Source organism: Mus musculus, chromosome 5, assembly GCF_000001635.26.
Source record: "Mus musculus strain C57BL/6J chromosome 5, GRCm38.p6 C57BL/6J".
Taxonomy (NCBI): Eukaryota; Metazoa; Chordata; class Mammalia; order Rodentia; family Muridae; genus Mus; species Mus musculus.
In genome coordinates this window covers 4442092-4514180 of record NC_000071.6, presented here as the reverse complement: position 1 = coordinate 4514180, position 72089 = coordinate 4442092, and positions in this window count along the sequence as shown.

Here is a 72089-nt window from a genome sequence, read left to right as displayed (position 1 = left end):
TTTTTCCAGGATCTGTCCATTGGTAAGAGAGGGGTGTTGAAGTCTCCCACTATCATTGTGTGAGGTGCAATGTGTGCTTTGAGCTTTACTAAAGTTTCTTTAATAAATGTGGCTTCCCTTTTATTCGGAGCATAGATATTCAAAATTGAGAGTTCATCTTGGTAGATTTTTACCTTTGATGAGTATGAAGTGCCCCTCCTTGTCTTTTTTGATAACTTTGGGTTGGAAGTTAATTTTATTCGATATAAAAATAGCTACTCCAGCTTGTTTCTATGGAACAATTGCTTGGAAAATTGTTTTCCAGCATTTCACTCTGAGGTAGTGTCTGTCCTTTTCCCTGAGGTGGGTTTCCTGTAAGCAACAAAATGTTGGGTCCTGTTTGTGTGGCCAGTCTATTAGTCTATGTCTTTTTATTGGGGAATTGAGTCCAATTATGTTAAGAGAAATTGAAGAAAAGTAATTGTTGCTTCCTGCTATTTTTGTTGTTAAAGTTGGGATTCTGTTCTTAGGGCTGTCTTCTTTTAGATTTGTTGAAGGATTACTTTCTTGCTTTTTCTAGGGTGTAGTTTCTGTCCTTGTATTGGTGTTTTCCCTTTATTATCCTTTAAAGGGCTGAATTCAAGGAAAGATATTGTGTGAATTTGGTTTTATCATGGAATACTTTGGTTTTGCCATCTATGGTAATTGAGAGTTTTGCTGGGTATAGTAGCCTGGGCTGGCATTTGTGTACTCTTAGGGTCTGTATAACATCTGTCCAGGAGCTTCTGGCTTTCATAGTCTCTGGTGAGAAGTCTGGTGTAATTCTAATAGGCATGCTATTATATATGTTACTTGACCTTTTTCCCTTACTGCTTTTAATATTCTATCTTTATTTAGTGCATTTGTTGTTCTGATTATTATGTGTCAGGAGGAATTTCTTTTCTGGTCTAGTCTATTTGGAGTTCTGTAGGCTTCTTGTATGTTCATGGGTGTCTCTTTCTTTGGGTTTGGGAAGTTTTCTTCTATAATTTTGTTAAAGATATTTGCTGGCCCTTTAAGTTGAGAATCTTCATTCTTATACTCCTATTATCTGTAGGTTTGGTCTTCTCATTGTGTCCTAGATTTCCTGGATGTTTTGAGTTAGGATCTTTTTGAATTTTGCATTTTCTTTGATTGTTGTGCCAATGTTCTCTATGGATTCTTCTGCACCTGAGATTCTCTCTTCCATCTCTTGCATTCTGTTGCTGATGCTTGCATCTATGGTTCCAGATTTCTTTCCTAGGGTTTCTATCTCCAGCGTTGTCTCACTTTGGGTTTTCTTTATTGTGTACTTCCCTTTTTAGGTCTTGGAATGTATTGTTCAATTCCATCACCTGTTTGGTTGTGTTTTCCTGTTTTTCTTTAAGGACTTTTATTCCTTTAGCTGTGTTCTACTGTATTTCTTTAAGTGAGTTATTAAAGTCTTTCTTGATGTCCTCTACCAGCATCATGACATATGATTTTAAATCTGAGTCTTGCATTTCAGGTGTGTTGGGGTGCCCAGGACTGGCCGACGTGGGAGTGCTGGGTTCTGATGATGGTGAGTGGTCTTGGTTTCTGTTAGTAAGATTCTTACATTTGCCTTTCGCCATCTGGTATTCTCTGGCGTTAGTTGTTATAGTTGTCTCTTGTTGGAGATTGTTCCTCCTGTGATTCTTTTAGCCTCTGTCAGCAGACCTGGGAGTGTAATTCTCTCCTGAGTTTCAGTGATTAGAGTACTACCTGCTGGAAAGCTCTCTTCTTGCAGGGAAAGTGTACAGATATCTAGCGTTCGGACCTGCCTACTGACTGAAGATGAAGGCCTGAAACAGGGCCTGTCCCAGAAGCTGTGTCACTTCTGCCTGTCTCAGAAGCTGTGTAGCTTCTGTAGTCTGCACTCTCACCTGTGCAGACTAGTCACTGTGGGATCTGGGACCCAAGATGGCTCCCCCTATATTATACTTTTTAATTCATTCTTTTAAAATAATTTTAAAGTTCTGGTGCAATGGAACACCAGACTTTATTTCTCCTAACAAATTACAACCATGTACCCATTAGTCAATCTTTTATCAACCTTCCCTCCTGCTAACCAAACCTCTGAAAACCATCATTCAATCCTCAATTTCTATGAAATCAACCTTTTGAGATTTCACAAATGACTATGTTCATAAGCCTTTTGTCCCTTTGAAAATAGCTTATATCATTTAATATAATGATTTCTAGTTCCTTGCTGTCACAAAAGAAAGAATCCCACATGCTGTTGTGACTGAATCCATTGTGTATATTTGTCACGTGTCCTTCGCCAACACTCAGTTGATGGAAATTTAGATTGTGTTCAGTTTTACCTTCTCTTTATGGTTATTGTAATAGTGCTGAAAGGATGTGAGGGTGAAGATGTCTCAATGTGGCCATGACTTTTCTAATCTGAACTAGAAGAAGTATAGGAAGATTAGGGAGTCAAGAAGATTACTTCTTTAGGAATCTTACAGTCAGCTTTCTTCTTTACTGATGGCTTTCTGAGGAGAATCTATATAGTCTCCACCAGCTTAAATAACAGCTTTACTTAAATAGTGAATCTGAGTTCAAAAGGACAATCAGAGAGAAGACAGGGGAGAGATGGGGAAGAAAAGAGGAGGAGAAGAAAAGGAAGGACAAGGGGAAAGAGGAGGAAGGAGAAGATGAAAGAAGATGGGGAGGGAAGGAAAAGGAGAGGAAGGAAGAAGAAAATGAGGGAAGAAGAGGTGAGAGTAGGAGAGAAAAGTAGAGGAGAGAAGAGAGGAGGGGAGGAGAGAAAGGAAGAGGAGAAAAGAGGAGAGGGGGAGAAAAAAAGGAGAGGAAAGGGGTGGAAAAGAGAAGGGAGAGGAAAAAAGGAGAAAGGGAGGGCATTGGGGGAGAGGAGAGAAGAGATCTGTTTAATGAAGGAAGGAAATCAGTACAGGTAAAAGATAGTTATAAAGAAAATACTATTACTACATTACAAACTCTAAATCTAAAGTGCAGCAGGGGGACAGCAGGGAGCAGAAAATAAAGGAAGGGAGGAGAAGGGGATACAAACAAGTAGAGGATAAAGGAGGGAAGGAGAGAAAAGGCATGAGGCCGAGAGGGTGTAGAAAGGAAAGTGGGGAGATAGAAGATGATTCAGTCAAAGGCAGGGGTGTGTACTCAAAATGCAGTGCTAGAACAACCGGACAAACACATGCAAAGCAGTGAATCACCAGAGAACAGGCCCAATAACTCCTTCCAAACAGGCAAAAACATTCAGGAGAAGGAGTGTAAGAGCAGCTTCTGTTCCAAAATCCAACAAATACAAAGAACTCACACCAGGTAGAGAAAGAGTGAGGGCCCATGGAGACTATCTAGGAACATATGGAGAAAAAAATATTAGCTCTTAGCATGTGTAACGTGGACTTAAATTCCCAGAGAGTTGAGCATGTTTTAGGGAGAGATGTGCTGCCAGGGGCAGCATCACCCTGGCCTAAACAGATTGTGACTATGGTTTTATAGCACCCTTGAGCCAGCAGCAGAAGAGGAGAGGCAGCAGGCTGAGCAAGCTGATTTCAGCACTCATAGGAGTCACTGTCCTCCCAGTAGAGTTTACTTTCCATGTGACAGGAGGTAACAGAGAATTAAAGAGCCGAGGGTGGAATCAACCTGATGAGTACATTCTCTATCCCTCAGGGAAGGAGGCCAGCTCTGACCAGAGGGATTACAGAATTATGTATTTGCAAACTTCCCCTTTCTAAATGTTAATATGTTCTGAGTTCTTTCATCTCTCTTTCAATTTATGTATAATGTATAGATAGAATATAACACATCTTTGAATATGTAGGCCTCTGGCTTAAGAAGAACCATGTCTTGATATGCTGTACAGGCATCAGAAATCCTTATCTCTGAACTTAAGGTAACAAACAGATTGGATCTGGAGGCTACCTCTATAGATACAGAATGTAAATAAAATATAGTCATCATTTGGTACCTATGATACCTTGGTAGCTATCATAGATATGAGAATTCATGGATATCCTAGTTCCTTATATTAAATGGTCTAGAATTTGCATAGAACCTTCCCAGGACTTCCCATACACACATTACATCTAGATTTCTTAAAGTATCTAATACAATATAAAAGTGATACAGATAGTTACTAAACTCCATTGTACACATTTAGTATAGATAGAATTCTCTTTTCAAACATTTTCAGCCCTTAGTGGCTTTGATGGTTTGAATAAAAATGGCCCCATAGGTTCATAGGGAGTGGCACTATTTGAAAGGATTGAGACATGTGGCTTTGTTGGAGGATGTGTGTCACTGGGTGGGGGTTGGGGGGATATACTTTGAGGTTTCAGAATCTCAAGCAAGGACCAGTGGCTCTTTCTCCATGCTGCCTACTGCTGATCCAGATTTATACCTCTTGACTTCTTCTCCAGCGCCATGTCTACTTGCATGCTGCCATGCTTCTCACCATGATGATAAAGGACTAAATCTTGGAACCATAAGCCAGCCCAATTAAATGTTTTCCTTTATAAGAGTTGCTCTGATCATGGCATCTCCTCACAGCAATAGAATCCAAGACTGGTTAAATGGTGGAGCCTACAGATTTGGAGGGTCAATTGTGATGATAACCAGATAGTGGACTGTGTTGGTCAAGACTTTCACAGGTATGGCCAACTTTTCTCCCCTACCTACATGGTAGACTTGTGTACCTCTGCATTGTGAACTTTGCTGTGGCTGTGATACTTTCCTTAGAAAAACGTCAAAAAATGTGTGTGATACTTTGGGCCAGGTCATGATCTCTACACTCTCTGTTGGATACTATAAGGATCATCAGAAACATAGGTCAAGAGAGAGAAAGCATCCACCGGCCCTGATCTCCAAGTAATTGTAATCAACAGCTTTTTCTGTGTTGGAAAACAGGGAAAAAATGTATGAGATAACTTGGAATTATATGTCTGTCTGTCTGTCTGTCTGTCTGTTTGTCTGTCTGTCTGCATACATGTAAGCATATCTATAGTAGTTGGTTGCTACCATGACAAAATTTTCTATGTATTCATTCTTGCATGTGTCACACTGAATTAAAGAAAATATTACCCTTGCTAGTGCAGATATTACCAAAAAGCATGCAAAAAATAAGTCTCTCATATTAAATGTAACTCTACTTCAAAATGTGTGAAAAATATTTTAAGTTATAGCTATGTTTCTAAATTCTTAATGATACCTGAGAAGAGTGGAGAGAAAGTTGGTGTGTGGATTGCAGTTTGTCCTGGGGTCATAGGAGGAAGTAAATTCTTAAACATGTCTTTGAAACCCTTATTGAAATGGATGTGTGCACTCTCACAGCCTTTTTTCCAACTTGGAGAGGATCGAAGTGCGTTTCTGTATCCGTCTGAGTTGTACAAATGCCTTCCTTTGAATGGAAGGAGAACAGTCAATCTTCAGCTTTTGTTTCTTTGGGGGAACTTCTGTGAAAGTGTGCTGTGCTTTTTCTGAAAGAAGCTGACATGAAAAAATGAAACATACTCTTCCTTCTCTCACAACTTCCTAGAGAAAGACTCTTCTCCCATGAAATTTAGCATAAACCACAAAGACAAAGATAATTATAAAATATAATGTCAGGGTGCTAAGTGCTCCAGGACTGTTAGAAATTATATTTTAACATTTTCTTCAAAAGGTAAACTCAAAATAAATGGATTATCCTCCTGTCAAAGGGGAAGGTGGTAGCATGTTTTATAGCGCACTGTAGAAGACAGTTGCCTGATGCCCTAACTGCCCTGCATGGTTTATGTGTTCTGACCTAGCTGAGTTGAGCAGTTCAACCCCCCAACAGCATCTGGTTCATAAATGTTTGCTCCCTCACTCATCCAAACAGCACAGTAACAGTATGTGTGGGGTCACCAGGTAAGAACTTTCCTTAAAGATACTCAGCTCAAACATCTACAAGGATAAGAACATTTATCTAAATAAGAAGTAATCCAGCTTCTGGTTGTTATTATAAATAAGGCTGCTATGAACATAGTGGAGCATGTGTCTTTCTTACCGGTTGGTTGGAACATCTTCTGGATATATGCCCAGGAGAGGTATTGCGGGATCCTCCGGTAGTACTATGTCCAATTTTCTGAGGAACCGCCAGACTGATTTCCAAGGTGGTTGTACAAGCTTGCAATCCCACCAACAATGGGAGTGTTCCTCTTTCTCCACATCCTTGCCAGCATCTGCTGTCACCTGAATTTTTGATCTTAGCCATTCTGACTGGTGTGAGGTGGAATCTCAGTGTGGTTTTGATTTGCATTTCCCTGATGATTAAGGATGCTGAACATTTTTTCAGTCGCTTCTCAGCCATTCGGTATTCCTCAGGTGAGAATTCTTTGTTTAGTTCTGAGCCCCATTTTTAATGGGGTTATTTGATTTTCTGGAGTCCACGTTCATAGCAGCCTTATTTATAATAGCCAGAAGCTGGAAAGAACCCAGATGCACCTCAACAGAGGAATGGATACAGAAAATGTGGTACATACACACAATGGAGTACTAATCAGCTATTAAAAAGAATGAATTTATGAAATTCCTAGGCAAATGGATGGACCTGGAGGGCATCATCTTGAGTAAGTTAACCCAATTACAAAATAACTCACATCATGTACTCACTGATAAGTGGATATTAGCCCAGAAACTTAGGATACCCAAGATATAAGATACAATTTGCAAAACACATGAAACTCAAGAAGAACGAAGACCAAAGTGTGGACACTTTGCGCCTTCTTAGAATTGGGAACAAAACACCCATGGAAGGAGTTACAGAGACAAAGTTTGGAGCTGAGACGAAAGGATGGACCATCTAAAGACTGCCATATCTGGGGATCCATCTCATAATCAGCCTCCAAATGCTGACACCACTGCATATACTAGCAAGAGTTTGCTGAAAGGACCCTGATATAGCTGTCTCTTGTGAGGCTATGCCGGGGCCTAGCAAACATAGAAGTGGATTCTCACAGTCAGCTATTGGATGGATCACAGGGCCCCCAATGGAGGAGCTATAGAAAGTACCCAAGGAGCTAAAGGAGTCTGCAACTCTATAGGTAGAACAACAATATGAACAAACCAGTACCACCGGAGCTCGTGTCTCTAGCTGCATATGTAGCAGAAGATGATTTAGTCGGCCATCATTGGGAAAAGAGGCCCCTTGTCTTGCAAACTTTATATGCCTCAGCACAGGGGAACACCAGGGCCAAGAAGTGGGAGTTGGTGGGTAGAGGAGTTGGGGGGAGGGTATGGGGGACTTTGGGGATAGCATTTGAAATGTAAATGAGGAAAATACCTAATAAATTTAAAAAAAAGAAGTAATCCATCTATAGATGAGCTGTATACAGTTCTTCCAAGCTTTGCACTTAGAGTTCCCCCACAATCAAATAATTAGAGGTAATAATTCTATTGACTGCTCTACCATGCAGACTCAATCCTACCAGATTTATAGAGTTTAAGGACTTTATAGTGAGATTCCTAATAGTCCCCATAAGAACTCTGTAGGTAGAATTCAAGGGAAATGTACTTAGGTGGGGAAAATTGTTCATCTTCAGTTTCGCTAGCCTCTGGTTAAATTTACAGTAATAGATATCAAACTATAGGAATTTTATCATATGTGTGACTTTGTTACCAGTAGAAATCCCACACATCTTCTGGTCATATTAAAATTGTTGTCAATATCCCAAAATATAACTGACTCTCATCATTACTGTGAAATTGTGTTAGTTACTAGATCTATCAGAAAGGCTTATTTTCTACATTAATAAGGATGCATATAGCACAAACTTATATTTTTATAGCTGTGTTTTTATACAATCTCTTCTAGTTGAAAATATAATCAAAAGTGTATGTTTTATTGTATTTTTAAAATAATCTTAGAAAGAGTCTGCTGGGATCACTAGATTGCCAGAAGGAGCTATTGTGTGGAAGGTAGAGAAGATTGAAACATAGAAATGCTTCATATTGCTGTCTGTGTTGACAAAGTGGGATGGTTGACTTCCAACACACCCCATTCTTTCTATAAACACATTCCAGCCTTCTGTGTGTTAGCTTCATTTAGGTGCTTAGAACTCCAGGCTCCTGCACTGGTCAAGGCTGGCTCTGTTGGAAAGGAATCTAGAAAGACCCAGAAAGATCCAGAAAGGTATCTCTCTTTCAGTTTGTGAAAAACACAAAATTCTGCCTGGATGTTCCCAGCCTATAAACTACGTGCATATTGCTCTCAGACCATGCCCTCATTTGTGTCCAGTTCTCATAAATGCCCTTGAAGGAGGAGAGAATGACTGTCTCCCTGCCAGGTAGTGCCCGGGCAATTCTCTAACTTGGCTCTTGCTGTGCAGATGGCTTATTTTTGTTTTCCAGGGTTATTTGTTTGGATTTTATTAAAAGTATTCCTGTTCAAGATGAGAAAATTAAGAGCTAGAGAAAAAAAAAGCACACTTATATTCTTTCATAGTAACGTAACGTCCTTGCTGAAAACACCTTCTAGAGACACCACAAGCCTTCCATTACATCAACTAAGTAAGCCTTTAGCTACTGTGCCTTCTCTGAAGAATGGAAATGATTTTAAAAGATGTACACATAAGACTAATCCTCATTCATGGGGGTATAGGATCATTTTAATGCTATTTAAATTTTTTGTATTAATATATTTTCCCCTTTATTGCTACTACTAATGGCTATGTTATGCATCATAGAGACTAGGCTTCGGCTCAGTGTCATCTGTTCACCCTACTGCCTTGGCCAACTTGCCATATTCTGATTTGAGTACCCACTTAATCCCACAATGATAACAGAAAAATTGACTCCACATCCTAATCTATGGATACTATGGGACTTACACTGGCCTTTCAGTGTGTAGGATGTGTTTCTATTGGTAACAAAGTCACAGCCAGGCAGCGGTGACACATGCCTTTAATTCCAGCACTTGGGAGGGATAGGCAGGTGGATCTCTGAGTTTGAGGCTAGCCTGGTCTACAGAGTGAGTTCCAGGACAGCCAGGGCTCCACAGAGAAACCCTGTTTCAAAAATCCAATGTAAAAACCAATCAGAGCTATCAGCAGTTGGATCAGAGAAAAGCACCAGGGATGGTGAGATGCCAGGAAACCACTTCGTAGTTGTGAAGGGGGTGGAGGGAGGGTTTACTTGGTGATTGTATACTTGCTTGGCATGTACAAAGCCCTAAATTCAATCCCTAGAACTGGAAAGAGAGCAAAAGAGGAAAAAGTGGGTGGGAGAAGAAAAGGAGGAAGAGAGAGAAGGGGAGATGGGGACAACGGTAGAAAAAAAAAGGATCAGTCACGGTTGTTAATTTTTTTTAAAGTAAAGTCTCATGCTGTAGCCCCAGCTGTCCTTGAACTCAATGTTGTCCTGCTGCAACTACTCAGGTACTGACATGACAGACATCCTTGTGAGGTAGGCATTTTACCTATTGCTGTATCACCTCAGCTTTTACTACATATTCTTACATGGTCATCATTTGATTTGATCATGTTCAGCCCACATCCTCCTTCTTGCTCCTGCACAGCTCCCTCACTCTTCCAAAATAGTCCCTCTTTGTCAATTCTTATTTTAAAAAAAAAATCTAATTTCCACATATGAGAGAAAATATATTTCTTTTTCAGGATCTGTGGAGCTGTGTCCTTAACAAAACACCTTAACTGAATATATTAAGAGTAAATAATTGCTAAAACCACCTGCAAACGCCATGAAGTCTAAGAATTCATCCAATACACCAGAGAGTGAGTGCATAGCCAAGCCAGGAGATACGCAGATTGGGTCTTGATATCCTGTTAAGCAAAGCTTTACTTGAAAACAGACGTGCCTGGAATGTTTCATTACCTCCAGAAATAAGTTCCCCACTGACTTACAGAAATTTGGGTTGAGTTTCCTGTCACAGTAGAAGTATTCTGATACTTGATAATCTCTGAAGGCAAACTCATTCATCAACCTGCCCAATAGCTCTGCCACGATGCATTAGCCCCTGTTCAGTGCATAGCCATATGTATTCCTCTTCAGATGGATTTGTCATTGAAGCTCTTCAGAATAGAGCTCTTTCCTTCCCCATTCTCACTCAGACTTCTATTCATTCATTGTTCCTCTGGATTTAATAACCAGATAGCCCAGCACTCTCCACATTAACTTACTGTTTTGTATATCTGAAGATAACCTCTACAATCTCTCAGTATAATCCAGAGAATTAAACTAAATGGCCAATAGAGCCTTTATAAACCCCAATCCAGAGATTATAGTAGCTGACTATGTGTGTCTAGAACAGAGATATATGTTTCACCTAATATCATATATTCAATATCATATATTCAATCTGTATAATGTGTACATTACAAAGAGTAAGAGAAAAGTCTAATAAAACCACACACACATGCTCACAAATGTCATGAGATAAAATTTCTTTGGTAGTATAATGAATGGAATTTACTCTATCTCAAAGATTTACAGTTTCCTACCACCACTTTGGGCTGCAGAACTAGCCTACCTAGCTGATATCTTCTTGGTGGAATCATCTGTCTTTCTTTACTGAAAATCTCTGGCAAATCCTTGTGCCAAGTGAGTTTGTGATTCCTCACTGAATCATAGTTGGACTAAGACTGGATCAGCAGTGAAACCTGGAAGTTTCAACACTAGGACAGGCAACTGATCAAACCTTCCAACTGTCTCCTGCTCCATGTCAGGAGACCTAGAAACTCACTTCTCTCAAAACATACAAGACAAAAACCACCCAAAATCAGTATAAGAATGAAAGAGAATGAAACTAAATGGCCAATAGAGCCATTCATGTGGTTTATTAGTGAACCAATTTAAAATACTATGGGAAGAGGGAAAGTATATTGTCTTTAGTCTGTTACAGATTTTAATTTTTTGAAATACTTTATTGTAATGAACCCACAAAATATTACTCTGCTAGATTATCAGAGCCACTCAAGTAGCCTTGCCCTGTTCCAAACTCTATATAAGTCACCGCATATATATATATATATAAAATGTCTCATCTATATATACATCCAGATGAGCTACTCTGTAGTCATTACAGATTTTTCAAAAATCTTATAAAGTGTGTCAAATCAGTAAGGTATCATTTTCTTATGGGTGATATCAGACAGCTATGTGTGTGTTTGTTTTTTACCTTTCTGCCCCTGAAGAAGTTCTGGAGCCCTGAGGCCTGAAACATCTGACAGAAGAGATACCCAAGTCTTCTGGGGACATAGTATAGGCACCATTGTCCTGTGCAGGGGGAGTTCATTACTGAACAGGGAGTGCTGGGGATGGAAGATAAAAACAACAGATCCCAAATAGCCTCGAGCTGAATTCATTACCTGTGGACCCAGTGCTAATGATTTAGGGAGTCCACAGGTCCAATATTTTATCTGTTTAGCCTGATGTCAGAGCTCGGCTATAAAGCAAGAACTGTAGAGAGAAGCTAGTGACTGAAATGTCTGTGCTGGAAGACATGGAACCAAGCAGGAATAAGGCAGGCTGTAAAAGAACCATTTTTTCAGCTTCTGCTCCTTTTGAAGCAAAGCCTAGCCCTTTGGGGAGAGAGACAACTCACTGAGGTTCTTGAGCAAAAGATCCACAGCTGCTGTGCAGCGGAGGCTCTGGCTTCATGCTCACAGCCCATTATTCATATGCAATAGTAAGAATCCAAGTTTGCACCCAAGGTGTGTTTTGTCCTGGGCATCACTGACATTTTGAAAATGCCAGAGGCACTCATTATAAATAGAACAGGTCTAGGTTTAGTGGTACAGGTCTGTTAATCTTAACAACTAGAGAGGCTGAGGCTGGTGGATAACACATTCAAAGCCAGCCTAGACAAATGAGAGACACCTTGTGTGAAAATGAAAAGTAAAGAGAGGGCTATGAACACATCTCAGTGCTAGACTGCTTGAGTAACTTGTGCAGGAGCCCACGTGGAACTCCAGTATTAGAAAGAGTGAGGGAAGGAAAGAAAGGAAGGAAGGATGAAGACTAAGAGAGTATTAGATGATTCTTAGTTCTTCATGACATTGATTTAAGTTGCTTCAATTGCTTTACCTCTGAGCACAGTATTAAAGTGAGAAATCAGGATTTGCTCAGTCAGTAGGGTGCTTATATAGTGTGCACAAAACCCTCCCTTGATTCCCAGTATTCTTGATCCTAAAGAAGATGAAGTATGGTGGTAAGCCCATTTGTCTACATACGAGTTCAAGGACAACCTAGGCTGTAAGAGACCCTGTCTCAAAAAGAAGAGGAGGAAGAGAAAGAAGAGGGAGGGAGAAAAATCAGGAGGCAGAGATCACATGAATTAGAAAGATAGCTGTAACTATCAAAACAACACAGGCAAAACAGCAGTGTTATTAAAATATCCTATCAGGTTAGGTAAAAATTAGAGTCTCAAATGGCAATTAGCCTTAAATGGATAGTCACCTTGGGTCTCTATTTAAATTTCCACATTCTAGAATACTTCCCCATTCCTTTTTAAAGCATTCTAAACTGGATGATTAAAGTGTATGGAATAAAAAAGAATTTTGCTCAGAAACAGTCAGGCTAATAAGAATACTGGCTTTCCTTTACATCAAACTTGTTCTATATCATCTTTAGCACTTCATATTTTTTGTTCATTTTTGTTTGTTTGTTTGTTTGGTTGGTTGGTTGGTGGTTGGTGTTTGGTGGTTGGTTGGTTGGTGTTTGGTGGTTGGTTGGTTGGTTGGTGGTTGGTGGTTGGTTGGTTGGTTGGTTGGTTTGTTGGTTGGTTGGTAGTTGGTTGGTTGGTTGGTGGTTGGTTGGTTGGTTGGTGGTTGGTTGGTTGGTGGTTAGTTGGTTGGTTGGTTGGTTGGTTGGTGGTTGGTTGGTTGGTTGGTGGTTGGTTGGTTGGTTGGTTTTTGAGACAGGCTCTGACTATGTCTCTCAAGCTAGCTTCACACTGAATCTCATCCTCCTTAGCCTTCCACATGCTGAGATCACAGGTGTGTCCCACCTCATCCTAGGAATCTGGTAGTGTCTCTGCTAAACGCAATGGTGCCTCAAGGATGGCACAGAGAGTAAAGCAGAATTCAAACCCAGGCTCTCTGGCTACAGCCATCCTGTATGTTGAACCTGTGTAAAGAACAAGATAAAACTGGGTGGGACTAAGTACTAATGACAGTCATGAGAACTTGCCTAAGATGGCCCCAAGACAGACAGACAGACAGACAGACAGACAGACAGACACACACACACCATTTTAACTGAGCAGGGGGAAACTAAGCACTCTTCTAGAGCACAAATGTGATTGGTCAGAGTCCGTAGCTCTAACAGCATCGAGTGACAGAGTTCTATTTGCTAGAGGTGGTGTTCCAAGCACATTGCAGGCTTCCTCACAGCAAAACACCGCATTTGCATTTATAAGTTCAGTAAAAATGAGTCATCCAGGGGAGGGAAAATCAGCAAAAGGCAAACAAGCACTTCTCTGGTGACCTAGTTTGATCCAGAGATAAAAATCTAACATTCTCAGTGAAATAAAAGAGCTGCATACCTTCTAGCATCTATCAGAAAATGATTTCTCATAGGAACTTCTGGGCAAATGCTGGATAATGGATGACTTGAGCCTAGAACAAGGGAAGCCAGAGTCCTGCTAATTAAAAGGAAATCTAGGAGCTGTTGAAATAATCAGGCAAAGAGTGGGGAGAAAGAGTATCCCCTGGGGACTGTAGGGGTCTACCCAGAGCCTCTGCTGAACCCGGATTTCACATCTAGAAATGAATGAATCTAGAAGAAAGTTCCAATTTTCAAAGCTAATTAAAGTAACAGTTCTTTTCAAAGTTAGAGATCATGAATTCATATCTGTAAAAGCCAAAGTGTTGAAAGAAAGAAAGAAAGAAAGAAAGGAAGGAAGAAAGAAAGGAAGGAAGAAAGAAGGAAAGAAAGAAAGAAAGAGAAAGAAAGAAAGGAAGGAAGGAAGGAAGGAAGGAAGGAAGGAAGACAAGGATAAATGGAAGGAAAGGGGAAAGGAGAGGAAAGGAAAGGAAAGGAAAGGAAAGGAAAGGAAAGGAAAGGAAAGGAAAGGAAAGGAAAGGAAAGGAAAGGAAAGGAAAGTCTGGACCAACCAGGCAAAGCCAGGCTAAAACATAGAAGGTGGCCTGAGGTCTCAGCATGTTGTACAACTTCACAGAAACCAAGATGCAGGTAGACAGCCCCTCTGGCATTATTCGCTTTAACTGCAGTATTGACTATACTGTAGCTTCTTCCACTGTAGAAAGTACCAAAGAAAAGCTCTGCAGTCACACGTTATAAGATGGCTGGTTTAATTTTCTAAATCCCCTCATTTAACTTATCCCTGTCATCTGTCCCACCCACTTCTTCCTTAGCCTCCAAGTCAATAAAATCCTAACAACATCATGTGCCAAGCCCAAGTGCAGTTTTCAACCACCTTGTACACAAGGGTGCTCACCTACTCTTTCTTCTTAGCATTCCCTAGGCTTGCTCCAGGCTACGCACATAATTTTGCTGATGAATGTCTCCTGCTGTTCTTAAAAACAAGATTTATTTGCTCTCCGTGCAAATGGCTGTAAATCCAGACCAGCCTCATCCCTGTCTTCAGGTGGACCTCATCAGTTGTAGGCATCTTATCAGCAAGAAACAGCTTCTCCTAATGGCTTGATAAATATTCTGGCCTCCCCAGAATCAGTTATCGGGAGATTCAAATCATGGTCAGTACTTATAGCAGCTATTACCACAGACTTAGTGCCGGTAACCCTTTGTACTTATCTCTGTAACCAGAGAGGCTGAAAAGCTCCTTTTATGTCTCCACTCCTGGTCACTAAAAGCTGAGTTCATTCAAAATTCCCTCCTGCCTACAGAGCTCAGAGTCCTGCAATAAAAACTGAAGAAGAGATTTGAGCGAATATTATATAAACGTCTCCCTCCGGTCCACCTCCCCACCTCCAACCCTGCTAAATTTGGCACAAGGCAAAGGAATGTAAGTCTTAAGCGGAAGGGCAAAGGGACATAGAAACAAACTTCACTGCCTTTGTATTTGTTCAGCAGAAGACAAAGGGTTTTAGGGCAAATCAGCTCCACCCCCCACCCCCCTATGCATCTTGGTTTTAATGAAATTGATCTACTGAGCCTGAAATATGAAGAATGAGGGCCTGGGATTTATGAAATTTCTCCGTGGAAATCAAGTGCTTCTTTTCCTTCATGGCCTTACCGACATACCTTTGATGAAAGTAATTATAAAATCTCAATTACTGGGAAGAATGAGAGGAGCTGGGCATTAACCCCTCATGGCCCTTCACAGAAACTGGGCATCGTGCGATCCATAACAAAGACCCAGGAATGCTTTCCAAAATAAGTGACAGCAGAATGCAAGGCAACCTGGTGCCTCTTGAAGAAATCTCAAAGGACTCTAAAACTCCCAGGCAGGCCCCTTGAAAAGCAGGGAGGCACAGACACTCTCAAGAGACCCTAAGATGCTGCCATTTGTCTCATTACAGCTTTCCAGTCACTCAGCCTCTCTGTGCAGGGGGGAAGCTGTGCTCTTTGGAATGTCAGCCTCATGCTGGGTTTTAGTAGAACTTGGAGTTCTGGAGTTCTGGCTTCCGTGCTCCCTGATGATCTTCACATGAAGGTTTTTGGCATTGGGAAAGAATGCGCACCTCTCTCACTGAAAAGATCCTTGGCATTCGGCATGAGTAAGGGACTTTCTCAATGCCACAATCACTTACATGCTAGAGCCTACATAAGCTGCAACTATATGCTCAGCCTGCAACATTTCAACTCTGCCACCAAAGGCCTGAGTGTGGGATGGGACTCAGCAATGAAGAAAAGAGGTGTGTTGCTCTTCGGTGGCGATTTCCAAGGCATCACGGCTTCTAATCCAGGCAGAACTTTGATTCCTATGCCTGGATTTGATTTTTAAAATTCACTTTTTTAAACAAACTGAAAAGAATTCCCAAATTCTGTATTATGTATAAAAATAGCCTTTTCACGGTTATTCTTTTCTTTCCACATGGGTCGTGCTCTTTTTATAGCAAGAAGTTGCATCTTGCTGGTGTCTTGTCACTCTGTGGCTGACCTGTCCCAGCAAACTGTCAGTGTGAGGCAGCCTTTACTAAAAGCCTCAGTGGTATGGCAAGGGGATGAGATAGGTAAGGACTGTAGTAGAGACCTGGGCGCACTGGGTGGTGGCCTCCAGGCAAAGCCTGCAAAACTCTGCATCAACTCATCCACTGTGAACGGAGGCCAAGAGTCTGCCCTACCTGATTAGTCTGTAGCCTGCAGTGACTGTTTTGGGCAATAAGTGGGCGAGAGACTTGAATTGGACCTCAAAACACTGAAAGCCATGATAAATGTTTCCTTTAATTCTCTTGAAGGAGATAAGGGAGAAAGGGCCATATTCTGGCCATGGCAGAACCACTGCAGCTGTGGTCTCAACTCAGCTGTGGCTGCCTACAGTGAGTTCATAACAAGACTGGGCCTGCCAATAGTCAATTATGGAAGAGAGAGAGAGAAAGAGAGAGAGAGAGAGAGACAGACAGACAGACAGACAGACAGAGACAGACAGACAGACAGACAGAGACAGACAGACTGAGAGACAGAGAGAGACAGAGAGAGAGAGACAGAGACAGAGAGACAGAGAGAGAGACAGAGAGAGAGAGACAGAGACACAGAGAGAGAGAGAGAGACAGAGAGAGAGAGAGTCGCAGGGGAGAGGTTCCCAGATGAAACCGCTTCCCAATGAACTACTCCTAGCTTACTCTGGAGCACATCAGCATCAGACTCCGGTGGATGGTTCTAAATCCTGGTTAAATTCAGCAGGCCTATAAACAAAGCAAAACAAAACAACAACAAAACCCTCATGAATATAGGAATGTGCCTTGAGGGAAGGTATGGAAGAGGTATAAAGATGGAATGGAGATGAGAAATAAGAAAAGGTAAGAGGGTATAGTAATTGGAATATGCTTTATATGTGTATGAAGTTGTCAAAGAGCAAATTCAATAGTTTTTTTAATCAACTCTCCAGGAGGAAAAAGGTTAAATTCCTCTCAAGTACTTTTTTCCTGTAGTGGGAAAGCTTGTTAAAGCTATGACCTCACAGCTGACAATTGCCTAACTGTGGAACAGCATCAATAGCAAAAAAAAAAAGGTTTTCCTGTGTTTGTTTGCTCAGCACCTTTGAGTGCCACATTGATGAGAGGAAACTGTTCAGCGTGTCTTTCAGCTCCTAAGGTCTTGCCCAGAGTCCTGGATTCCTCTCTCATTCACAGAGATTAAACGCGCAGATAGAGTACATAGGGTCCCACATTCCCAGTCCTTCTGAGGCTACGGAGAAGGAGTTCTTCATTATGACTATTGTATTAGGTTTCATCTGCTCATGTCCTGGTCCTACCGACAAGGCTCAGCCTGCCTCGTTGCTCTTCTCTGAAGCTTTTCCTCACATCTTACAAAACCTCCTCTTACACACCGAGGAACTAACAAAGGAGCGTGTCTTAACTCGGTAAACATCCCCCATCCCGCCCCCTCTCCTGTCTCCAAGCTTCTTCCGACATTCAGACTCTCATCCCCAAGCGAAGAATTTCCCCATAAATATTTTATAACTTCCTAAGTCCATAGACTACCTCGGTCCAGCTTTATTATTATATCTCATTTCTTATCTGGCACAAAGTTTTCCTCCTTGAAACGTATTCCTCTTGTGTGGCCCTGTGTCCGTTTGTCGGTTGCCAGAAGACAGCATGCTGGAACAGAAAGCTCCCGGGCAGTGTATGTCAGCCAGGCTTTGGGGTTTTTGTTGTTCATTTCCTTCTCTGGGTCGCCCCTGTGCGCCTTTGTGGGGACTGTCGAGCCTTGGCACAAACCGCAGCTCCTGAATGGGACATTCTTCCAACAGACAGTGTGTTCCCAGCTTGCCCAGCAAGAGCTTCCTTGGCAGCCTGGCAAGGACACCATTGAAGACAAGGCAGCCCAGGGCGACCTCCACAATGACTGTGGCTCTGACTCAGTCGTGAAGTATTTGCTGTCAGTGGTGCATAAAAAAGGCAGGGCTTCACAAGATGGCTTTTCTTTTTTCTTTTCTTTTCTTTTCTTTTCTTTTCTTTTCTTTTCTTTTCTTTTCTTTTCTTTTTGTTTGTTTGTTTTGTTTTTCGAGACAGGGTTTCTCTGACCCACAAAGATGGCTTTACAGGTAGCCAAATTATTCACCCACCTGGGCGATGAGGAAACAAAGCCAAGTGAAAAAATTAGGTTTAAATACCATAGGCCAGTGCTGCCCCTATGTTTGAACAGGTAGCAAAAAGCCTAGCAAAAAGCCTGAAGCTATTTTTTTAATTTGTTTATTCACTTTACATCCTAATATAACCGCTCCCCTCTCCTCCCAGTACCCTCTCACATAAATCCTTCCCCTATTCCCTCCCCTTCTCCTTTGAGAAGGGGTTGCTCCCCTTGGTGTCCCCCTCCCTGCAGCACATCCGCTCTTTGCAGGAGCATCCTCTCCCACTGAGGCCAGACAAGGCAGCACAGCTTGGGGAACAGGATCCACAGGCAAGCAACAGATTCAAGAACAGCTCCCTGCGTCTGTCATTGCGGGACCTGCATAAAGACCAAGCTGCACATGTTATATTATGTGCCAGCACCTAGTTCCAGCCCATGCGAGCCTGAGGTTATCTTAAAAGAAAAAGTCTGAATAGCTGAAGGTCAGGGGCGTGGTGAGGGTTGGGGTTGTAACTCTTGGGCCTAGATGGGAGGACCTTCAGCTGGTCCGGTCGTCTCTGCTCCCCAGTGTCTGGATGTGACCCCTGCTCACTTCTTAGGATTATTTGTAAGAGACCAGTTCTGACAAGGTAGGAATCAACACGAGTCGAACTGGAAAGTTCTCTTCAGCTTCACTCTTGGACTGGGTGTGGGATGAACAAATTCACATTCTCTGAAAGCGGGAGACCAAGACAGATGACCGGCTTCCAGGAACATCCCCTTTGGACCTTATTGTTCTCTGGGACCTAGGGGGCTGGTGGGGGTGCGGATGGAAGCTGGACCTTGTGGGGAAGATGGTGTTCTTTTACATTTCTGAGCCCTACCAAATATTCTCTTTGTAGCTAAGTAGTTTGTGATAGTATCTTCCCTCACACTTGCCACTACCATGCCTGTCCTACTTAAGAGTTCAGCTCTCTCCTGCTCCAGGGAAAGTTCTTTTTCTTCCCCTGTAAAAAGTGAGAAGTCTCTAAAGATTTCGGACTTTTGCTTTCCAAAAGCCAAAACTTTTAAAGTACAGTGCTGGGGAAATGGAATGAGTCTGTGAGTAGAAAACACATAAAGAAGGGTTTTTCCTGTTTGCTGTGTAACAATTTCTTCTAAGAGTAACCAGGAAATGAAGTATCCCATGGAAATAAAAAACTCAAAAGGTTCAGAAGAGCCTGAAACTGACCATATTTGCTAGGCCTCTCCATCCCAAGCATGGGTTAACTGCAAAGACTCCCAAGTGGCATTCTCAGACACGCTGAGCTTCCTGGAAGAGGCAGAAACTGAGCCCCATGGAAAGGGTACTCTCCACCTGTTGAACTGCCTTCAGTTTATACAGTATGCTCCAGGTTTCCCACTCTTGTGAGCTGTCACACGCTGTGGTGGGATTTAGACACATAGCTGTTTCCTTTCCTGTAAGTAACCTTTACCCATATCCCTTTAAATAGTCCCGATAAAACTCACTTGTTCACCAAATTGCACACCAGTGGCATCTGCACTTTGCTCTGTCATTTGTTCCCTAGAGGGTGAGTTGACGTCTATTGACATCTTCTTTGCAATCGTGTCATACAACACGGTTTCTAAAGACAGAGAAATATCTTGACTGGCTGCAGATGAGCCGAACACTGGGTCAGCACTCCTGGGAAGGCTGTAGAGTCATCCATGGGAGAGACTCTGAGGTGGTCTGAGAATATACTGGACTCCAACTCACCATCACTCAGACACCAAACACCTAGAGTCAGTTGAAGACTTCCTGTGATGAGAGTGCGCTTTTGAAACATTTGCATGCAGAATGTCTGCTCCACCCACAGAGTTCAACACCAAGGTTAAACTCTAAAGACAGGAAATGGAGAGGAAAAGGAGGAGAGGAGTGTTGGGGGATTGACTTGTGCTTACACAGGGATTCGAAGGTCTGGGGTAGGTCTCTGCCAACAGTTGGTTTACTGATAAAGAGCCAGTGGCCAATGGCTGGGCAGGGTGAAAGAGGAGGCACTTTTAGTTTTCCCTGGTGAGAGACCTAGAGGAAGAAGGCATTTGGCCATGAGAGAGACATAGGACAGACCATGCCATGAAGGAGCAGGAGATGAGACAGCCGAAATGTAGGTGCAAAGGGAAAGCGGCACCCATGGGAGGGCTGCTCAGAAGGAACAGGGCAACAAAGATAAAATATAGATTTAGGAAATGTTAACTCAGAAATACCACAGGGGAGTGTGTGCTAGCCACAGGGAGGTTTGGAAGTGCCCAGCCATTTAGCTTGTTAGGAATATTAAAATAAAGTGTATGTGTGTGTGTGTGTGTGTGTGTGTGTGTGTGTGTGCATGTGTGTCTGAGTGTCCGTGTGTGTATCTGTGTGTGTGTGTGTGTGTGTGTGTGTGTGTGTCTGTGTGTGTGTGTGACTGTCTGGGTCTGTGTGTCTGAGTCTGTGTGTCTGTGTTTGTGTCTCTGTGTGTGTATGTCTTTTCATTCTCCCATCCAGAGCTCTTGGGTGGGTGCAAAGCCTTGTGCACCCACCAGGAGTGCAGAGCTGATTAACTTTTACAGCTAAAGAGTTGGGGATGGGGCTCAAAATGGGAAAAGTAAACAAGAAAAAGTTTAAGATTCATTTTTACTTTCCTAGGTGATAGACTAATTGACCAAATTGTTGGTTTGAACCATGTAAATTTGCTGCTATTCAAATATCTGTTTGTCCACATAAAAAAAATGGCCATTTCATAAGTTTCAGCAATTAAGGAATAGTTAGTTTCTCTACTTGCAGATGGTGACCTGGTCAGAACCCTGGGGAAACTGCCTGTCAAAGGGTTTCCCTCTGTGAGGGACCCTCATGTAAACTCTTGCTGTTCCCTGACATACACGGAGCATCTCCTGAGGGCATTGTTATTACTTCTGACAGAGGAAAATCAAAATAGGGTGTGAAAGAGAGTTAGGTGGCTACAAGCTGGGAGCAGGAAGGATTACAAGTTAAAACACAAATCTACTTGGCAGCCTCTTGTCTTCTCTTTGGGAGGCTTGGCTTCCCTAAACAGGGTGCATTTGCCTGTCTTTGTTTCCCATCATCAAATGCATCCTTGTGTTTGTCAGCATATCTCTGAACAGCAATGAAGAGTAAACTAACAACCGGTCCCTCTGCATCAGCAAGAGCAGGGAAATGAGCTCCGATCGTTGATGTCAAGGGAAGGGAAGGCTGTGACTTCTAATGTGCTAAAGAGAGAGCCACTTAAAAAGATTTACAAGTCTGAACTGAATCTACACCCACGGGATCCCTAGGAGAGGGCAAAGAAAGAACACATCTCCAAAGTAGAACCTAAATCTGAACTGGGGGCAAAGGGATTCCATTTTTTTCCCTTGGGAATGTTTTCCTTTGATGGTCAACCCAACTTTATAACCACTGACTATGTAGTCTGTGCTTAGTCCTACGGTCACAGCTGGTTTCTGAGTTCTCTGTGTTTCGGGGAAACTTTATGTTGCAGAGTAAGATTCTTCCTTGGATAGTTCAAACACCAGTGTTTGTATTCTTATTGGATGCAAGGCACTGCCTTGAAAGATAATGTATAGAGTATAATCTTGAGGGCGGGAGGCTGCAGAGGTGGCTTAGTGGTTAAGAACAGATACTGTTCCTGCAGAACACGAACACACACTGTTTACGTGGGGAAATGTTCAGCTACTGGGATCCATGTGGTACAGCTCACAGTCGCTTGTAACTCCAGTTCCTGGGATATCTGATGCCTCTAGCCCCTGCCAGAACCTGTATTCATGCACGTGCATATGCACACACACACACACACACACACACACACACACACACACATACACACACACACACACACACACACACGCACGCACGCACGCACGCACACGCACACACACACACACACACATACACATACACACACACACATACACACACACACACACACACACACACACACACACGCATGCACGCACGCACGCACACACAGAGTAAAAGAAACCTTTTTTAAAAAGAAAATACAACCTTGGGTTTAAGATGCTTATATCTGGTCGGCAGTCATGTGGTAGTGAGTGGGCATGGATCTGACCTATCTCAAAGGTCTTAGCACATTTTATGTTCTCGTCTAGACTGCCAAATTCTTTATGAGTAGAATTTGTGCTACTTTTATTTCAAGTCTCTCATGAAGGGATGCCTAGAGCCATGCTCAGCACATTTTCGTGAAGACATATATAAATGACCAATGCTTGAGCTGAATTCTCAGATATGGGCGATAGTGACAAAGCTTGATAGATAGTTGAACAGTACCTGCCCTACACTGTGTTTCTGCTCACAGCCATTTGCTTCTCTCCTAGCCAGTCTCTGGCAAGCATCTACAGTCAAGGTCACAACTTGTGTTTTTGTCCATCCTTCATTGAGACCTCTCTAACCCAAAGCCCATGCACTGCAGAGATGTTGGGAAGCACGGGCATTCCATTTTCTGCCCTTTCCTTACACTCTGAAGACTGCGGGAATTTACCACTTGCTTTTCTGTTAAGAATATTCTCTTTAAAACAGTTGTGACTTCCTTATTACTGCCAATTTCCCAGGTGATCACTTCATTTTCTTCTCTTCCTATGGTATGATTTGTTCATGTTTGAATGTTATCTGACTTGTAAAATGGCTGTCTATTCAGGAAGAATGTCACATAGTACCCAAATTAGATTTAACATTGGGAGTTGCATCAAGTCAAGAGTTAGAGTTCTAGCAACGTATCCCAGGATCTCAGTTGTGATTTCTCTGAAAGTAAACTGAGAGGCTTTTTATAGGCAATGATTAGGAGGTTGGTCTTAGGCATCATGAAGAAGGAACTAGGACATACCTTAGTGTGCTGGGCTTCTAGAGCACCAGGATCCACACTGGCTAGCTTTGATAACCGTGGGTCTCTTTCTCACAGTCTTGGAGCTCGAATCTCTTGACCATGTATCAGGGTGATTTGTTCAACTATTTTTAGCTGTTGACTGCTAGCTTCCTATGGAAATGGAGAGAAATAACTCTCTGCCTCTCTACAATCTCACTTAAGGACACTGACCCTACTTCAAAATCTATCGCCTTCCACAAGCCCTCTCCTAATACAAACATGTGGGCTGTGGTATTTGAGCCCTAAGTTTTTACTCCACAATGGACAGTAAAGCGAAGAAGGGAAGGTCATCAGCAGAGGGTGTGTTAACAGGAAGATGACCACTCCAGGCAACAGTCCTGCTGAACCCTGTGGGAAACTGTGGGGACTCCACTCAGAACTAACTCACCCACAGGCAAGGAGCCTGGGAGAATCACTCACCAGCTTCCCTCCATGCTCTGTGATTAAGAACTTCTTCTGGATCTCAATTCCGGCTTTGTTCTCTACATCCCTGAAGCCATTAAAATGTCCTCAAGCAGAGATGAGCAGGAGCTGGAAATAAGAAATCCTGGCTTGCACAGAGATGCTGTAGCTATCCTCCAGGATGACTGAGGAGCCACAGCTAAACAGCAGCAACAAGAACCACATGCTCTGATGCATTGTGGATTTTAATAGCAGCAGAACTCACCATAAACTGAGCAAGACTACACAAGATCATCCAGCAGAAAATGAGAACAAAACGGAAATGTGAATTAAACTCTCCTGACCAACCTCCACGTTCTGATGGAATCTCTTTTCTGATTTATTCAGAAGTGGCCACTGGACTGGCTAACAGTGACCCAACTCCACAACAGCCCTCAAAGGCAATGTTGGTATCATAGGATCTGATTTGACACATCACAGTTTCTTTAATGCGCAGAAGAAAGCATAGAAGAAAAAGTCAGGAATAAAAAGCAGCCAGGTTTTGCAGTAGATTCATAAGCCAGTTTTGATGCAGATGAGGGACCTATTGCAAATCTAATTGTTAGTCACCCCATTCGCAACACTTCTCCGTGATTCCTTGTGGTGATAGCTGTTCTGTGCTTATCATGAGCTGTTACTTCTAAGTCCAGAGGCAATTTCATCTGTTTTGCAATGAGCAATGAGCCTGCCAAGTTATGTCCTCTACCATGTTTTCCTGCCACTGACATTTACCTTAATGTCCTACTGACACAGGAGAGGTTTTGACTGGACCAGAATCCTCTTTGTCAAGCTCACCTCTACATGGGAGAAGTCTCCAGAGCTCCTCATCCAAGCTGTTGGACTGGGAGTAGAGTTTCTGTTTTTTCAGTTTGGAATTTTGACTGATGTTGAGGCTGCTGCTCCCACATTTGTGACAGACACCCTGACTCTGCTCAGTGTGTTCGTGCACTTGCCTCTGTTTCTGGGCCAGGGATTCCAATGTTCTTTTTCTCTTCCATAAACTGTGGTTTGCATGTTTTCCATCTGACTCCTTAATGGCAGGATTCCTTTCTCCACCTCAGGAACAAATTGAATTTTCTGATCGTAGGTTATTTACTTTGTCTTTGAAATCCTATAACTTGTCCCAGTCATGAATACTGAATGAATAACTTCTGCAGCATGAACAGCTAGGGGAGCCTCACATAACCAACTGTAAGTCAGGCACCTCTGTCTCTCACAGCTATGAGGCATTAAGAGGGCACCCTCAGAGCCACTTCTGTCTTAACAATTGTTCGTCTCCTGGAATCCTAGGAAAACAAGACTAGACAAGGTCTTGGAGGTTATTCTAACCTACCACTTAATGTCCTTAGCGACTAGCCTACAAGATAATGTCAGGTCTTGATGGAGAGGGTTTCAGATCTGCAGAAGTCCTATGTAAATGATAGTGTTAAACTATCCATGACAGAGGTGAGTGCCATTTGCTTTTGTGGGCAGTAAAACTTCAATTAGATAAGCATTTGATTTTCTTGGAATCTAAAAACAAAACACAGCACAACACAACACAACAAAAAACAATGGCAAGACTCAAGTATGTTAGTCACCGAAGCTTGTCAGGATTTGAAGGATAGGACCTAAAATTCGTTCCGTTTCTCATCATGGGCTCACGGCATATGAATGTTGACAGGCTCTCCTCACAGATGCACGCGTTAGCTTGGTTTAGGGATTTCCCTTATTCCTTGTTCATCTTTAGAGCAGTTACAGTGGCTTCAACTACAGCACTGACTGTTCAGAGGATGTCATCCAAGAGTGACTGGGCTCCTCGGGCCTGTGCTTTGCAATTTACTTAATAATTAAAACAATGAACACTCTCATATTTATTTCTTTATATGAGAAACGGTTTTGTTTGAAACCATGGTCTTCTTTAACGATATGTAACTTGATACCCCAATGTCAACTACGGTCCCAAATTGAAATTTGATTCTTCTACTCTTAGAATTACTTGAGCTATGTAAATGACTCAGTTACAGAGGTATGTGCATGTGTGTGTGTGTGTGTGTGTGTGTGTGTGTGTGTGTGTGTATGTGTATGAGCACTCCTGTGTGCATATAATTAGAAACATTTAAAGACAAAGAGTAGCTTTGAGCTCAAATATCCCATTGATTATCTTTGTAATACTTGTCAAAGTATTTCATCCTCCAGTATTCAGGGTCCTGATCTGAAAGATTTTAGCTAATAATACCTTATCAGACATGTTGTAAGTGTTAAGAGACAGATTCATATATAAAAGAAATCTAATGTAGTAGATGATCTAGACAATACTAAACATAGATGCTGATAAATAAGAAAGAAAGAAAGAAAGAAAGAAAGAAAGAAAGAAAGGAAGGAAGGAAGGAAGGAAGGAAGGAAGATAGATAGAAGAGAAAACTGTCTTAGATTATACTAGGGACTCATTAAACTAGTGAAACTGTATTTCTGAATTCTTTTCTTTAGCATGCCTATGAAGATTGCTAATGTTTTGCATATCTTCTTATAGGATAATATTCTTGTTCTTTCTAAGTCAGATGCTGAGGCTTAGCTTTTAAGCAGATAGGCGTAGGGCTTATTTCTCCTCAGAATCTTCTAACCTTAAATTCTACTCTGGTACAAGAGTTCCACAGGATTTGAGACTCTGGTCTGTTCAACAAACCATTGCTTCCCAAACTGAAGGTCTCAAGACCCCTGCGCATCACGAGGGACTTTTTAAATTTGCCTCTCTGGCATTCCAGGTGTCCATTCTTGCAGCTGACTCCTTGATTCAAGAGTCATCACACCATGCTGCCTAATTTACCATTCCCCAGATAGCCTGTCTTCTACTTGGTACAGAAACTGACAAAACCAGTCATCTTCAGCCCTTCTCTGTAACAACTGTGATTCTGTAGCAAAAGTTCTTGGCTAGCTTCTAGAGACTTTCTTTTCCTTATCATGAAACTAATTTGGAGCTCTGGTGCAAATCAAGGGAAGGAAATGCAAAAGTTCACTTAGACATACATATGTTTGATAAACACAGATAAGGCACATACACAGACACACACACACACACACACACACACACACAGTCAGAAGTCCCTTTGCTTAGTCCTTGAGTGTGTCTGGACACACATGACCTTCTCTCACCCATATGGAGAGACCATGACGTCAGCCCATTGTGGATCCCCCTGTACAGAGGCCCAGTAAGCAACTGTCTCGGAGTCTAGGAGCTTCTCAGGTCTTCTGAATGAATATACCATGGTTTCCTCCAGCAAATCAGCATCTGGTCCACATAACTCTACCCATAATAATCTTTCTAGAAGAAGAGGAAGAGGAGCAAGGGCATATAATACACCAAAGGCCACCATATTAATTATACCAATTATATTGAAATACAGTCATCGAAAGTATTTCACGAAGATATGTACTTGTTCTGTAATGAACAAAATAACAAGATCTTGTAGCAAGTCTATTAACGGCCATAATTTCAAGGTAGAGATACGTTTAAATCATCACTGGAATGTTGCCAAAAGTACTCTGGATCTTTACCCATGACTGAGTCACCATTATTACTAGCATGAATGTGGCTTTTACCTTACACTGTAATTAAAGGACTCCTCAACTTCAAAGATTAGTAAAAATAAAGTTGTAAATTTGCTCTGTCAAATTTGTGGACACGCCCCTCCCCCAATTCCACATCAACAATCCCAATAAAATGCTCTGACTAGCACAGCTCAAGAATCCTGGGACCTCTGTTCACTCTATGTACAAAATCCTAGTTTGAGATTCCCACCCTCTGGCCTCTCTCATAGCCAAAGCTGTTAGAATTCAAGAGTTGGTTTCCGGCTGGCAACGGGCAAGCAAAACATGAGCTTTCAAAGCTGAAGACATCCTTAAGAGAAGGGCCTTTGTCTTCCCTGATAATGGAAAGGATTCACTTGGAAAAGATTGCTGTATACCTTTACTGTTTGGTTCCTGGTCTTTGAAGGCTTGGAACATGCCACTAGGAGAATCTGTCCTCCCCTTCCTCCTCCCTCTACCCCTCCTTCCACCCTATAATGAGGACTCCAGTGGGAAGGCCAGCCCAGCCCAGAGACAGCCCAGCCCCAGTCTCCACCACAGAGGATAGACACTTCCCCAGTGTATCTCTGCGGCAACAAAGTCCTTCATGCTAGATCATGCTGGAGGCTGGCCTTGGGGGAGAGGACTTAGGGTTTCCATCCAGTACTCTAACTGGGTGTTCCCAGTATTACCTTCTGTCTGTTTGTTCTCTGGTGTTTGTTTTCCTACTCCCATCCCTCCTCCTTCTTAGCCTGGCTCTGATTCAGCTCTGAACTGGAGCTGCAAAGCACTGAGGCTGACTTCCTCTATGAAGCCCTCCTGAAGCCATTGGAGGGTTCTGCCAGGGGGAGACAGAAGTCACAGCAACCAGCATAGTCCCTCCCCACCATCTGCCTCCCTCCTTTCAGCTCAACACCAAAGGGCTTCACCTCAGCTCCTGCCAAGCCCTGACAGCTCTGGAAGCCAGGAGGCTTCCTTTGACTAGCACACAGGTCTCTGCTCGGTGCTCAGCTGCCAAGCCACGGGGCCAGCTCTAGGAATGTGTTTTTAATATTCATTGTTCACTCTGTCTGTTACCGATGTGTGCGCTGCAATTATTCTAATTCTTTGCACATGTGTTGTTATGCAATGGGGGCCTTTTATGCTCTGCCAGGTTTTGTTTCTTTTCTTTTTTCTTTCTGCAACCCAAATATATTATTTCTACCTATGTTTCAGTTAGTTTGCCACGCTCCTTTATTTTATTTCAAAGATCAATCTGGGAGGCCAAGAAAGAGTGGGGTGTGCAGAAAGCAAGGTCCGCCTGCCTTCCTTGCGGTAGACCAGTTGCTTTTGATTTAGATTTGTGTGTTTTCTACCTCAATCTCTTGTTTGCTTCTTTCCATGTGCACAAGGAAGCTGACATTCAGACATCCATGGCGCACATGTGCTCCTCCTGGGGTAGCATCTACACTCGGCGGAACAGCATGCATAAAGAGGCAGAGCACAGATATGCATGTGTGTTCAGACTGCATGTGGGCTGATTTCTTCTCTTTCTTTTTTTTTTTCCCTTTCTCAGTAGTGAGGAGAAAAAGGAAGGAGAGGAAGCCTCTTCCTTCTTCTCTTTCTTTCTTTCTTTCTTTCTTTCTTTCTTTCTTTCTTTCTTTCTTCCTCTCATTTCCTTTTAAATGTTAACTGGACCTTTTCTGATACAATATAAAATTCCCACTACTGAGTAGATCAAAGAATTACAATCCCTCATTAATTCAGATTGTTTTATGTTTGCTTATTTTTTTTAAAATCAAGGAAAAACAGCAACTGTGAAGCCAGATTCTAAACTCTGCCATTACTCTTCAAGTTTCAGAGGACAATGGAACAAATTGGACAAATTAAGGATGACTGCTGTTTACCTCTGAGAACTTAGCCTAAGCCCCCAGAAACTAACTGGAGAATCAGTGGAAGAGTCCACCTGGCAAGCATCTCCAGCTGCCCCTTGCATATGCCTTTCTTTAAACATTCCTCTGGCTGCTCTCTGTTTTTGCCAGGCAGAGAAATCTGACACGGTCGCACCCCTGCCTGCTAAGCATTTTACTTTCATTGTTAACTGTATCCATTTGTCACCATGAAACATTATTATTTTAAGGTAGCAGGGAAGCAGGCCGCTTGCTCCATAATGGTGCTATAGCTCTCGTTGCCAAGAAGGAATCAAAGAAATGGACGGTGCTAATGTGGGAAATCACACCGGAGAGAAAGAAACATGCAGAGAAAGGCAGAGGCAGAGAGTGGGGGGAGGGAGGGAGAAAGATACTAAGAAACAGAAGACAGACACAGACCTGCACAAAAAAAGCTGGAATTTCCATGAAAAGATTTAGAAAAGAAGGGTATAGCTGTTGCTAGGGAGCTGGGAGGAAGAGTCCACAGATATAACATTCGCCAGATTTTTAATACAAAACTGCATGTCTTTGTTTGCGCCCTGTCTCAAATGAGGGGGCTGAGTAAGGAGGAAAATCGAGTTGAGTCCACCTTTTAAAAAGATTGTTTTCCAGATGTACTTGCAAAGTGAATTGGGGCAGCTATGTTGAAGGCACGCCTGAAGCTAAAGGGTACAGCCATGTTTCCTAAACTCCAAGGCTGTCCTGTAACAGGGAGAAACCTTCTGATGTGACACACCCATGGGGCACTGACATAACAGAGCCACTCACTTTATAACCTGTGCTGGCAGCTCAGTAGCCTTGTGGTTCTGCCAGTCAGTGTGAGCAGGAGAATCTGGTGCTATTGAAAACCCAGGATGGCTCCACAGGCTCTGCTCCAAATGAGCAAATGGATGGGAAGCAAGTGGAGCAGAATGGGAGCTGATGCTACAGCAGGATGTCTTGAATAGCAGCTGTGTGACTCAGGGGTGTGTATGTGTGAGCACACAAGTGTGTGCCTGTGTGTGTGTGTGTGTGTGCTCAAAGCCCTGCCTCCACAGTGATAACATTTCCTCTAACAAGATCACACCTCCTCCAATAAGACCACACCTCCTATTAGTGCCACTTCTCATGGGCCAAGCATATTCAAATCACCACACACATATACTATATACATATGCACACACACACACACACACACCTAAAGAAATATTTTTAGAGAAGAAAGTTTCCCCCCAGAATGATATCTTCGAAAGAAGTTTCCTGTATGAAGTCTATCTCTAGCCTGAACTTTCTCCTTCTGTCTAATACACATCCTTTTCACTCAATTAAAGTCCAACAGTTCGATGGTTAAGCAAGCCTCTACTGATAGAAGCCTCACCCTTCCTCATGCATGCAGATGTATTCAACCTGTCTGCATCCAGAAATAGTGGCTCATTCTCAGGCTGATGTCTCTTCTATGGCTCAAAATGGTTGGAGGAGGTAACTCTAACTTCTATGTAGAAAAACTAGTGACTACACCCCCAATTCATGTTCAATCTTCCTAAAATTAGAAAACAATAAGTAAACAAGAATTCAATTTGAATTTTAGATAAATAATAGATAACATTTTAACATAAATACTATACTTAGAAAAACTTATACTTCAAAATTTGGCATTGTTGATCAAGAGGTAGTTCCCAGTTGAATTTAAATTTAAAATGAATAACATGCATTTTTAATATAAATATACCTCATGCAATATTTAAGATATATTCCTTGTATTGGTAATGCTCTTCTAGAGGAGCAGAATCAGTTGGATGAATAGGTGTTAATGTGGAGATTTATTGTCCTGGGTTACATACGTTCTAGACAATCCAACTATGGCTATCTGGACATGGGAGGGGCTGAAAAACATGACAACTAGCTGTTCCATCTATGATGTTGAAAACCTCAGTAGTCTAATGTAGCACTGATGGTCTGGGAGATTTCTGGAGGGTCACTGATTTTCAGTTAATGTTGGAAGGCTACATAAGCTGGCTTCTAATGGCAGTGCAACAACAGCAGCAAGGGCAATGAAATTATCAACAAGGGGCAAAAATGGGCAAGCAAAACACAAAAGCTCTTCCCTCAAAACCCCTTTTATCTGAGCTATTACCAAAATGTGCTGCTGGCTCTGCAAGGAGGGCCTTCCCTTCTTGGTCTTTTAAGGTAGCAGGGAAGCAGGCCTATCCCTACTACAACTTCTTGCTCCTATTCCAGGGAAAATGTCAATTCTCTTGAGAACCATGAATCAACATCAATGCCTTCTGAAGAATCAACTTCCAGGTTTATCATCTATCACTGTAAATACACAGAAATACACTGTGGTGGTTTGAATATGCTTGCCCCAGGGAGTGGCACTATTTGGAGGTGTGGCCATATTGGAGGACATGTGTCATTATGGTCTTAGGCTTTAAGACCCTGGTCTTAGATGCCTAGAAGCCAGTATCCTCCTAGCAGCCTTCAGATGAAGATGTAGAACTCTCAGCTCCTCCTGCCCATGCCTGCTCAGACACTGCCATGCTCACACCTTGACGATAATGTACTGAACCTATGAACCTGTAAGCCAGCCCCAATTGAATGTTGTCCTTATAAGAGTTGCCTTGGTCTAGTATTTATTCACAGAAGTAAAACCCTAACTAAGACATCCACCCATCAAAAACTAATTAGTTAAACATTCAATTCCCCAACCAAGAGTGTTGGTATTGCATTTACATCTGGGCTGAAGCCATTTCCTTTTTGAAGCAAACTCAAAATAAATAAATAGTTGTATCTGATCTGAACTGCCAATATAGTCTCCTAAAATCCTTCCCTTGGGAGAACCTCATTATCTGCCTCATCTCAAAAGCCACATTAGTCCAAAGAATCTGAGCTTCCTGCAGCAAGGTTAGAAAGGGCAAGGCCCTATGCACCTCTAGGGGAGTTTCAGGTCTGGGAAGACCAGTTTCAGAGAAAAAGCTAAATTATAAACGTTCCTCACAAAAAGTAGTAACCCTTTCAAATGTTCTCAAGTCAGCAATTGCTGAAAACTGGGGTCAATTTTTTTCTAGCTCTATAACACACACACACACACACACACACACACACACATTGTCAGAAGTTTTGGTTTAGGATACTGTTTGTTAATCTGGAGTTTAGAGATTTGTTTTGTTTTAGATTTTTAATTCTTTTTGATGTTATTATTATTGCTGTTGTTGTTACATATTATAACTTTGATTTTGTCTCTCTACCCATTTCAAACAGATGTCATGTCTTATGAACCTAGAAGCTTTTCAAAAGAAAGAGACACACTTCCTGCTCATGTAACTGACAAAGCAGTGGTTCTCAGCCTGTGAGTGACAATCCCTTTGACAAACATCTATTTAAAAAAATACTTACAAAATTACAGTCGTGAATATGAAAAGAAAATAATCTTGTGGTTGGCGGACATCACAAGGTGAGGAAGTATATTAAAGGGTCCCAGCATTAGGAAGGCTGAGCACCACTGCCCTAGAGCATTAGAGTGACCACAGCTACACTTATTCTCAATCAGTGTGTGATAAATACATGTGCAGATGATGCATATGGGCATCCAGTGTCCACATGAAGTGATTCAACTTAGTTTTATTTAATTTTTTTTCCTTTCCTTAAAAATGTTATCTTATCTCCTGTCAGAGACCAGTTATTCTCTACTTTAAATCTCTTGCTGTGTGCATAACCCAAAGAGGGTAAACTACAAACTTCACTTGCAGCTAACTTTTAAAGAAAGATTTAATGTTTCCTTTTTATTTAATTTTGTTTATCTATTCCTCGAGAGTTTCATACATTTATAAAATATATTTTGATCATACCTATCCCCAACTCTCCCTCCAACTTCTCTCAGAAGTCCTTCACAGAGCTCCCAGCTTCATTCCTATTCCACCCACTTCTAACCAACGAAGACCCAGTCAGTGTTGCCATCCATTGGAACATGAGCAGCCTTCTAGAGGCCAAGCTCCCTCTTCTAGCAGATATCACCTGCCAGTGGCACTCAGCGAGGGGTGGGGTCTCCTGAGCTCCCTCTATTGCACGCTGGAATGTTGACTGGCTGGATCTTGCACACATCCTGTGCAGGCAGCCATAGCTGCTGTGATTTCATGAGCATAACAGCTCTGTCACTCCTAGAAGACACTATCTCACTGGGATGTAGTCTTTCCCCGTATCACCACAATGCTCCTGAGCAGGCTTGACGGGCTGTGGAATCTCAATACTCTGAGATAAACAACAGAAAATGTATCACTCATAACTGCAAAGGACAATGTGCTTCCTCCTGATGCTCTACAGAGGCTGCACTCTTGAGACAGTAAGCCAGAGCTAATGGAGGCAGAAGACTGGCAGGTTAGGTGGAATTAGATTCCTAAACTCTTGTGAGTTTCTCATTCTACATTTACTAATACTACATTTCGTGGCCCCAGGCACAGATCTGTTTTTCATAGCCTGGTATCCTGGCCCTGAGGTCATTAGGGCTGGTCCTTAGAGGCCCAGAATGAGAGCCTGTGGAAGGTGAGGAGTTAGCTGCTTCTAAGAGGGAACTGAAGTGAGACGGTGGCCTCTGCCTGTGTTGGTTGCACTTAGGAAGCCTACATTAGGACAGCTTTTAAGCAGAAACCAAAACTCTGTGTTATTAACCAAAATAAATCACTGAAAACCTTATCCTAGTTTGCTTCATGGTGGTGGAGACCTTGTTATTGTGCCTTGATCCCCACGCTGGAGACAGAACTCAGTACACTCTCCTGGCCACACTCAATAGGTCGAGATACCAGCTGTGTGCCAGAGAAGGGGGGCCACAGACTGCTACCCTACTGTGGTTCACATTGCAGTGAATCACAGGAGAATTATTTTACTCAGGAAAGAAAATGTAGATTGTGTAGGTCTGCTAATAGATTCTATCCACAACCTGGATGCATTTTGTTCTATCCACAATACAGATGTGGATGATAAAAACAGATGCTGCTTTCTATGCTGATCAAACCTAAGGGCAAAGTAACGTTTGGGGAGAAGAGGAAGGAGATGAGAAAAATAAGAGGTCACATGACAGGTACACCTCAAAGCTGCAAAAATAAGGAAGAAGACATAACACAAACCTCCTCAGCAGAGGCTGACAGGCTCTGGGAAGAGTGGCAGTCACTGATTTCATAAGATCATGTGGCACTTCGAACATTTGGAGAGGATAGGGGCAGAGTGACTCTGACTGACATATATTGTATATGTCAATTTTATAATAAGAAGAAATAGCAGAAGTGATGTAGATCAGCATACATAAGATAAACAAGAAATGAAGTCTCGGGCTGTATATAGCAAGTTGCTAGCATAATGGATACTAGAACACAGACCTTAAAATTCCATCACAACCAGAAGCACCACTGAATGAGGATTTTATGACAAACAGCTTTATAAACCCAAGGTTATATAGACTTAAGCCCCAGTTGGTCTCAGGAACAATGAGGCGATCCTCTACATCAGCTGTCTTCAGACGCGTCAGGAGGAAAACATGGCATGAGGGTGCTGACCATCAAAGATTTCTTGTTCCCATGACTCCTATCCATGGAACACTGACAAAGCCTTGGATAATGTAACTTTATTTCCCCTTCTACTCTTGCTATTTCCTAGCAGCACAAGGCAATTCATCCCATTAGAGAATGTAGAGACTAAATTCAAGAGCACACAATGCTATTTTATCTCTTGGGAACCAACCAGAAAATCTCCTTCCTGTCTCTCATAGACACCTGCGTCCTTTGAGAAAATGAAACTATCTGGTCCCTCTATGACATTCTTAGAAAATATATTAACTCTCCCATGTGCTGAAAGACAGACTGGAAAAAATAGCAACAGAAAATATTGGAACCCAGCTATGGTGAGCAGTGAGAAATAATGTCTGACCCCACTGTTAACCCCTATTCCAACACGCTCCCAGTACCCACTTAATTAAAAGCCTAGAAACCAGTCAACCAAAAGCTTGGAACCAAAGCAGCAAGTTAAGAGTGACATTAGCAACTAGAATTTCAATTTCTGCATGCCTTTGCAAAACTCAGCAGCAACTTGCATTGAATGAGCATCTAATTAGGACATCAAGCAAGATGGAATATCCACAATAGCTGCTTAGCTGGATGACAAGCAGAGCAAAGTCTATAGTCAGCATTCCAGGGAATAGAGAACATGATAGGCAGGACTTCACCCAGGGATTCTCTCAGTGGCTCCGAGCTAAGTGATCAGTCTAGCTTTTTATGGGAAACCTTCTAGTAACATCTAGTGAGTCTGGGGCCTTAACAAAGAAATGGTTCTTTGACACTTTGAATGATGTAAGGTCATCTTACAATGACCTTCAAGATGTTACTGCTACTATGTTCTGATTATTTAAACTTCCTTTAAATATCCAATCATAAATATGTAGCCAAGAAGCTAATCTGAGATCACTGGATATTACCAGAAAAACAGCCATGGGGAAGTTGGGGACTTTCAGTAACACCTCCAACACTGATTCCTTATATTGAAATATTTATTGAGTGCTGTTATAGTCTGAATATGAAATCCCACTCAGGCTCATGTACTGAATGTTTAGTCTCCAGACTCAGCACTGTTTTGGGGAGCTGGAGAAAGCAGGTCACTAGAAATATAGATTTGGATGGGATTAGGTTAGGTGGTTAGGTTACTGGTCGTGTATTCACTCTGTTTTCTGAATGCCACACCCTCCACAGCAGGATGAATTGTAATAACTTAATATATGAATATATAAAGCTGTAATTTACCTTTCACATTTGTTTATGTCAAGTATTTTCTCATAATTATAAGAAAAGGGCTAATAACGGTGCATATAATGTGCCAGGGCTTCGGTGTCCTTGTATGGTCAGCTCTATTTTTTATACTAAATGGGCAAGGCAGCTGAGCTTGTTGAAATATCATAAGCTAGGGTCATCTGGAAAGGTAAATCTTAACCAAGAAAGTACCTCTGTAGTATTGGACTTTAAGGCAAGTCTATAGGGCATGTCATGATTGATAAATGAATTGTAAGAGCCCAGCTCATTGTATAGGAAGACAGGCTGAGCAAGCCCTGGGAGCAAGACAGTAAGCAGGTCTCCTCTGTAGCTTCTGGTTCCATTCCCGTCTCCAGGTTCCTGCCCTGAGTTCCTTCCTGACTTCCTTGGATAATGGACTACAGACTATAAAATGAAACAACCCTTCCCCCCTCCCCCCAGTCTCTAATAATCATGATGTTTTATCAGAGCAACAGAAACGCTAACATAGCAGTTTGTCCAAAAATACAGTTTTAAAATTACTTTCAATGTCAAGAGAAATATGTTGATGATTATACAAAGGCACCAAGTGGGTGTTAAAATTTCATGTATTGTCATTATCTAAAATAAACTTAAAAACTTCACCTTATGGAATACTCCTCCATTGTTGGTGGGATTGCAAGCTGGTACAACCACTCTGGAAATCAGTTTGGCATTTCCTCAGAAAATTGAACATAGTACTACCTGAGGATCCAGCAATACCATTCCTGGGCATATACCGAGAAGATGCTCCAACATGTAATAAGGATACATGCTCTACTATGTCCATAGCAATCTTATTTAAAATAGCCAGAAACTGGAAAGAACCCAGATGTCCCTCAACAGAGGAATGGATACAGAAAATATGGTACATTTACACAATGGAGCACTACTCAGCTATTAAAAACAATGAATTTATGAAATTCTTAGGCAAATGGGTGGATCCTGAGTGAGGTAACCCAATCACAAAAGAACTCACATGATATGCACTCACTGATAAGTGGATATTAGCCCAGAAGCTCGGAATACCCAAAATACAATGCACAAACCACATGAAACTCAAGGAGAAGGAATACCAAAGTCTGGCTACTTTGATCCTTCTTAAAAGGGGGAAGAAAATACCCATGGAAGGAGTTACAGAGACAAAGTGTGGAGCAGAGACTGAAGGAGAGACAGCTCCACCTGGGGATCCATCTTATATACAATCACCAAACCCAGACACTATTGTGAATGCCAACAAGTGCTTGCTGACAGGAGCCTGATATAGCTGTCTCCTGAGAGGCTCTGCCAGTGCCTGACAAATGCAGAAGTGGATGCTCATAGCTGCTATCCATTGGACTGAGCACAGGGTCCCCAATGAAGGAGCTAGAGAAAGGACCCAAGGAGCTGAAGGGATTTGCAACCCCATAGGAGGAACAACAATATGAACTAACCAGTAACCCTAGAGCTCCTTGGGACTAAACCACCAACCAAAGAATACACATGGTAGGACTCATGGCTCCAGCTGCATATGTAGCAGAGGATGGCCTAGTCTGTCATCATCCTGTGAAGGCTCTATGCCCCAGTGTAGGGAATGTCAGGGTCAGAAAGAGGGAGTGGGTGGGCTGGGGAGCAGGGGGGAGGGGGAAGGGATAGGGAGTTTTTGGGGGGAAACTAGAAAAAGGGATAACATTTGAAATGTAAACAAAGAAAATATCTAATAATTTAAAAAAAAATAAAAATCAATACATGCATAGTCTAGGTAAAGCTAAGAACATCAATCCCAAAGGCAAAGAAAGTATTATTTCCCTAGTTATGGTTTAAAAAAAAAAAGAAAGAAAGAGAGAAAGAAAGAAAGAAAGAAAGAAAGAAAGAAAGAAAGAAAGAAAGGAAGGAAGGAAGAAAGGAAAAGTAGAATAATTCCAGTTTATGCCTGCCACCTAGTATACCAGCTAGGATAACATTGTCCCAAAATGTTTATTTTCAATGATGAATTATTAATAACAGTTATATTTTTAGGCCTTCATATTCACAAGAGGATACAAGGGTAATATGAGTTCCTGTCTTGAGAATGGAGAAGAGAAGGAAAGCACCATGCTGTTTGAGTTCAGCCAGTACCGAGTTCACCTACAGAGCAACAGGCAAGAAGAGGAGGAGCTTCAGAGAACTCTAGGGCAAGTGGAACTGTGTCCCAGTACCCTCCTAGTGGAGGACTATAGGAGTTTCATCTCCCGACCAGGATCCTGTCCTGGGACACGTGACCATGACAGCCCATGGAGAGGAATATGACAATCAGTCACATGGGAGGGGGGCAGCACATCCACATGCAGATGACATCCTTAACATCTCAGACCAAGCCAATTGAAAGCATCTGCCTTTAGACAACAATCCACCCCAAAATGTATGTAAAATCCAGTCCACAAGAAATAAAGGCACAACAGTTATTTCATCGGAGATCTTCTAAGAAAGTTTGTCCCATAGAGCTGTATGTAACACTTTGGGGAAGAAAATTCTCTCCTGGAGCCTTTTACTGCTGGAAGCTGCTCCAGCTTACCATGGTTGCCTCTGCTCAGTGGCCGGACCACAGGAACTCCAGAGCAGCCAGACTGGCAGCTTGCCTAGATCCGACTCCCTACCCTTACCTCCCAACCCCTGCTTGCTCCTCATGCCCCCCATCCCCTGCCAGCAGAAGAAGATCGACTCCCCCTACCCTTCGGAGAACTCAACTCTTTGGCTGACCTGGCCAACCAGAGCCCTGCAGATCTCTGCAAATAGCATCCAGTTCACAGAACTCAGGTGAGAATCCAAAATAAAGAGCCCAAAAAAAAAAAAAAAAAAGAAAGAAAAGAAAAAGAACAAACAGGCTTTTCTGAGTCAAAACTCCGGCGAGGGAACAGACCCAGCCAAACCTCATGGCAACCTAACAGGGTCTGAGATTGGGCCCAGGAATTCTGGGAAGGAAAAGTACAGCATCTCATTAAAGCGATCATGAGTCCACCTCTCCCCAGCATGGCTTGAGGTGAGTCTGCCTTTCTAGGGAAGTCCCACTCTCTGGGGTGGAGATCACTTAGCCGGCTGATTGCCTGCCTCAACTGGATTAACTCTTTTGTTTTGGGGGTATTGTAATGTTAGGGCTCTATCTGGCCAGAGATTCTATTGTCTTGAGCAGAAGGAGTTTTCTTTAATGATCCTGCAGTTCTGCTGTGCCAGGCAGGAGCCAGGCTAAGCCTCACGTTCACCCCCAGAAGGCACAGTTGCATATCATTCAGTTAGTTGTAACCTCTTGTTTCCCTTAAATGTTTATTCTTCAATACCAATAGCATTCACTTTGTGTTCCAAGTTTTATTTCAGTCAAACAAACTACATTTTTATCATCAATCTATTATATTTATTTGTGTTTTATTTATTTATTTATTTATTTATTTATTTATTTATTTGACACAAAGACTTACTATATAGTCGTAGCCCAGAACTCCCTTTGTAGGCTAAGTTGATCTCAGACTCATAGAGAGCCACCTGCCTCTTCCCACTCAGTTCTAAGTTTACAGATGTGTATCACCACTCCTGGCATAGAATGTCTTTTATACACTCATGTATCACATGAAATATCTGACATTATTATAGATGCTATTACAAACTCAAAAGCTCAGTGTTAAAGACAAAAGTGTTTGTTGTCTGACTTTTTAAAAAAGAGTGCACTGTTACAGAAAAAAAAAATGTGTTCATGCTAAATTCCATAACCTTCAGAACTCAAAGCCACCTGAAGCCCTTTGTGGTGCATGCAAACCTAATAATGGCCTTTGAGAAACCTACTGTAGTTCACCAATCAAAAGAGCTGTCTGCCAGGATATATGAATATTAAACACCCACATCTGCACAAAGTTAGAGTAACTGAACTACAAACTTTTATAAGGAAGTTGGTGTTAAACTTCATTGTGTCAGCCTCTCAACTTTCAGACTCCTCAGTCTGAATGCAAAGGGAAGTCCACATCCGATTAGATCTAAGGGTGGCTCTGACAAGATCTTATTAATGCTTGAGTTTTAAAGGAACCATTTTGGCAATCAACTTAAGTGTCTAAAAATAGCATGTACATATACACACATTTTACCACATCCCGGACACCTTAGAAATGGAAGAAACAACATTAAAAAGACAGAATTGGAGAAAAATGTGACTCTGTTGGCTCCTGTTCAGGGCCAGTTCAGGAGTGTATGATCTACTTAGTCACACAAGGTCCCCAGGCTAGGAAGGCTCCACACTTGGTTTCCTGCTCTGTTGTCTGCTTGACATCTTAATAATTGAACAGGAGACCTCATATTTTTGTGTTTGCACTGGTATCTGAAAATTAGGTAGCCAGGTGTGTTCTTAAGGACCTTTCATGGGCAAGAGGAATTCCCAGGGAATGTCAGCCATCTTTCCTTTGAGAAAAGTCAACAGGGCAGCATCTCACTTCCAATTATTTCTTTTTTCCCTCTGAGGCAGGGCAGAAACGTGAGGGCAGAGGGGGAAGTGGTTTTTTAAAGGGCACTGGCGTATTTGAAAACCTCAGCCAATATTCCACTAGGCAGTTCAAATGATCCTTGTCATTCTTCGATTGCCTCACCCACTTCCTGCCTAATCCCAGATTAAATGCCACCATTTTCAGCCCAGTGTCTTCCAGTCCTTACTCTACCCTAACCCTACCTATTTCCATTTAAAATGTTTGTTTTGGTGTGCGTGATTATTTTTAATTCCCCAGGGCTCACTAAAATTTAGGGATTATATTATTATTAAATTTCCTAGCTCAGAAAAGAAGCTCTCAGCACATCACCATTAATCCAGACTCAATCGGTTTTAAAAGAAAAAGAGATTTGTAAAGGGCAAGAGCTCACCTTGGCAGATCCTCACAGTGGGGACAAAGCCTGATGTTTGGCAGAGGTGTCTGCAAAGAAACACAAAATGAAATTGCCCTCAGCAACAAAATACCCCTAGTGACTAATTCTCCTTTAGCTTTGTTCATCCACACAGCCTTCTATCCCATGAACTGTATCTTGGATTTTCTGTTCGTTGTTAAGACAGGATGTCTGCTATCCTAGGCCAGTCTCCAACTCGCTACATAGTTGAGGAACTGCTAGCCCTCTGTCTCTAACTCCAGCTACTACTACCTACACCTCTTGGGTTGTCTTAGTCATTTCAAACTAATATAATAAAATGTCATTTCATGGGTACTTTATAAATTACAGAAACTTATTTCTCACAGTTCTTGAGTATGGACAGTTCAAGATCCAGGTGCTAACAGAATTGTTATCTAGTGACAGCTGGTGCTCTGATTTGTAGATAGTGACTTCACAGTGGATACCTGAATAGGGAAATGGGCAAGTTAGCACTGGAGATCATCTTTTACAAGGACACTAATCCCATCCTGAAAGGCTCAGTTCTCACATCTTATCAGTCCACAGAGCCTCATTCCTAGTTCCAGCACACAGAGATGGTTTCAGCACCTGATTGGAGGAGATATTCTAGCCATGGAAATATGAGATCCTCAGGCTTTCTTCCATAGATCTACAAAATCCTACTTAGTCTTGAATAAGCTTATGATCCCAGACAGCTTTGGAGATGGAGAGAACACACAGTCTAAAGTATATGGAGTCTTCAGCAATAAGTTCTTACCTTCAATTTCTAGGAGTCAACCAAGGGCAATGGTAATAGTTCATATTGTTTTGGGTGGCTTTTGAATTCCCCTGACCAAAAATTTAAAGGGAAGCTCACCATGCCTGGTACAGCAGGTTTTGTTAGTCTGTGGCTTTCCTGCTGTGGGTGGATTTTTGCAGTGATCAATTGGACACAGTTCTTTATAGCTTCTGCCTCACTTTTCTCAGAGGTGATTAGACAGTTCCTATGCTGATTTTGATTCTAGCCACTAGTGGCCAAGAACATATGTGTCCATGAATCTCATGAATCATGAGAATAGGTCTGGTCTTTGGCAGTGAGCAAAAGAAAGATGGGGGTAGAAACAATACAAGCAAAAGACTGAAAGCATCCCTGATTCATGAATAGGAAATGCTTCCATAGTTTTGACAGAGTAAGACTCATGATACTAACCTCTATTAACAAGACTTCTTTGGCTCAGGTAAGCATGGAATTAAAATATCTGGGTTGGAATCTCTCATTACCTATTTAGAAGTGGATTTAAATAATTTACTTAACTCTTGGCCCTATGCTTCCTCTTCTGTAAGATAGGAGTAATTCTTCATAGCTGTTTACATGAGAAAATGTATATAAAGTAATTCTCAGTAACTCCACTCAAATCAAAATGACTGCTCATGCAGAATTCAAGAGCATGTTCTCAGGGAATGCCACACTGGAAGAGAACAATAGATGTGACTGCACTTTGTTTAACAGAAAGACTGTGCTAGGTCCGTGTTCTTGCTATCCATACATCAGACAAGTTGTTCCACCAGTGACCCTGTGAAGTGGAAATTCCTATTCTCATGAAATTGTGTTTGTGTGTGTGTGTGTGGGGGGGTGCGGTGTATTCATAATCTGCCATTCTGTGAAAGCTGGAGACTCAAGAAAGCTGGTTGTGTAATTTAAATGTCTGAAAACAGGAGAGTGACAGTAGAAGTTCACATAGGACTGGGGAGGGAGGGAGGGAGGGAGGAAGGGAGAGAGAGAGAGAGAGAGAGAGAGAGAGAGAGAGAGAGAGAGAGAGAGAGAGGAAGATGAGTACTTTTAGGCCCTCAGTGAATTAAATGGAGAATTGGGGAAGGCCGCCTGTTTTACTCAATCCATTAATTCAAATGTTAGTCTCTTCCAGCAATAGGACACACCTAGAAATAATGCTAAATCAGATATCCCGGGCCCTGTTAAGTTGACACATAATATTAAGCATCAGAGGAATTTTTGGATTGATCTATTACAAGTGGGGAAACTGACTCAGAAAGAGTAAGTGAATATTGCCACTGAAGCCAGAGGCCTTGGCTTAAATCCCAGCTCTGCAGAAGTTCCCAAATGTCTCTTAGCCTCAGTTTCCTTGTGCATGAAAGAATAACAAGGGTATTGAATTACCCAGAGTTCTGAGGGAAAAGAGATGGCACAGGGAAATTGAGGAGGACTCACAAGCTCTGGGCAGGAACGAGGGAAAATATGAGAAACGGTACAGCACATGGAGTCAGATCAGGATGGAAAGGTCTAGCACCTGTGGGGTGCTGCTACCAACCTAGGTCTGAAGAGCTAGGAAGAGAGTTGCTATGGGAACATTGTGACACCTGGGACTACAGCTGCTTATAGCTGTAGCCATAGTTGTAGGGAAGCCAGAGAACCTTCATACCCAGGTAAATGAACATAGCCACTGTCAACTGTGAGCAAGAAGGGAGGGTGCCAAGAGAGTCAACACCCTAACCTTACTGTTCTCTTGACTTCTGACATGTCATTGGCTCAGTTGGAGACTAGAGGACAAAGAAGCCAATGACTATACATCAACAGCCACTAACAGGGTAGACTAGAGAAAATATCCATCTTAGATGCTGTGATAATCAGGTTTCTCCAGAGAAGCAGAATCAACATCAAAGTGTGGGTGGAAACAGTCAAATACAAAAAGGCAGAATGGAAGCTATTCCTTTTAAAGAAATTAATCACGAATGGGGGAACCTCTTAGTCTAAACTGCTGCATCAGGCAGACAGAGGGAAATCCAGGTAAGAGTTGATTCCGCAGTCCTGAGCCTGAATTCCAGAAAGCAGCAAGCTAGACACCAGGCAGGACCCTGTGCCTCAAGGACAGTGCTCTTTTCTTCAGCAGATCTCAGGCTTTGCTCTTACATCTCCAGTTAGTTGGCAGAGGCCTGTCCATGTTATAGAAAGCAATTTTAACTCAGCTCACTTAGGCTAGGGATGTAAATCAGTGGTAGAGTGCTTACTGGTTAGTATGTGTAAAGTCTTGGATTCAATCCCCAGAGCTTAACCAAAATCAACTAATTAAAATGTTATCTCCGTCTTAAAAACATACATATATAGCACATATATAATACATATTATATCATATGCAGACATATTATACACACAAAAAAGTATACACAAAGCCTTGTTGGGAGAAAAGATTTCCTGTGGAAGTGATGTGTAAGCGCACATGTTTTATTGACGTGGATATGGCCTCAAAGCCTCAGACCCATGGGAAAATGGCAAAGCTTTTCTGGAAGGTCCAAGTGTTGATATTCAGAATGTGCAAAGAAAGTGTTCACTCTCTCTCCTCAGATACTTACTCTCAGAAGACTTTTCCCATAGAGACTGCTCTGTGTTTCCTTTAGCCATACACCATAAATACTGCCTCCTGGAACATCTGTATATAGTAACACTGTCCCAACTCTACTTCAACAAGCATGCCAAGAACCAACTCTACCAGAAACCAGCCTTTCTGTGTCTGTGTTTGCCATTTCTTTTTTTCCCTCATTACCCCAGGAAGGTCCATCCCTGAAACCATGTATAGACACAGGAATAGACCTTCATGGAAGTCTGTTCTGGTGTTGGTCCAAACATTCAGGCACCATAGCCTAGCAAAGTTGGCTTATAGTTTTAATCATGACAGATATCTACTCTGCATTTCTGGAATGGGTATAGATTCTATGGATCTTGGACTGAGTATTTTGCAGATGGTTAAAAGAAAAAAAATATGATGTTGCCTCTCCAGTAAATGTTAACCTTATTTTATTGTGCCCAAGAGCAGTAAGCCACAAGTTCCTGCTACTTTACAATGAGGTAACTTCGAACATTCACTCTTTTCCTGTCTACATCTTTATGTGACAAGGCTTTATGGGGACACATTAGGTTAATACTGTGATAACTAAATGACTTGCTGCTGAAGAAAAAGGAGGAAGTCCACTCTAGGCGACTGTGAGATCCCTACTTACTGGACTGGGGAACAGAGGCTGTTGCACTTCTCAGCTGGGTGTTGGGTAAATTACTGCAGGACTAAGAGGTGTATTCAAAAATTTTTCCCTTTCCCTGTGCAAATGCGATTGTCTATTAAAATGTCAAATGTTAAATGGTATCTTATTTACTAGGGAGGCTTCCCACAACTTTTATTGTGTTGCTATAGCTTGTAAATTTGTTGGTGGGATTTTACATACTACTTCCTTAATTTATGTGTCCCTCCATGCAAGTGAGAATGTCTTGAAGGCTAGGATCCCAAAGGATAAAGCCTGGGACTATAGTCCTAGAACCACCTTGAGCATTGCTATAAGAATATTGTTGCTCTGTTCTCTTCTTTCCTCTCCTTCCTTTCCAACGCGGGGAGAATCTTGGAAAATCAGAGACTTGAGTTCAGAAAGGACCAGCTATATAATTTACAGTGCCCAGCCCAAACTGAAGTGTGTGTGTGTGTGTATGCATGCGTGTTGTGTCTGTAAATCTAAAAAGTCCTTTTTATCTCTCCCTTTCTGTCTTCTGAACCTTCTCATAAGGAGTCCAAAATCATGGGTTCTCACAGATGCCCCTACCCAAATGCTCTCAGGCTTCTTATGAGTCCAGGGAAGACCTAGGTCAGCGAGTGAGGGGGATATCCTAATGCTTTGGGCTGTTACCAACACTGATTGCTCTAAGTCTCTTCTCCTTGCCTTCTGACTCTGCTCATGTGCCATAAGGAGCAATGGGAAGCTGTCCATTCTGAGATATAAGTGAGACCAAAGGCCCTTAGGCCCTCTAACTCATAGAGGAAGCTGTGATGTGATCAGGGCTCTTCCTGGAAGGGACACAGACTTGCAAAGTCACAACACAGCAAATGTTGACCTTCTTCCCAAGAACAGCACTTCTGTGTGAATTCTTCTTGCCTTTATTTCCCCCAAAACCAAGTTTGAATTGTTTGAATTTTCATTTTCATAATGCTGCTTTGAATTTGTGTGTGTGTGTGTGTTGATTTTTTGCTTTGCTTCAGTGTTGTTTATGTCTTTGGTTTGTTCTTGGCATTGGTTGATTTTCTGCATTGAGATGGAATGGAAAATTGCTTCAGCTTTAACATTTATCATCAAACGTTTCCTGTCTTGCATTGGTTCAGACTTTCTACAACTGAATTTCAGAATTGGAGTGTTCAATCAAGCAGTTCATGAGGAGTGAATGTCAGCATCTCTTCCTAAATCCTTCTGTCTCATTGGGTAGCTTAAATGGGCATAGTCACCTAGCAAAACCAATAAATATTGTGCATTGGGGCTTCTTTGCTGGAGAGCTGTTTATTCAGCATTTAGAGTGCACCACTGTTTGATTTCAGACTCTGCTGATAAATCTGCACAGGGGGCTCATAGCAGACTCTGTTCTCATGGCCCTAACATCACTAATAATGGCATCATGAGAAAGAGAAAATCCCTAAGGGGATTCAGAGGGACCCACACACAGGGGCAATCGTCCTGTGTTTCCTGACTCCATTCCTCTCCAGTCCCCATCTTCCTGAAACTGTAACCTGAGGTATATTTCTCCTTTTGAAGTGGGAAATTAATTTTTTAAAAATCATTAAAGAGTCTAGCACCTGAGACTTCTCATATAAGGCTTTATGAATTTTCATATTTTTAAAAACTCAGGATAATTTATGGGTTTCCTTCCTGGAGTACCACAAGGGATTCTGATTCTATTAGAATACTGGCCAAGAGCTTCATGTGCAGTGGGTGGTTAATTGATGGATCAGACACCGTAGGAAAGTTAAGCAGGTAAGTTCCAGGGCTACTCAGTGCAATTAGGGTTTAAATTTTTAGTGATATATGAATTAAACAAATATTGTGGATGATGTTTGAAAACTAGATTTTTTTTAAGCTAAAAAGGGAAAACTTTATATTTAGGAACTGCTGCTATTTAATGAAACAAGAGCACTTGATTTCCCCAATATTTCCAGATACGACTATGAAATTATATGACAAAACTGGTCTTGAACAAATACAGCTGGTGTAAAAATTACTGAGCTTTAAAATGGAATCACTGTAGACTGATATGCAGGTCTAAGAAGTCATGAAGAGAGCGAGCCCTGAACACCCTCTGTCTGGTGTGTCTCCAAGGTCACATTTATAGAAGAGCATCACACAGTCACAGCAAGGATGCAGCCAGCTGCCTTCCCCCTGGTTTCCCCAGCTTTGCTTTCTCTGTACTAATTTGTGGCCCTGTATCTAGTTCCAAGCACTTCCTCCACTCTTCACAGTCTAAGGCTATACAGTTAGTGGTCTTCAGCACGGCTTTGCAACAGTTACCACCATCTGCTTCTTGAAAACTCGATTTTGACTATGTCCTTTTAACAAGAAATATAATCCAGTGAATTCTTTACTGCAAACAAACTTTATGTCCACATTATAATCCATTTATCCGAATAGATTTACTATCATAAATTTCATAGAGATTTTAAAAACACTGCATGTGTGTATTAGCACACAAGGGTATGGTATGTGGAGATGTATAGGTACAAGTTGCTACCACATGTAGGTAGTGATCAGAGGACAGCTTTGTAGGACAAACTCAGAATGATATTCTGGGATTATAGACATATAGTGCTGTTTTTAGTTTAGTTTTTGTTTTTATATATTTATTTATTTATTATTAAGTATTTCCTTCATTTACATTTCCAATGCTATCCCAAAAGTCCCCCATTCCCTCCCCCCGACTCCCCTACCCACCCATTCCCAGTCCTTGGCCCTGGCGTTCACCTGTACTGAGGCATATAAAGTTTGCAAGACCAATGAGCCTCTCTTTCCAATGATGGCTGACTAGGCCATCTTCTGATACATATGCAGCTAGAAACACGAGCTCTGGGGGGTACTGGTTAGTTCATATTGTTATTCCACCTATAGGGTTGCAGACCCCTTTAGCTCCTTGGGTACTTTCTCTAGCTCCTCCATTGGGGGCTCTGTGATTCATCCAATAGCTCACTGTGAGAACACACTTCTGTGTTTGCTAGGCCCCGGCATGGCCACACAAGAGACAGCTATATCAGAGTCCCTTCAGGAAACTCTTGCTAGTGTATGCAAAGGTGTCAGCATTTGGAGGCTCATTATGGGATGGATCCCCGGGTATGGCAGTCTCTAGATGGTCCATCCTTTCATCTCAGCTCCAAACTTTGTCACTATAACTCCTTCCATGGGTGTTTTGTTCCCAATTCTAAGAAGGGGCAAAGTGTCCACATTTTGGTCTTCGTTCTTCTTGAGTTTCGTGGGTTTTGCAGATTGTACCTTGTATCTTGGGTATTCTAAGTTTCTGGGCTAATATCCACTTATCAGTGAGTGTATATCATGTGAGTTCTTTTGTGATTGAGTTACTCAGGATGATGTCCTCCAGGTCCATCCATTTGCCTAGGAATTTCATAAATTCATTCATTTTAGTAGCTGAGTAGTACTCCAGTGTGTAAATGTACCACATTTCTTGTACGCATTCCTCTGTTGAGGTGCATCTGGGTTCTTTCCAGCTTCTGGCTGTTATAAATAAGGCTGCTATGAACATAGTGGAGTATGTGTCCTTCTTACCAGTTGGAACATCTTCTGGATATATGCCCAGGAGAGGTATTGCTGGATCCTCTGGTAGTACAATGTCCAATTTTCTGAGGATCCACCAGACTGATTTCCAGAGTGGTTGTACAAACTTGCAATCCCACCAACAATGGAGGAGTGTTCCTCTTTCTCCACATCCTTACCAGCATCTGCTGTCACCTGAGTTTTTGATCTGACTGGTGTGAGGTAGAATCTCAGGGTTGCTTTGATTTGCATTTCCCTGATGATTAAGGATGCTGAACATTTTTTCAGGTGCTTCTCAGCCATTCCATATTCCTCAGATGAGAAATCTTTGTTTAGCTCTGAGCCCCATTTTAAATGGAGTTATTTGATTTTCTGGAGTCCACCTTCTTGAGTTCTTTATATATATTGGATATTATTCCCCTATCTGATTTAGGATAGGTAAAGATCCTTTCCCAATCTGGTGGTGGCCTTTTTGTCTTATTAAAGGTGCCTTTTGCCTTACAGAAGCTTTGCAATTTTATGAGGTCCCATTTGTCGATTCTCCATCTTACAGCACAAGCCATTGCTGTTCTATTCAGGAATTTTTCCCCTGTGCCCATATCTTCGAGCCCCCCGCCCCCTGCTTTCTCCTCTATAAGTTTCAGTGTTTCTGGTTTTATGTGGATTTCCTTGATCCACTTAGATTTGACCTTAGTACAGGGAGATAGGAATGGATCAATTCTCATTCTTCTACAGGATAACCACCAGTCAGGCTAGCACCATTTGTTGAAAATGCTGTCTTTTTACTACTTGATGGTTTTAGCTCCCTTGTCAAAGTTCAAGTGACCATAGGTGTGTGGGTTCATTTCTGGGTCTTCAATTCTATTCCATTGGTCTTCTTGTCTTTCTCTATACCAGTACCATGCAGTTTTTATCACAATTGCTCTGTAGTACAGCTTTAGGTCGGGCATGGTGATTCCACCAGAGGCTCTATTATCCTTGAGAAGAGTTTTTGCTATCCTAGGTTTTTTGTTATTCCAGATGAATTTTCAGATTGCCCTTTCTAATTCATTGAAGAAATGAGTTGGAATTTTGATGGGGATTGCATTGAATATGTAGATTGCTTTTGGCAAGATAGCCATATTTACTATATTGATCCTGCCAATCCATGAGCATGGGAGATCTTTCCAACTTCTGAGATCTTTCTTAATTTCTTTATTCAGAGACTTGAAGTTATTATCATACAGAACTTTCACTTCTTTTGTTAGATTCACACCAAGGTATTTTATATTATTTGTGACTATGGTGAAGGGTGTTGTTTCCCTAATTTCATTCTCAGCCTGCTTATCCTTTGTGTAGAGAAAGGCCATTGACTTGTTTGAGTTAATTTTATATCCAGCCACTTCACTGAAGCTCTTTATCAGGTTTAGGAGTTCTCTGGTGGAATTTTTCGGGTCACTTATATATACTATCATATCATCTGCAAATAGTGATATTTTGACTTCTTCCTTTCCAATTTGTATCCGCTTGATTGCCTTTTGTTGTCTAATTGCTCTGGCTAGGACTTCAAATACTATGAATAGGTATGAAGAAAGTGGGCAGCCTTGTCTAGTCAGTGATTTTAGTGGGATTGCTTCCAGCTTCTCACCATTTACTTTGATGTTGCCTCCTGGTTTGCTGTAGATTGCTTTTATCATGTTTAGGTATGGGCCTCGAATTTCTGATCTTACTAAGACTTTTATCATGAATGGGTGTTGGATTTTGTCAAATGCTTTCTCAGCATCTAAGGAGATGATTATGTGGATTTGTCTTTGAGTTTGTTTATATAGTGGATTACTTGATGGATTTCCTTATATTAAACCACCCTGCATCCCTGGAATGGAACATACTTGGTCAGGATAGATGATTGTTTTGATGTGTGTTGGATTCAGTTAGCAAGAATTTTATTGAGTATTTTTGCATCGATATTCATAAAGCAAACAGGTCTAAATTTCTCTATCTTTGTTGGGTCTTTCTGTGATTTAGGTATCAGAGTAATTGGGGCTTTATAGAATGAATTGGGCAGAGTAACTTCTGCTTCTATTTTGTGGAGTGGTTTGTGAAGAACTGGGATTAGATCTTCTTTGAAGGTCTGATAGACTCTGTACTAAACCCATCTGGTCCTGGGCTTTTTTTGGTTGGCAGACTATTAATGACTGCCTCTATTTCTTTAGAGGATATAGGACTGTTTAGATCATTAACCAGATCCTTATTTAACTTTGGTACCTGGTATCTGTCTAGAAATTTGTCCATTTCATCCAGGTTTTCCAGTTTTGTTGAGTATAGCCTTTTGTAGAAGGATCTGATGGTGTTTTATATTTCTTCAGGATCTGTTGTTATGTCTCCCTTTTCATTTCTGATTTTGTTAATTAAGATGCTGTCCCTGTGCCTTCTAGTTAGTCTGGCTAAGGGTTTTCCTATCTTGTTGATTTTCTCAAAGAACCATCTCCTCGTTTTGTTGATTCTTTGAATAGTTCTGCTTGTTTCAACTTGGTCGATTTTGCCCCTGAGTTTGATTATTTCCTGCCGTCTACTCCTCTTGGGTGAATTTGCTTCCTTTTTTTCTAGAGCTTTTAGGTGTGTTGTCAAGCTGTGTGGGAAGCCGTTGAAGAGTGGCAGTTACAGAGTGGCAGTTACAGAGTGGCAGTTACAGAGTGGCAGTTGGCTACAGCTGGCCACCACACATACATAGCCAGTAAAGGTTCTTTTGCCAAGGTGAGGTTTTGAGAATTGACAAAAGTTAACCAATCAGATGAGAGACAAGTTAACCAATCAGATGAGAGACAAGTTAACCAATCAGATGAGAGACAAGTTAACCAATCAGATGAGAGAGAACGCCTGTCCTAGGCCTATAAAAGCAGCACCAGTTCTGGGCTCGAGGTCTTTTCGCCTCTACAATCAAGCTCTCCCAATAAACGTGTGCAGAAGGATCCTGTTGCAGCGTCGTTCTTCCTGACCAGTCGAGCGCGCGCGAGAAGTGGTGCCAAAAACCCGGGAAAAGAAACATCTTCAGGCAGGAGCGAAGACCCCCTGCTACAGGGAGGATTCAGAACTGCATCACGGGGAAGGAGCGGTTAATAAAGGTTCCCGTAAAACAGACTGCTGAGAAGGATCCAGTGTGGATTCAGAACTCTTCAGCTGGGGAACGGTGGTAATAAAGGTTCCTGTAAAACAGGCTGCTGAGAAGGATTCAACAGCGTGAATTCAGAACTCTTCAGCTGAGGAACGGCGGTACCGGTAAGTAGAAAGAAATTAATGTGAGTCTCTGAGAAGCATGCTCTCCTAAGAAATAGGATCTCGGTAAAGAGAAAAATAGGATCTCCGGCTCTGGAGACAATAAGGCTCTCCGGCCCTGGAGACAAGAAAGTGAAAGTAAGAGAGAAAGTGAAAGTAAGAGGAAAGTGAAAGTAAGAGGATAATAGGGACAGTCTATGGGTTACTTTCTTTTTCTAGCCATTGGAGTAATTTTTCTGAGTCTTTTTTGTTGTTGTGGCGACTGTGTGGAACATGAAAGACTAGGTATGGGGTCGTCACAGTCACACCCAATTTTTTCAGCGCTCGATGAGCTGCTAAGAGCGAAGGGCACAAAACTATATCTTTTGGGTCATATTCAACCTTCTGTATCTCCATGGAATACCCAAAATTATTGTTATCAGAAAGAAATCAGGCAAATGGAGGTTGTTACAGGATCTGCAAGCTATTAATGCAGAGATGCAGGTGATGGGCTCCATTCAGAGGGGTCTGTCTCTCTTATCTGCTCTGCCAGAAAAGTGGCCTCTAAAAGATTGTTTCTTTTCCATTCCATTAAATAAGAAAGATAAACCTAGATTTGCATTCACCTTGCCTTCTATTAATCATATGGAGCCTGATAAAATGTACCAATGGCGGATATTACCTCAAGGAATGGCAAATAGCCCTACCATATGTCAGTTATATGTAGGAAAAGCCTTGCAACCAGTTAGGGATGGTTTCCCCTCCTTAAAAATTTGTCATTATATGGACGATATTGTGATTTGTGGACCTGAAGAAAGAAGTATACAGCAAGCTTATGGCTTGCTTAATGAAACTTTAAAAAATAATGGCTTGATTATTGCACCAGAAAAAGTACAGCAGTCTGACGTTAGTCATTTTTTAGGAGCCACTATTACTCTACGATGTGTCACCCCACAAAAGATTAGTATTAGAAAAGATCATCTAAAGACACTAAATGATTTTCAAAAATTATTAGGAGATATAAATTGGATTAGACCTTATTTAAGAATCCCTACTTCGGAATTAAAACCTTTATTTCAAATTTTAGAAGGAGACTCACATATTACCTCATTGAGACAATTAACACCTGAGGCTTCTGATGTTCTTAGGAAAGTGGAAAAGGCGATCCAAACAGCACAGTTAACTCGTATAAATGAGCAAGAACCTTTGTGCCTATGCATATTACGCACCATCAATTTGCCAACTGCTGTGTTATGGCAAGATGGTCCTTTAGTATGGATACACCCACATATATCCCCTAATATGACTATAGAGCATTATCCCACCATGGTAGCAAATATGGCCCACAAAGGGATAAAAACTTCAATTACGCACTTTGGAAAAATACCTGATAGCATAGTTGTCCCTTATACTGTCGACCAAATGCAAATATTGTGTGCTACTATAGATGAATGGGCCATTCTTAGATGCAGTTATTCTGGTTTAATTGATAATCATTATCCTAAACATCCGTTATTACATTTTATGTTATTACATCCAGTAATATTTCCAAAGGTAACAGCTAATACCCCTATAAAGGGAGCCATCGATATTTATACAGATGGATCCAAAACAGGAATTGGAAGTTATGTAATTAATGAAAAGGCTGTAAGGTTGCAATTTACACCAGGAGCCCCTCAATTGGTAGAATGTTTGGTGGTTTTAGAAGTTTTTAAAAGATTTCCTATGCCCATAAATATTATCTCTGATTCTGTTTACGTAGTTAATGCGGTTCTAGCATTAGAGACTGCCGGAAATTTTAAGCAGTCTAGTCCAGTATCTGAAATTTTGATGAAAATACAAAATTGTATTTTGATGCGTGAGCATCCCTTTTATATTCAACATATTAGAGCACATACATCATTACCTGGACCTATGGTTAAGGGAAATGCAATTGCTGATTCAGCCACCAGAGACATGGTTTTCCCATCACAAAGTTCTATAGAAAGTGCTAAGAATTTTCATCAGCTTTATCATGTCCCTGCTTCTACATTACGACAAAAGTTTAAGCTCACACGAACAGAAGCCCGAAATATTGTCCTACAGTGTGGTAAATGTGTAGAATTTATTAATGCACCTTCCGTGGGTGTTAATCCTCGCGGATTGCGACCCCTAGATGTTTGGCAAATGGACGTCACGCATATCCCATCTTTTGGGAAATTACAATATGTACATGTATCCATCGATACCAGTTCTGGTGTCCTACATGCCTCTCCCTTGACAGGGGAAAAAGCAGTTTATGTCATATCTCACTGCTTAGAGGCTTGGGCTGCATGGGGCAAGCCCCTAGTGTTAAAGACAGATAATGGTCCTGCATATACTTCTTCTAAATTTAGCCAATTTTGCAAACAAATGCAAGTGAAACATATTACTGGATTACCCTATAATCCACAGGGCCAAGGCATCATTGAGAGAGTCCATCGCACTCTGAAACAATATTTGCAAAAACAGAAAGGGGAAATAGAGGCTATGACGCCAAAGATGGCTCTATCCCTTGCAATATTTACTCTTAATTTTTAAAAATTGGATGATGCTGGAAAATCACCAGCTGAAAGGCATGGACAATGCCCTCAATCGCCCAATGAAATGGTCAAATGGAAAAATGTCCTTGATAATAAATGGTATGGCCCGGATCCTATCTTAATCAGGTCCCGGGGAGCTATTTGTGTTTTTCCACAGGGTGAAGAAAATCCACTTTGGGTTCCAATGCGACTGACAAGGACCATGAAAGATCAAGATGAATCCCAAGATGATCCTGTTCCTGATGATTGAGACCGGGATAAGTATACCTTTGAGGGCCATAGTAAGATCATGGCCAGTACCTTTACTGGTACATTCCAATTCTTCTACCTAGCCTTTGTTTTTTTGCAAAGGAATGTTTTTTGGATGTGCCTTATGCACGACAAACTCCTCAAGAACCATGGGTGTATAAGAATACTAGTTTTCATTTAAATTATACATTATGCTTTGTGCATAATGTGGATAAACCTTTTACACCCTGTATATTTTTTAAGAAAAAGATTATCTCTAATTGGGCAGATCAAATTAATACTGCTGACACTATAAGTCAGATAGCAGAAAAAATGTCTGAGGCATTGCTTACCCTGCAAAGGGTGGATTCTCATATCACCTCAGGGTTAATGTTAGTGAATCAGAGAGTGGATATTTTACAACATGACATGGAACAGATGATGGATGTCATACAAATGAGTTGTGTGGCATCCACTTTGCATGTGTGCATTACTCCCAATAGGTACATTAATAATTCTTTTATTAAAAGTACAGACCTATCGAATTACCTGAAGGGGAACTGGTCGCAGGAGCTGGAAAGGTTGCAGAGGAGGCTGCAGATGCAGATCCTGAACCTTAATGGGACCAGAGTGGAACCAGTGACCCTCAGAGACTTTACCTCTTGGCTTACCTCTGCTTTTTCTTACTTTAAGGAATGGGTGGGAGTGATTTTGTTTGGTGCTGCCATATGCTGTGGACTGGTGTTCATGCTCTGGTTGGTATGCAAATTCAGAACCCAACAAAAATGTGACAAGATGATTATAACTCAGGCACTTTTAGCTATTGAAAACGGCACCTCCCCTGAAGGTTGGTTATCTATGCTCAAGAATTAGTCGGCATCTGAGTTCTCTGCTCTTGCACCCCACGACACTGGGATGAGAGAGACTCAATGATCATTGATCAGCCCTTGCACATCAATAGGGTGATCATGATTTCCCCACTAATTCATTTTTTGGCTGGCCTCTTTTGCAGAGTTCGCCCTAGGTCATTTAGCAGTTACTGTCACACAGCACTGCGGTATCCAGAGACGGGCAACTTTCCTCATGCACATACCAACCTAAGACACGGGGCCCAGTGGCGATAGGGTTACCCTATGACAAGAAAGGCTGTGACATTAGAGGAATGACCTAAAACAGGAGCCACGGCGGATGGACGTAATTGCACAGGCCTAGACCAGCCTCATTTTATTAAAGCAAAAAGGAGGAGATGTGGGAAGCTGTTGAAGAGTGGCAGTTACAGAGTGGCAGTTACAGAGTGGCAGTTACAGAGTGGCAGTTACAGAGTGGCAGTTGCAGAGTGGCAGTTGGCTACAGCTGGCCACCACACATACATAGCCAGTAAAGGTTCTTTTGCCAAGGTGAGGTTTTGAGAATTGACAAAAGTTAACCAATCAGATGAGAGACAAGTTAACCAATCAGATGAGAGACAAGTTAACCAATCAGATGAGAGACAAGTTAACCAATCAGATGAGAGAGAACGCCTGTCCTAGGCCTATAAAAGCAGCACCAGTTCTGGGCTCGAGGTCTTTTCGCCTCTACAATCAAGCTCTCCCAATAAACGTGTGCAGAAGGATCCTGTTGCAGCATCGTTCTTCCTGGCCAGTCGAGCGCGCGCGAGAAAGCTGCTAATGTGTGCTCTCTCTAGTTTCTTTTTGGAGGCACTCAGAGCTATTAGGTTTCCTCTTAGAAATGCTTTCATTGTGTCCCATAAGTTTGGGTATGTTGTGGCTTCATTGTCATTAAACTCTAAAAAGTCTTTAATTTCTTTCTTTATTCCTTCCTTGACCAAGGTATCATTGAGAAGAGTGTTGTTCAGTTTCCACGTGAATGTTGGCTTTCTATTATTTATGTTGTTATTGAAGATCAGCCTTAGTCCGTGGTGATCTGATAGGATGCATGGGATAATTTCAATATTTTTGTGTCTGTTAAGGCCCGTTTTGTGACCAAGTATATGGTCAATTTTGGAGAAGGTACCATGAGGTACTGAGAAGAAGGTATATCCTTTTGTTTTGGGATAAAATTTTCTGTAAATATCTGTTAAATCCATTTGTTTCATAACTTCTGTTAGTTTCACTATGTCCCTGTTTAGTTTCTGTTTCCAGGATCTGTCCATTGATGAAAGTGGTGTGTTGAAGAATCCCACTATTATTGTGTGAGGTGCAATGTGTGCTTTGAGCTTTACTAAAGTTTCTTTAATGAACGTGACTGCCCTTGCATTTGGAGCATAGATATTCAGAATTGAGAGTACCTCTTGGAAGATTTTACCTTTGATGAGTATGAAGTGTCCCTCCTTGTCTTTTTTTTTTCTTTTCCATTTTTTATTAGGTATTTAGCTCATTTACATTTCCAATGCTATACCAAAGTCCCCCATACCCACCCCCCCACTCCCCTACCCACCCACTCCCCCTTTTTAGCCCTGGCGTTCCCCTGTACTGGGGCATATAAAGTTTGCAAGTCCAATTGGCCTCTCTTTGCAGTGATGGCCGACTAGGCCATCTTTTGATACATATGCAGCTAGAGACAAGAGCTCCGGGGTACTGCTTAGTTCATACTGTTGTTCCACTTATAGGTTGCAGTTCCCTTTAGTTCCTTGGGTGCTTTCTCTAGTTCCTCCATTGGGAGCCCTGTGGTCCATTCAAAAGCTGACTGTGAGCATCCACTTATGTGTTTGCTAGGCCCCTGCCTAGTCTCACAAGAGACAGCTATATCTGGGTCCTTTCAGCAAAATCTTGCTAGTGTATGCAATGGTGTCAGCATTTGGAAACTGATCATGGTATGGATCTCTGGATATGGCAATCACTAGATGGTCCATCCTTTCATCACACTTCCAAATTTTGTCTCTGTAACTCTTTCCATGGGTGTTTTGTTTCCTATTCTAAGAAGGGGCAAAGTGTCCACACTTTGGTCTTCGTTCTCTTGAGTTTAATGTGTTTAGCAAATTGTATTTTATATCTTGGGTATCCTAAGTTTCTGGGCTAATATCCACTTATCAGTGAGTACATATCGTGAGAGTTCCTTTGTGATTGGGTTACCTCACTCAGGATGATGCCCTCCAGGTCCATCCATTTGCCTAGGAATTTCATAAATTCATTCTTTTTAATAGCTTAGTAGTACTCCATTGTGTAAATGTACCACATTTTCTGTATCCATTCCTCTGTTGAGGTGCATCTGGGTTCTTTCCAGCTTCTGGCTATTATAAATAAGGCTGCTATGAACATAGTGGAGCATGTGTTCTTCTTACCGGTTGGGGCATCTTCTGGATATATGCCCAGAAGTAGTATTGCTGGATCTTCCGGTAGTACTATGTCCAATTTTCTGAGGAACTGCCAGACTGATTTCCAGAGTGGTTGTACTAGCTTGCAATCCCACCAACAATGGAGGAGCGTTCCTCTTTCTCCACATCCTCACCAGCATCTGCTGTCACCTCAATTTTTCATCTTAGCCATTCTGAGTGGTGTGAGGTGGAATCTCAGGGTTGTTTTGATTTGCATTTCCCTGATGATTAAGGATGTTGAACATTTTTTCAGGTGCTTCTCTGCCATTCAGTACTGCTCGGGTGAGAAATCTTTGTTCAGTTCTGAGCCCCATTTTTTAATGGGGTTATTTGATTTTATGGAGTCTACCTTCTTGTGTTCTTTATATATATTGGATATTAGTCCCCTGTCTGATTTGGGATAGGTAAATATCCTTTCCCAATCTGTTGGTGGTCTTTTTGTCTTATTGACGGTGTCTTTTGCTTTGGAGAAGCTTTGCAATTTTATGAGGTCCCATTTATCGATTCTTGATCTTACAGCAAAGCCATTGCTGTTCTATTCAGGAATTTTCCCCCTGTACCCATATCTTCGAGGCTTTTCCCCACTTTCTCCTCTATAAGTTTCAGTGTCTCTGGTTTTATGTGGAGTTCCTTAATCCACTTAGATTTGACCTTAGTACAAGGAGATAGTAATGGATCAATTCGCAATCTTCTACATGAAAACAGCCAGTTGTGCCAGCACCATTTGTTGAAAATGCTGTCTTTTTTCCACTGTGTGGTTTTAGCTCCCTTGTCAAAGATCAAGTGACCATAGGTGTGTGGGTTCATCTCTGGGTCTTCAATTCTTTTCCATTGGTCTACTTGTCTGTCGCTATACCAGTACCATGCAGTTTTTATCACAATTGCTCTGTAGTACAGCTTTAGGTCGGGCATGGTGATTCCACCAGAGGTTCTTTTATCCTTGAGAAGAGTTTTTGCTATCCTAGGTTTTTTGTTATTCCAGATGAATTTTCAGATTGCCCTTTCTAATTCATTGAAGAATTGAGTTGGAATTTTGATGGGGATTGCATTGAATCTGTAGATTGCTTTTGGCAAGATAGCCATTTTTACTATATTGATCCTGCCAATCCATGAGCATGGGAGATCTTTCCATCTTCTGAGATCTTTCTTAATTTCTTTCTTCAGAGACATGAAGTTCTTGTCATACAGATCTTTCACTTTCTTAGTTAGAGTCATGCCTAGGTATTTTATATTATTTGTGGCTATTGAGAAGTGTGTTGTTTCCCTAATTTCTTTCTCAGCCTGTTTGTCCTTTGTGTAGAGAAAGGCCATTGACTTGTTTGAGTTAATTTTTTATCCAGCTACTTCAATGAAGCTGTTTATCAGGCTTAGGAGTTCTCTGGTGGAATTTTTAGGGTCACGTATATATACTATCATATCATCTGCAAAAAGTGATATTTTGACTTCTTCCTTTCAAATTTGTATCCCCCTTGATCTCCTTTTGTTGTCTAATTGCTCTGGCTAGGACTTCAAGTACAATGTTGAATAGGTAGGGAGAGAGTTGACAGCCTTGTCTAGTCCCTGATTTTAGTGGGATTGCTTCCAGCTTCTCACCATTTACTTTGATGCTGACTACTGGTTTGCTGTAGATTGCTTTTATCTTTTAGGTATGTGCCTTGAATTCCTGATCTTTCGAAGACTTTTTTCATGAATGGGTTTTGGATTTTGTCAAATGCTTTCTCAGCATCTAAAGAGATGATCATGTCGTTTTTGTCTTTGAGTTTGTTTATATACTGGGTTACCTTGATGGATTTCCGTATATTGAACCATCTCTGCATCCCTGGGATGAAACCTACTTGGTCAGGATGGATGATTCTTTTGATGTGTTCTTGGATTCGGTTAGCAAGAACTTTATTGAGGATTTTTGCATCAATATTCATAAGGGATATTGGTCTGAAGTTCTCTATCTTTGTGGGGTCTTTTTGTGGTTTAGGTATCAGAGTAATTGTGGCTTCATAGAATGAGTTGGGTAGAGTACCTTCTGTTTCTATTTTGTGGAATAGTTTGTGAAGAACTGGGATTAGATCTTCTTTGAAAGTCTGATAGAACTCTGCACTAAACCCATCTGGTCCTGGGCTTTTTTTGGTTGGGAGACTATTAATGACTGCTTCTATTTCTTTGGGGGATATAGGACTGCTGAGATCATTAAACTGATCTTGATTCAACTTTGGTACCTGGTATCTGTCTAGAAACTTCTCCATTTTATCCAGGTTCTCCAGTTTTGTTAAGTATAGCCTTTTGTAGAAGGATCTGATGGTGTCTTGGATTTCTTCAGGATCTGTTGTTATGTCTCCCTTTTCATTTCTGATTTTGTTAATTAGAATGCTTTCCCTGTGCCCTCTAGTGAGTCTGGCCAAGGGTTTCTCTATCTTGTTGTCAAGCTGCTAATGTATGCTCTCTCTAGTTTCTTTTTGGAGACACTCAGAGCTATGGGTTTTCCTCTTAGAAATGCTGTCATAGTGTCCCATAAGTTTGGGTATGAAGTAGCTTCATTTTCATTGAACTCTAAGAAGTCCTTAATTTCTTTCATTATTCCTTCCTTGACCAAGGTATCATTGAGAAGAATGTTGTTCAGTTTCCACATGAATGTTGGCTTTCTATTATTTATTTTGTTATTGAAGATCAGCCATAGTGCATGGTGATCTGATAGGATGCATGGGACAATTTCAGTATTTTTGTATCTGTTGAGGCCTGTTTTGTGACCTATTATGTGGCCAATTTTGGAGAAGGTACCATGAGGAGCTGAGAAGAAGGTATATCCTTTTGTTTTAGGATAAAATGTTCTGTAGATATCTGTTAAGTCCATTTGTTTCATCACTTCTGTTCGTTTCACTGTGTCCCTGTTTAGTTTCTGTTTCCATGATCTGTCCATTGGTGAAAGTGGTGTGTTGAAGTCTCCCACTATTATTGTGTGAGGTGCAATGTGTGCTTTGAGATTTACTAAAGTGTCTTTAATGAATGTGGCTGCCCTTATATTTGGAGCATAGATATTCAGAATTGATAGTTCTTCTTGGAGGATTTTACCTTTGATGAGAATGAAATGCCCCTCCTTGTCTTTTTTGATGACTTTGGGTTGGAAGTCAATCTTATCAGATATTAGAATGGCTAGTCCAGCCTGTTTCTTCATACCATTTGCTTGGAAAATTGTTTTCCAGCCTTTCATTCTGAGGTAGTGTTTATCTTTTTCTGTGAGATGAGTTTCCTGTAAGCAGCAAAATGTTGGGTCTTGTTTGTGTAGCCAGTTTGTTAGTCTATGTCTTTTTATTGGGGAGTTGACACGATTGATATTAAGAGATACTAAGGAAAAGTAATTGTTTGTTCCTCTTATTTTTGTTGTTAAAGTTGGCATTCTGTTTTTGTGGCTGTCTTCTTTTAGGTTTGTTGAGGGATTACCTTCTTGTTTTTTCTAGGGCAAGGTTCCCGTCCTTGTATTGGTTTTTTTCTGTTATTATCCTTTGAAGGGCTAGATTCGTGGAAAGGTAATGTGTGAATTTGGTTTTCTCGTGGAATACTTTGGTTTCTCCATCTATGGTAATTGAAAGTTTGGCTGGGTATAATAGCCTTGGATGACATTTGTGTTCTCTTAGTGTCTGTATAACATCTGTCCAGGCTTTCATAGTCTCTGGTGAAAAGTCTGGTGTAATTCTGATAGGCCTGCCTTTATATGTTACTTGACCCTTTTCCCTTAGTGCTTTTAATATTCTATCTTTATTTAGTGCATTTGTTGTTCTGATTATTATGTGTTGGGAGGAATTTCTTTTCTGGTCCAGTCTATTTGGAGTTCTGTAGGCTTCTTGTAGGTTCATGGGTATCTCTTTCTTTAGGTTTGGGAAGTTTTATTCTATAATTTTGTTGAAGATATTTGCTGGCCCTTTAAGTTGAAAAATCTTCATTCTCATCTACTCCTATTATCCATAGGTTTGGTCTTATTGTGTCCTGGATTTCCTGGATGTTTTGAGTTGGGATCTTTTTGCATTTTGCATTTTCTTTGATTGTTGTGCGGATGTTCTCTATGGAATCTTCTGCACCTGAGATTCTCTCTTCCATCTCTTGTATTCTGTTGCTGATGCTTGCATCTATGGTTCCAGATTTCTTTCCTAGGGTTTCTATCTCCAGTGTTCCCTCACTTTGGGTTTTCTTTATTGTGTCTACTTCCCCTTTTAGGTCTAGTATTGTTTTGTTCATTTCCATCACCTGTTTGGATGTGTTTTCCTGTTTTTCTTTAAGGACTTCTACCTGTTTGGTTGTGTTTTCCTGTTTTTCTTTAAGGAATTGTAACTCTTTAGCAGTGTTTTCCTGTATTTCTTTAAGTGAGTTATTAAAGTCCTTCTTCATGTCCTTTATCATCATCATGAGATATGCTTTTAAATCCGGGTTTAGCTTTTCGGGTGTGTTGGGGCGCCAAGGACTGGGTGAGGTGGGAGTGCTGCGTTCTGATGATGTTGAGTGTTCTTGGTTTCTGTTAATAAGATTCTTACCTCTGCCTTTAGCCATCTGTTAATCTCTGGAGTTAGTTGTTATAGTTGTCTCTGGTTAGAGAGTGTTCCTCCTGTGATTCTGCTAACCTCTATCAACAGACCTGAGAGACCAGCTCTCTCCTCTGTGTATCAGTGGCCAGAACACTCTCTGCAGGCAAGCTCTCCTCTTACAGGGAAGGTGCACAGATATCTGGCGTTCGGACCTCCCTCTTGGCAGAAGATGAAAGCCTGAAACAGGACCTGTCCGAGAAGCTGTGTTGCTTCGGCCTGTCACAGAAGCTGTTAGCTTCTGTAGTCCACACTCTCACCTGCACAGATTAGTCTCAGAGGGATCCGGGAACCAAGATGGCTCCCCCATGTGCTCTGGCAAAGCCCTCCCAGGCTTCTTCCAGACACTTCTCCTCTGGCAGGGAAGGTGCCCAGATGTCTGGAGCCTGATTAGGGATCTGCCTCAGAAGTTGTCCTCTAGGTACCTTGGAGGTGTCCTCCGACTCTGCGCCCAAGGTGTCCTGGTACTGGCGCTGACTGGAAGGCTGTTTCTAGTTTTACCTAGGTTCTATGAACTCTAACTCAGGTCCCTCAACTTTCATGACAAGCATTTTATGCACCAAGCCATTCCTCAAACCCAGACTTATTCTGGCCTTCCATTTCATTTAGCAGACATAAAATTAGCCCCTCTTGGTACTGGCCATTGGTACTACAATGGGAGATGAATGTGCACACCAGTAACCATTTCTTCGGTCACTGGGCTGATGTCTCAGATTAAAAGAGATGGCATGTGTACCTAAACACAGATCCAAGGCAGGCAAGTGTGGCAGAGCCTGACGAGGGATTGAAGTTTGAATGTGAAGTTGGAGAGGTTGTGCTTGGAATTGATATTTAGGTTGAGATCTGAATAACATCTGAAGATCAAAGGAAAGGCTGTCTGGGAAGCAGCCAGTCAGCATAGCTGAGGACCCCAGGAGGAAGTTTGACATTTTCAAAAACCAGAAAGTTGTCTAGGATATGGGCAGAACAGTATGTCTAGGGAGGGCCAAGAAGAAACAGGAGCCAGACCATGGAGACTTCAGGCTAGACTAAGGATTTGGAATTCATTGTAAGTATGATTAGAGGTCATCAGTTGGTTTTGATACAGGAAGTGATGTAATATCATTCATTTATTTGAAGGGTTCCTCTAGCTGCCTCTCTGAGAATGGAGTCAAGTAGGATGAAGAGATGGTGTTTTAAAAAGATCAAAATATCTGTAAGGTGACTAGCTCAGACATTCAAAATTGTCATAAAATGTGGTGACCACAGGAGCTGGTATAGGTACCACCATCACACCAGTTCATTTTTCAAAAACTGATGGAAATATGATGGCTTGTACTAAAATTATAAAAGATTCCAGATACAACTTAGAGTAATACTACAAGGACTTGCTGATGCAGTCATTGTAGAAGGTGAAGAATCAAGAAATCAAGGCTGAGCTCTTTGGCTTAAGCACCTGTATGGATGGTGACATTGAGAGTGGTAATCTAATTAGATGAGAACTCTCCATGAACAAACATTTGGGTTTTTTTAGTCTTTTAAAAATTGTTTTTTATTAATCCTTTTTTCATTTATTTATTCACTATACATCCTGATAGCATCTCTGTCCCCTCCTTTCCTCCCAGTCCCACCCTTACAAATCCATCCCACCATTACCCTGTTCCCTTCTCCTTAAGGAAGAGGAAGACACCCTCAGGTACCACCCCTCCCTAAGACATCAATTCAAATCACATCTTCTCCCATTGAGCCTCAACCAGGCAGTCCCACTAGGGAAAGGGGATCCAATGGCAGGGCAAAGAGACACAGACAGCATCTACTCCAATTGTTTGGAGAACCACTTGAAGACCAAGCTGCATGCCCACTCCAAATGTGTAGGGGGACTAGGTCCAGCTCCTGCTCTTGCATGCTTCTCGGTTGGTGATTCATTCTTTTCAAGCCTCCATGTGGTCAGGTTAGTTGACTCTGTTATCTTGTTGTGTCTTTGACCTTCTGGCTCACTCAATCCTATTCCCCACTCTCCAACGAAACTCCTCCCCCAGCTCAGTCTGATGTTCGTCTACTGGTCTCTGCATCTGTTTACATCTACTGCTAGATGAAGCCTCTCAGGGACAGTTATGCTAGGCTCCTGTCTGCAAGCATAGAAGAGTGTCATTAATAGTGTCAAGGGTTGACTCTTGTCAGTGTAACGGGTCTTAAGTTGGGCCAGTCATTGGTTGGCCTTTCCCTCAATTTCTACTCCATTTTTATGCCTGCACATCTGGAGGCAGGACAAAATTTGGGTCTAATTTTTTATGGGTAGGTTGATGTCCCTCTCCCTCTAATGGAAGTCTCGCTTGACTATAGGGGCTGTCTACTTCAGGCTCCATATCCCTAGCTGCTAGGAGTCACCTGCTTAGAGTCCCTGGAACCTTTCCCTTCCCATATCTCCAGGAAGTCCTAAAGAATCCACCCCAATGATTTCTGATCTCACTCTCAGCCCTCTCTGCACCCCTCCCCACACCTGATCCCCAAAGCCATTCCTCTCCTCACCACCTCTCACACCCAGGTCCCTTCCTCCATCCACCTCCAATGTCTATTTTATTTCACCTGAGTAAGATTCAAATATCCTCCCTTGGACCCTCCTTATTACTTAGTTTCTTTGGCTTTGTGGATTGAAATATGGTTTTCCTGTACTTTGTGACTAACATTTACTTATAAGTGAATATATTCCATGCATTTCTGTCTGGGGCTAGATTCCCTCAATCAGGATGATATTTTCTAGTTGCTTCCATTTGCCTGTGTATCTGATGATGTCTTTGTTTTTAATAGCCAAGTAATGTTCACTGTGTAAATGAACCACATTTTCTTTATCCATTCTTCATTGAGGGACATCTGGGTTGTTTCCAGTTTCTGGCTATTATGAATAAAGCATAGCTGAGCAAGTGTGCTTGTGGTATAGTGGAGCATCTTTTAGGTTTATGCTCAGGAGTGTAATAGCTGGGTCTTGGAGTAGAACGACTTCCAATTTTTTAAGAAACTGCCAAATTGATTTCAGAAGTGATTGTACAAATTTGCACCCCCGAAGTAATGGGGGAGTGTTATCCTGTCTCCACATCCTTGCCAGTGTATACTGCCACTTGAGTTTTTGATCATAGTCATTAAGATGGAATCTCAGAATCATTTTGACTTGCATTTCCCTGATAACTAAGGATGCTAAATATTTATAAAGTGTTCCTTGGCCATTTAAGATTCCTCTGTTGAGAATTCTCTGTTTGGATCTGTACCCCATTTTTAATTGGGTTCTTTGGTTTGTTGGTATTCAATTTCTTGAGTTCTTTATATATTTAGATTATTAGCTTCTGTCTGATATAGAGATGGTGAAGATCTTCTCCTGTTATGTAGATTGCATATTTTTCCTATTAATGGAGTTCTTTGTCTTACAAAACTTTTCCATTTCATTAGATCCTGTTTATTAACTGCTAATATTAATCACTGAGCTATTGGTGTTCTGTTTGAGAATTTGTGTTCTGTTTGGGAATCTGTCTCCTGTGGCAATGTGTCCAAGACAGCTCCACACTTTCCCTATATTAGATTTAGTGTACTGTTTTATGTTGAGGTCTTTGATCTTCTAAGACTTGAGTTTTGTGCAGGGTGATAGATATGGAGCTATTTGCATTATTTACATTCAGACATCCAGTTAGAGCAGAACCATTTGGTAAAGATGTTTTCATTTTTCTATTGTATGGTTTTGGCTTCTTTGTCAAAAATCAAATGTACATAGTTGTGTGCTTTTATTTCTGGGTTTTGGTTCTAATCCGTTGATCAACATGTCTGTTTTTATGCTATAACAGTTTTTATTACTATTGTTCTGTTCTGTAGCTTGAAATTAGGGATGGTGATATCTCCAGAAATTCTTTTATTTTACAGAATTGTTTTAGCTATTCTGGGGTTTTTGTTTGTCCATTTAAAGTTGAGAATTGCTGTTTTAAGGTCTGTAAAAATTTGTGTTATAATTTTGATAGGAATCACATTGAATCTCTAGATTGCTTTTGGTAAGATGGCAATTTTTACCATGTTCATCTTACTGATCCATGAGCAAGGGAGATCTTTCTATCTTTTGAAAGCTTCCTTATTTTCTTTCTTCAGCAACTTGAAGTTCTTATCATGTAGGTCTTTCACTTGCTTGGTTAAAGTTAAACCAAGTTATTTTATATTGGTTTTGACTACTGTGAAGGGTATTGTTTCTCTCATTTCTCTCTCAGCCCATTTATCATTTGTATAATGCAGGCCTACTATTTTTATTAAAAAAAACTAATTTGTACCTTGGTCTCTGAAGAAAGAAATTGAAGAAGATCTCAGAATATGGAAAGATCTCTCATGCTCATGGATTGGTAGGATTAATATAGTAAAAATGGCTATCCTGCTGAGAGCAATCTATAGATTCAATACAATCCCCATCAAAATTCCAACTCAATTCTTCACTGAGATAGAAAGGGCAATTTGCAAATTCATCTGAGAAAAACAAAAAACCTAGGATAGCAAAAACTATTCTCAACAATAAAAGAACCTCTGGTGGAATCACCATGCCTGACATTAAGCTGTACTACAGAGCAATTGTGATAAAAAATGCATGGTACTGGTACAATGACAGACAGGTAGATCGATGGAATAGAATTGAAGACACAGAAATGAATCCACACACCTATGGTCACTTGATCTTTGACAAGGGAGCTAAAACCATCCAGTGGAAAAAAGACAGCATTTTCAACAAATGGTGCTGGCACAACTGGCGGTTAACATGTAGAAGAATACAAATTGATCCATTCTTATCTCCTTGTACTAAGGTCAAATCTAAGTGGATCAAAGACCTCCACATAAGACCAGAGACACTGAAATTAATAGAGGAGAAAGTGGGGAAAATCCTCAAAGATATGGGCACAGGGGAAAAATTCCTAAAGAGAACAGCAATGGCTTGTGCTGTAAGATCAAGAATTGACAAATGGGACCTCATAAAATTGCAAAGCTTCTGTAAGGCAAAGACACTGTCAATAAGACATAAAGGCTACCAACAGATTGGGAAAGGATGTTTCCAATCCTAAATCTGATAGGGGACTAATATCCAATATATACAAAGAACTCAAGAAGCTGGACTCAGAAATTTAAAAAAAAAAACATTAAAAATGGGGTTCAGAGCTAAACAAAGAATTATCAACTGAGGAATACCAAATGACTGAGAAGTACCTGAAAAAATGTTCAACACCCTTAATCATCAAGGAAATGCAAATGAAAACAACCTTGAGGTTCCACCTCACACCAGTCAGAATGGCTAAGATCAAAAATTCAGTTGACAGCAGATGCTAGCAAGGATATGGAAAAAGAGGAACACTCCTCCTCTGCTGGTGGGAATGCAAGCCTGTACAACCACTCTGGAAGTCAGTCTGGAGGTTTCTCAGAAAATTGGACAAAGTACTACCGGAAGATCCAGCAATACCTCTCCTAGGCTTATACCCAGAAGAAGTTCCAACTGGTAATAAGAACACCTGTTCCACTATGTTCATAGCAGCCTTATTTATAATAGCCAGAAGCTGGAAAGAACCAAGATGTCCCTCAAGAGAAGAATGGATACAGAAAATGTGGTACATTTACACAATGGAGTACTATTCAGCAATTTAAAAAATGGATTTATGAAATTCTTGGACAAATGGATGTATCTGGAGGATATCATCACAAAAGAAGTCATTAGATATACACTCACTGATAAGTGGATATTAGCCCAGAAACATAGAACACCCAAGATACAATTTGCAAAACACAAGAAAATCAAGAAGACCGAAGACCAATGGGTGGATACTTCATTTCTCCTTAGAATAAGGAACAAAATACCCATGAAAAGAGTTACAGAGACAAAGTTTGGAGCTAAGACGATAGGATGGACTATCCAGAGAATACCCCACCCAGGGATCCATCCCATTATCAGCTACCAAGCCTAGACACTATTGCATAAGCCAGCAAGATTTTGCTGAAGGGTCCCTGTTTTACCTGTCTCATTTGAGGCTATGCCAGTGCTTGGCAAATACAGAAGTGGATGCTCACAGTCATCTATAAGATGGAACACAGGGTCCCCAATGGAGAAGCTAGAGAAAGCACCCAAGGAGCTGAAGGGGTCTGCAACCCTATAGGTGGAACAACAATATGAACTAACCAGTACCCCCAGAGCTCTTATCTCTAGCTGCATATGTAGCAGAAGATGGCCTAGTTGGCCATCACTGGGAAGAGAGACCCCTTGGTATTGCAAACTTTATACAGGGATATGCCAGGGCCAAGAAGCGGGAGTGGGTGGGAGTGGGTGGGTAGGGGAGCAGAGTGAAGGGAGGGTATAGGGAACTTTCGGGATAGCATTTGAAATGTATATAAAGAAAATATCTAATAAAAAAAGAATTTCTGGTCTTCAAATGTAATGAACTCATGAAACATAAACGTAGATGGATTAAAACTGTGCAACATATATCTTGTGCTAGCCCAGTCTTGGCCAATAGTTCTACCATAGTTATAGAATAAGAGTCCCTTAGGGACTTTTTCATAAGGTTCTGAAAAATGTTACATACTCTTCTTTCTTTCATGTTTCTAAAGATACATAATAAAAACAATGTGCTGGGCGTGGTGGCACAAGCCTTTAATCCCAGCACTCGGGAGGCAGAGGCAGGCAGATTTCTGAGTTTGAGGCCTGGTCTACAAAGTGAGCCCAGGACAGCCAGGGCTACACAGAGAAACCCTGTCTCGAAAAAAAATTTTTTTAAATAAATAATAATTAAAAAATGCATTAATAACAACAACAAAAAAAAACAACTAATTTTGTATCTAGCCACTTTGCTGAGGGTGTTTATCAGCTGCATGAGCACTCTAATAGAAATTTTGAGTTTAGATATTAGGGTGAGTGTTATCTCATACTATGTGTTTTTTTTTCAATGTTCCTTCCATTTCTATTTTGAACAATAGTTTGAAGAATATTGGTTTTAGCTCTTCTTTGAAAGTACAGTAGAGTTCTACACTAAATCTAGCCTTGGACTTCTGGTTGGGAGATTTTAATGACTGCTTTTTTTTTTTTTCCAAGACAGGGTTTCTCTGGGTAGCCTGGCTGTCCCGGAACTCACTTTGTAGACCAGGCTGGCCTCAAACTCAGAATCTGCCTGCCTCTGCCTCCCAAGTGCTGGGATTAAAGGCATGCACCACCATCACCCGGCTTAATGACTGCTTTTATTTCTTTTGGAATAATAGGACTATTTACAAAGTTTACCTGGTGTTTATTTAACTTTGGTAAGTGGTAGCTGTCTAGAAAATCATCCATTTCATTTACGTTTCCCAATTTTATGGAGTACAGACTTTTGAGGAAAAACCTAATGATTCTTTTATTTTCTTCACTGTGTTTTTATGACTTTCTTTTAAATCATGATTTTATTAATTTGGATACTGCCTCTCTACCTCTTCTCTATGTTGTCTATGGGTTTGTCTCTCTTGTTGATTTTCTCAAAGAAACAGCTCTGGATTTAGTTGCCTTTTCTGTATTCTCTTTGTTTCTAATTTACTTGCTTCAGCTCTGAGTTTGGTTATTTCCTGACATCTACTGCCTCTTGTGTGTGTTTGCTTCTTTTTGTTCTAGAACTTTCAGGTATACTTTTAAATGTAGTATGAAAGCTTTCCAATTTCTTTATAAAAGTACTTAGTTGTATCAACTTTCCTCTTAGCACTGCCTTCATTGTGTTCCGTAAGTTTCAGTATGTTGTGCCTTCATTTTCACTGAACTGACAGTCTTTAACTTCTTTATTTCTCCCCTGGCCCAGTGATCATCGAGTAGAGAACTGTTCAGTTTTCATGAGTATGTAGGCTTTCTGTTTTTTCTGTTGTTGTTGAAGTCCAGCTTTAACCTACATGATGGTCTGATAAGATACAACGAGTTACTTCCATTTTCTTCAATCTGTTGAGGCTTGCTTTGTGACTGAGTATATGGTCAATTTTGGAGAAGGTATATTCTTTTGTGTTTGGGTGAAATATTCTGTAGATGTCTGTTAGGTCCAGTTGACTCATAATGTCTGTTAGTTTCATTATTTCTCCGTTTAGTTTCTGCCTAGATGCATTGATGAGAGAGGGGTACTGAAGTCTCCAACTACAAATATGTGGGCTTCAATGTGTGATTTAAGCTTTAGTAATGTTTCCTTTACAAATCTGAGTGTCCTTGTATTTGGGCCATAGATATTCAGAATTGATTGAGATATCATCTTGATGGATTTTTCCTTTGATGAGTATGAAGTGTCTTTCCCCATCTTCTTTGATTAATTTTGGTTGAAAGTCTATTTTATTAGATATTAGACTGGCTATTTGTTTCTTGGGTCTGTTTGCTTGGAAAAGTTTTTTCAAGCACTTTACTCTGAGGTAATACCTATCTTTGTTGCTGAGGTATGTTTTTTATATCTAGCAGAATGATGGATTCTGTTTTTACATCCATTCTGATAGTCTGTATCTTTTTGATTGGAGAGTTGAGTCCATTGATCTTGAGAGATATTAATGACCAGTGATTGTTAATTCTTGCTATTTTTGATATTGGCAATGTTAGTGTGTGTATGCATATGTATGTGAGTGTATATGTATGTGTGTGTATGTGTTTGCCTTCTTTTGTTTTTGCTTGTGTGGAATTATTTATTTCCTGTCTTTTCTTGGGTGTTTCTTGAGTTTCTTAACCTCCTTGGGTTGGACTATTGCTTCTAGAATTTTCTGTATGGCTGATTTGTGGATAGAAATTATTTAAATTTTGTTTTTTTCATGAAATCTCTTGTTTTCTCCATCTATTTGCTGGGTATAGTTTTCTAGGTTAGCATCTGTGGTCTCTTAGAGGCTGCCAGACAGCTGTCCAGGCTCTTCTAGATTTTAGAGTCTCTGTTGAGAAGTCAGGTGTAATTCTGCTAGGCCTGCCTTTATATGTTTCTTGGCCTTTTTTCTTGCAGCTTTAAATATTCTTTTTGTTCTGTAAATTTTGTATTTTGATTTTTATGTGGTGGGGGGATTTTCTTTTTCGGTCCAACCTAATTAGTGCTCTGTAACCATCATGTATGTTTACAGGCATTGCTTTCTTTAGGTTGGGGAAGTTTTCTTCTATGATTTTGTCGAGACTATTTCCTGGGCCTTGTAGCTGAAACTCTTCACCATTTTCTATTCCTGTTATCTTAGGTTAGGACTTTTCATTGGATCCTAGATTTCTTGCATGTTTTGTGTCAAGATTTTTTTTTTTTTAGATTTAACATTTTCTTTGACTGATATATCAATTTCATCACCCTTCCATCTCTTGTATCCTATTGGTCATGCTTTCATCTGTTGTTCCTGTTCCCTTCCCTTGGTTTTCCATCTCCAAGATTGCCTCATTTGGGGTTTTCTTTATTTCTTCCATTTCCATTTTTATGTTTTGCACAGTTTTGTTCATTTCCTTGACCCGCATTAGCATTATTATATTTAAAGGATTTATTCATTTCCTCTTTAAAGGCCTCTATTATCTTTATAAGATTTGAGGTCACTTTCTTGTGCTTTGGCTACATTAAAATACCCATCCTTTGGATTTCTTTGTATGTGTTAAGATAGGGCTTGCAGGACTATGATAGCTGTGTTCTGGAGGTGCCATATTGCCCAGGGTCCTCTTGACTGTGCTCTTATGCTACATTTTACCCATCTAGTTGCCCCTGGATAGTCTGGTATAGCAGGTCTCTGGAAAAGTGCGCCTAACCTGAATGTTTCTGGTGCAACAGGCCTCAGGTCTGCAGCTTTGGGATGGACAATGTTACTCAGAGGGCAGTGTACTTCACAGGGCAGCTAGGCATTTCCTTTGGGACTCAGCAGGGAAGGGATTGGGCTGGGAAGGGATCTTACCTGGATGTTCCTGGTGCAGCAGACCTGGTGAAGGAGGGCAGAATGGTGGCAGGATAATGGAACTTGCAAGCACTTCAGGGCAACTGAGCCAGAGAATCATCTTTATGAAGAACAAAATACTTCTGCATT